The sequence below is a fragment of the Dipodomys ordii genome, unplaced genomic scaffold (assembly GCF_000151885.1).
Source record: "Dipodomys ordii isolate 6190 unplaced genomic scaffold, Dord_2.0 Scaffold142, whole genome shotgun sequence".
Lineage (NCBI taxonomy): Eukaryota > Metazoa > Chordata > Mammalia > Rodentia > Heteromyidae > Dipodomys > Dipodomys ordii.
In genome coordinates, this window is record NW_012267358.1 from 3148399 (window position 1) to 3219682 (window position 71284).

At 44.2% G+C, this 71284-nt stretch overlaps 1 protein-coding gene across 5 annotated transcripts; it reads left to right on the forward strand.

The window, feature by feature from the left end:
• The first annotated feature begins 375 nt into the window (after positions 1-375).
• Positions 376-59482, forward strand: Dlg3 (discs, large homolog 3 (Drosophila)). Of its 5 annotated transcripts, XM_013031680.1 has the most exons (21): positions 705-1061; positions 4165-4218; positions 4478-4528; positions 4919-5043; positions 5257-5426; positions 5764-5900; positions 6247-6391; positions 7013-7172; positions 8782-8938; positions 9321-9423; positions 33946-34060; positions 47330-47506; positions 47734-47809; positions 50782-50827; positions 53055-53096; positions 54382-54432; positions 54991-55092; positions 55947-56119; positions 56488-56597; positions 56931-57022; positions 58579-59225. In XM_013031680.1, exons 1-21 carry the CDS (start codon positions 705-707, stop codon positions 58683-58685), a joined length of 2550 nt encoding a protein of 849 aa, XP_012887134.1. In that variant the 3' UTR covers positions 58686-59225. The 5 variants fall into 5 exon arrangements, with proteins under 5 accessions (XP_012887136.1, XP_012887134.1, XP_012887135.1 ...); XM_013031681.1 differs by lacking the exon at positions 53055-53096; XM_013031682.1 differs by lacking the exons at positions 4165-4218; positions 53055-53096 and having other exon boundaries at positions 376-1061; positions 58579-59482.
• The last annotated feature ends 11802 nt before the right edge of the window (positions 59483-71284 follow it).

Consider the following 71284-nt stretch of genomic DNA (forward strand, 5'->3'; position numbering starts at 1 on the left):
TGGTAGCTCCAGCTCAGAGCAAGCCCAGGGACCCATTGAGCATCTCCCTGCAACTCCGTCTTGGAAGTGGGGCGGGGTGGAGTGGATGGAAGAGGGGCTGAAATTGGGGGTATAAAGGCACGAGGCCGTGCATTTGAACTCTCTGGTGACCCATATCATTCACTCCAACTTCATGATCGGCGTTACCCCAGAGATCTGGGGAGCTGGGGCTGAGCCTGGGGTCGCCTCTGTCTCTGTTCCTTTAAGGAGCGGCTGTTTAGCATTCCTGCCGCTGCCGCTGCCGCTGCCTGATTCTTTACGCTGATTGGCTGGAATCAACTGAGAAGGGAGCCGGGGAGAGATGCTCTTGACTCCACTCAGATTCATCCTGGGGACCAGAGCAGAAGCGGTCCTCGCTGCATCCAGCCACTGCCTGGGCTCCCACTTCTTCTTTGCCACTGGGCCTCGGCCCAGGAGCCACGACGGGCGACACGGAGCCGCCAGTGCTGGAGGGGGAGCCATGGGTGCGGGGCAGCGTGGGGGCAGAAGCCCCAGGACGCCCGCCCGGACCCAGGCCCCGCTCCGCCCGGGCGCCCCCACGGGTGCCCCCCCCTTCCTGGTCAGAGCAGTGTGAGTGTGCCCGAGAGCCTGGCGGCGGTGGCGGTGTCGGCGTCGGCGTGGAAACTGGCGTGGGCTGGGGGGTCCGAGCCGCGGGGGGCAGTGCCATGCACAAGCACCAGCACTGCTGTAAGTGCCCTGAGTGCTATGAGGTGACCCGCCTGGCCGCCCTGCGGCGTCTTGAGCCTCCTGGCTATGGAGACTGGCAGGTGCCCGACCCCTACGGGCCAGCTGGGGGCAATGGAGCTAGCTCCAGTTATGGGGGCTATAGCTCTCAGACCCTGCCTTCACAAGCAGGAGCCACCCCCACCCCTCGCACCAAGGCCAAGCTCATCCCCACTGGTCGAGATGTGGGGCCAGTGCCTCCAAAGCCAGTCCCAGGCAAGAGCACCCCAAAACTCAACGGCAGTGGCCCCAGCTGGTGGCCTGAGTGCACCTGTACCAACCGGGACTGGTATGAGCAGGTATGGACTAGCGGACGGTGTGTGTGGGGGTGGGAGGGCAACCCAGGAGGACTGGAGAGTGGGGGGCCTAGAGGCCTGGGGTGCAGAGGGGTTGCTCGGGTTCCAAGCTTGTGGACCCTAACCTCTAGCACTGCAGCTGGGCAGAGACATGGCTAGAAATGTGTGGTTCCCTGTATGTCTGTTTAGGTGTGTGTGTGTGTCTGTCTGTGTGTGTGTGTGTGTGTGTGTGTGTCTATTTAGAGGAGATTGGAAAGAGCTGTATGTATCTCAGGGGGTGAAGGTATGGCGAAGGGGCACATTTTCTTGCTTGGGGGAATTGGGTTTCTCTCACTGGGGTGGGGGCAGGGGGAGGTTGGCAGTGTCTCTATGTCTGGCAGGGGGCGGGAGGTTCTGCGGGGGTTGTGTGTGGTGTGTGTCTCCACAGGAGGGGAGGAGGGGGCATGGTGCTCTGCATAGGGGGGGCATGTGTGTGTGTGTGCTAGAGTGTGTGAAGGGAGGTAGGAGAGCTACTGTGAATCTATGTAGAGGAGTCCATGTGCCCGCTTGCTGAGCTTCATCCCTCGATGCCATGAGCCCTTCTTAGTCCCAGTCCCTTTGTGTGTGAATGTGCACATGGACATGTGTGGCTGTCTCTCTGAATCATGGAGGTGTCCCGTGTAGATGAGGCTGAAAGGATAGCTGGATTTGCTTGGATGTATATGGCTGCATATATATGCATATGTATATATATATATATATATATATGTGTGTGTGTGTGCAAGTGTCTGCAAGAGTGTGCATGCGTGTGCCTCTGTGTGGTGGTGGTGGTGGTGTGTGTGTGTGTTGTCTCTTGTGAGAGGCGGTTGACAGGCAAGGGAGGGGAGGGAGAGGAGGCTAGAGACACGTCCCAAGGAAGGCTGAGAGGCTGCTGAGAAGGATGGACTCTTTTGTCCAAGCAGCTCTGAAGTGTGTATGTTAAGGGGGGGGCAGGAATGAATGCTTCCTTGCTCCAGAGCAGGCATGGTGCCTGGAACTAGCCAAGGGGCAGCTGCCCTGGTGCAGGAGCTAGCCCCAGTGGGGCAGGTCCCCTTTAGCTACCCCCAGATATGAGCAAGCTTAGCCTCCCTGGACCTGACTTGGCACAGCTTGGGAACCCCTGGGTGCTGGGCACAACTCTGGCTTCCACTCCCAGCCTAAACTGCCAGCTTAGAAAATGGAAGGAGCATCTGTGGGAGAAGCAGCAAAATGGAGGCTGGGCCGGCAGAGCCAGGTCCCTGGCTCACATTGCGGAGGGCCTGTCTGGTTATTTTGCTCTGCAGCCCCCTGTGTGGGTTGAGAGGAGGAAGAGGCTTTGCTGTCGAGGGCAGGTGCTGACTGCCCCAAGCTGGTGACCATACTGGTAGCCTCTGTCCTCCTCAGGGGATAGGATGTGTTCTTGCTCAGAAGCGAAGGTGGGGACTTCGTGGGGAGGAGCATCCTCTGTTCTGGCCTTCTGTCTGTCCACGCTTACTGCTTCCTTGTCCCTTGCCCTGGCTCCTTGCCCTCTCCAGTGAATCCTTCCCTATCATTTGCCCTCTTTCTCTCTTTCAATCCTCCCTTTGCAAGCAACCCCTAATCCCTGTCCTATCCAGCTGGAAGATGAGTGCCAATCATAGGGTCGAGCCAATTGGCTAGGTTTTTTTTCTTTTTTGCTAGGAATAATCCCTGGATGGCTTCTGGCCCTCTGAGCAAGATGTCTGAGTGGGGATGGGATAGGGATTGGAGAGTGGACCACTAGAGCTGGGAGCCACTGGGTACCACTTGAAATGTGCTTGAAGCATGGCTTGTCACATGTGGGCACACATGGCACACCAGATGCATAAGAGAGCTGCATGGATAGCCTTTATCCGGTGTCTGCTGCATGGCATTTTGGGCAGCTGTGTTGGTGTGGGGGTTTCTGAACAGTCATAGATTTTTCCTGCTGGGATGAGGGACCAGGACAAGACTGCAGCTAGCTAGAGTCTTTCCACTGACTCCCAGGCTATACAGCATGAAGTCCTGGAGGTCAGACCCAGAAATGGGTCTAACTAGCATGACTCCACCCCTCTCCATGTCTTCTCTATGCTTCTCAAAGCTAAAGGTGTATGGGGTGGGGTAGAAAGGGGAAGGAGAGTAGGACATGTGAAACAGCTCCCATCCTGGATTTCCAACTCTCCTCTTCTGGGCCCAGGGGTCAGGAAAAGGACAGCACTGCCAGAAAAAGATTAGGGACCATGCCAGGATACCTGGGGTGAGAGTCAAGAGCTCCTCCATTCTTAGAGATTTGTGAAATCATGGAGTAGATCTGAAAAGAATCAGATTTCCTGTTGGAAAAAAAGGCCACAAGTGTGTCCTGCCTTGAAAGCCACCTCTATGGTTTGATCAAACCAATCTTGGGTTTCTGACCCCTTCCCTTGCCTCTCCTTCCATGGCTACTGTGGCTTTGCTGCTAATTCAGCATCCATGGGCCATTTATTTCTCCCTCATAGGGAATTGTGTCTACCCTGTTCCTAACCTTCCCCTGGATTGGCTTTAGATTCCGAATCAGATCCTATCCCTGGCCCTTTCTCCTGGACACACAAAAGGTTCAGGATCTAACGTCCCTTGGTAGAAAATGAATTAGGTCTTTGACTCCTTCTATCCATTTGAAGAGTTGGGTCCTTGAAGCCACTTGAAGGAGGGATAGAATAAGGATTCCTAAGGTACTCTGAAGTACTCCTAAGGTATTCCTTTTCCTTTAAGATCTGCTGAGGGAAGAAGGAGTGGTCAAAGCATCAGTGTCCTTGAAGCTTGATTTAATCCAGAAAGAATCTGAGAAGCCATGTTCTGGCCACACACAGCCCTCTGCCAGTAATTTCCAGTGTACTCAGGCACATTCCAAACTCACTGGGTCTCAGTGTCACTAGGTGTCATATAAAATGGTTGGACAAGATGGTGTCTGCTGTCCTTCCAGCTGTGATGGTAGGAGTCTAGGATTCCCATGGTGGGCAAAGCAAAGCTGTGGTTTGGAAGGGGAGGTGTCCTTGACCAGGTCTTTGGGTGCCCCCTATGAATGCTGGGTGTGGTGTGGTTTGCCCTCCATGCTCCATCTCTGCCATCCCCTTAGGCCAGCCCTGCACCCCTCCTAGTGAGCCCCGAGGCCCTGGAGCCCAGCCTCTCGGTGAGTGCACCACTGGCTGGCTCAGTTCCAGACAATTGATCTGGGCTAAATGAGCAGCTGGGTTTGGCCTGATATGGTTGGAAACAAGGGGAGGGGAGTGGACCTCTTGGAGTCAGCCTGTCCCCATCTTTGGCCTAGAGGTGCCCTGGGTGTGCTTGGAATCATGGTGGGAGTGGGGAAGGGGGCAGGCTGGCTAGAGGGCAAATGGTTGGAAGGAGGGACAGGAAGTACTGAGGAGAGTGCCTATGTCTTTCCCTAGGTGAATGGCAGCGATGGCATGTTCAAGTATGAGGAGATAGTACTCGAACGGGTGAGTGGGGAGGACAAAAGAGGGAAGGGAGGGCTGGATTCAGGAGTGTGGAGGCTCCTGAACAGCACATTCAAGCATCATGTGAGAGCCTCCATTGAGAGGATAGGGCAACAGAGGCCTTTGGAAGCCGCATCACTGCATCAGTCAATCAACTCGCTAACAAATATTAATTGACCTTGCTTGCCAAGGCCCAGGGAATTGGGGAGAGGATGGATTTTCAAGGCCTCCTGATAAGAATGGTCAACAGGGGCTGGTAAACTGCCAGGTTTCTGATGAATGAGCTCCAGTACCCAGCTAATCTGCTCTGAGACATAGAAGGAGATGGTGGACCAAAACCCTCCTTTTGTCCTCAGAGTGAAACAACTGTGCCCTTTCACCTACCTTCTGCAGGGCAACTCTGGCCTGGGCTTCAGTATTGCAGGTGGTATTGACAACCCCCATGTCCCTGATGACCCTGGCATCTTTATTACCAAGATCATCCCTGGTGGAGCAGCTGCCATGGATGGGAGGCTGGGGTAAGATGATCTGGAAGTAGGGTTGTGGGTGAAAGGGCAGGATGGAGATGAATGGAGAAAGGCCAGACTTGCAGGATGACCCTTCCTCTCCATTAGTCTGAGAGGAAGAGGGTGAGGAGAAAGAGGGAGGGGAAGACAGGGGAGAAAGACAGTAGGAGAAAGGATGGAAGGGGGTGGTAGCAGAGCGTCATGCCTCTTGGTCTTCCCCCACAGGGTGAATGACTGTGTGCTGCGGGTGAATGAGGTGGACGTGTCGGAGGTGGTACACAGCCGGGCTGTGGAGGCGCTGAAGGAGGCAGGCCCGGTGGTGCGGTTGGTGGTTCGGAGGCGACAGCCCCCACCTGAGACCATCATGGAGGTCAATCTGCTCAAAGGGCCCAAAGGTGCGGCCTTCCAGGTTCCTCTAGCCACAGACTACCCCTCTCCCCCCCCAACAACTGCAGGTTCTGGCTGGCCCCCATGAAGAATGGAAGGGATCTGCCTTACTCTTAACATGACCACCCCCCTTCACCCTCCAGTTACAGCTCACAGCTGTCTTTCTTGGCTTCAGGTCTACACCCTTATTAGCCAGCCTAGTGTTGGGATTCCAGGGGAGGGGGGAGGTTGGTAGTAGGGAGGGAAGGAAGTGTGACATCTGGAGGAGGGGAGTTGGCTTTGGAATGAATTGAACACTAACCTCCCCTTGTGTCCCTCTCCCACTTTCTGCTGGCTGTCATTTAGGCCTGGGTTTCAGCATCGCTGGGGGCATTGGCAACCAGCACATCCCAGGAGACAACAGCATCTACATCACCAAGATCATTGAGGGGGGAGCTGCTCAGAAAGATGGACGCCTACAGATTGGGGACCGGCTGCTGGCGGTGAGACAGCCTTCACAGGGATGCCCAAATGGTAGTTGTGTGTGGGATAGGGTGGGGGAGTTCTGGTACCCTCATTCCACCTAAACCTCACTGAGGGAGTAGGTAATTAGGGAGTTTCAAGAATATCATGACCTGTATTTGCCCAGATACCATGGCCCAAGTTCTTTCCATGATAGGGATACCCTCACCTGCCCTTATCCCAACCTCCTGCCTGTCTTGTGTCTTTATGATACTATATTTGGACCTTTATCAGAACACTGTGGAATTTCACAGAAAGGGCATCATTCTTCAGGCTTCCCGGGAGTCTTCCTTTCTCCCAAATCCTACACAAAGCCTCTTCTTTTAGGTGAACAACACCAATCTTCAGGATGTGAGACATGAGGAAGCTGTGGCCTCTCTGAAGAACACATCCGATATGGTCTATCTGAAGGTGGCCAAGCCAGGCAGCCTCCACCTCAACGACATGTATGCTCCTCCTGACTACGCCAGCAGTACGTACCTATCAGCCCTTGCCCCTCACCCAAAGCTCTGTTTCCTGGGTTTGGAAGGGGAAACTATCCATGTCCCTCATTAAGAGAGCAAGTGCAAAGAATAGTGTTCATAACTGAGTCTCAACTGTCAGGTCTCAGCTGTCCCTTAGAGCTCGATGTCCTTGGACAAGTCCTTTTAACCTGTTTGGTTTCCTCTTTGGCCCAGAGGACCTAATGATATATATGCTGCCTTCCTCATAGGATCAAATGAGATCATGGATGAGAAAGCCCTTGGAAAACTGTATTAGGCTACAGAGATGTGAGGGATTATTATTAGTCACACCTCTAGTCATGCCTTTCTTTGTAGACTGCCTTGACTTCAGCTCTTTCTAAGAGTCACAGGAGTGAGCCCAGGATTTAGAAAAGGGACTGCGGAGGAGGAGCCTTGGGTGGGTGGGTGGGGGGTGGATGGAGTGGGGAGGAGCGGCCTGAGGAATCAGCATCTCTTGGTCGTTTTTTGCACCTGAAGTGAGATGTGAGTTGAAAAGTCATTGAAAAGAAGGGAGTGGGATAAGTACTTGCATGGAAGGGGGTAATTGCTTGGAACATATCTGAACTTTTGTCTCCCTTTCTTGATCCCAGCTTTTACTGCCTTGGCTGACAACCACATAAGCCATAATTCCAGCCTGGGTTATCTTGGGGCAGTGGAGAGCAAGGTCAGCTACCCTGCTCCCCCTCAGGTTCCCCCGACCCGCTACTCTCCTATCCCCAGGCACATGCTGGTGGAGGAGGACTTCACCAGGTAAGTTCCTCAGCTCTTTCGACCCACCCAGGAGGGCTGGGGCGGGGAGAAGGAGAAGAATCTGTTTCAGGCTGGCGACAGACTTCCTTTAAGTATGACAAAGAAGAGAAACTAGGCCTTCATCACTACCTGCTGGGAGGTCTGGGGGCTGGATGTCTGCCCTTTGGGGCTCCAGAAGGCAGAGATGGCTGCAAGGACAATTTCCACCATCAGGGGGAGTACCAAGCGAGTGGCCTAGATCCAAAAGTGGGGTTGGGTTTAGGGTGGGGGGTATGAAGAGGTGGAAGGGCCCCAGGCTTTCCTGCCCTGAGACACTTTGCAGCCCCCTGTGCTACAAACCATTCTGAATAACTGAAAGGCCATGTAGCCGATGGGATTGGTGAGATTCTGAGAGACTGGCCTTCAGGGGTGCCGCGCAGGGACCTGCCCCGCCCTACCGTGGCGGCGGCGGCGGCGGCGGCAGCTGCAGGCCTGGCGGTGGAACTGGTCGGGCCGGCCAGGATTCCCGGGGACAGGTTTGCGGGGTGGGGCCTGAGAGGCTGTTGGGCCGGCTGCGGTGGAGCCAGAAGGGTAGGCTGTTGGGGGACAACCAGAGGAGCCATGGAGAGGACCCAAAAGTTCTCAGGTTCTGGCTTGGCCCTGGGCTTGGGCTCAGCTTCAGCTTCTGCTTGGAGAAGGGCTTCGCAGAGGTGGGCCTGGCCGCTCATCTCCCTTCGGCATGGAGGGGATGCCAGGTAGGGAGACTTTATCCTGAAACTGGGAGGGAGAGAGGAGTCGGGCTTGGCACTTGGGGCTCCTCTAAGGAAAGATATCTAGAACCAGTGAAGGTGGTGGGCCTGTAGATTGTGCTGGGAATGAGTTTGTGTATATGGGCAGGTATTTACTCTTATCTTGATGACACTTTGACCATTTAAAGACGGGCTCCTTGAGTGCAGTTGTTAGCTTTAGCCAGATTTTTTATGGCCTTGTCTCTTCTCTTCAGTTAGCCTCTAAACACCTTTTGGGGATCTGGGATTTCTTTATCTCAGTCCCCCACATGTGTAGCACATGTATACCACATGTTTAGTCCCCCACTCTGCTACACAGTGATAACTGCTGACCAAATCCTGTATGTTGTTGGGAGAAGGTAGGAGGAACAGAGTTGGTGGGTGAAATTTTGAGACTGTAGAGGCACAGGTATAAATTTATACACACATGGATGGTGAGTACCATTAATCCAGAGCAATTCCACTGCCCATAACTAGCTCACAGGCCCCATCTCACTGGTTGATAGACAGCAGACTCTGGGGAAGAGGAGATCCATTGAGGGGACTCTGAGATTTGGATTCTAGGGTTAACTGTAAGGGTTTGTTGACTCAAGAGCATCATGAATTGTCCATTGGCAAATTGATTCCAAGAATTTCGGAAGGAAGAGAAAAGAGGAACCGAAACTTGGCACCTGATATAAAACACCAACCAAGCAGGTTTCAAGAAAGGAAGGGAGGAACAGGGTATCATACACAGGAACCAAACTCTGACTTTTACAGTGAGTATGGGTGTTGTTCCAGGCTGACCCTCACAGTAACAATACTTCCTTGTCGCTTTCATATTGTCAATCCTTTCCCACCAGAGAGCCCCGCAAGATCATCCTGCACAAAGGCTCCACAGGCCTGGGCTTCAACATTGTAGGAGGAGAGGATGGAGAAGGCATTTTTGTCTCCTTCATCCTGGCAGGAGGCCCAGCCGACCTGAGTGGGGAGCTGCGCAGGGGAGACCGGATCTTATCGGTGAGACAAAGTTGAGGTGGGAGGATGGGAGGTGTGCCAGTCTAAAATGGAGGAGGGGAATCCTTGCTTCCTCCAAGGAAGGCTTCTTCAGATAAGAGGAGGGCCAAGGACTGGAGAACTTTTAAATTGTCTTCATAGAAATCCTTGAGGAAGAAATAGCCTTTAGATCCTAACCCCGCTTGGCATTTGACTTCCACGATGATACTTATTACACTAGGATATTTTGCCAAATCCTTCAGATCTGATTTTGGCAGAGCAAGTATGGGCTTTGGGGTAACATATTTAAATAGGCTGAGAGATGGGCTATCCGTGTCTTCTAACTGCCATGACAGAGGACTCTTTCTAGCCTTTGGGGTGGCTCATAGTTACTCTCTTTGGGCAGGTGAATGGAGTGAACCTGAGGAATGCAACACATGAGCAGGCGGCTGCTGCTCTAAAACGAGCTGGCCAGTCAGTCACCATTGTGGCCCAGTACAGACCAGAAGGTAGGATAAGGGAAGGTGGGAAGAAATGATGTGGGGGGGAAATTACAACTTATAATAAATATTGTCTCTTTTTACCACATGTAGCAAAGCCACTTGGCCAGATCTCTGCTACCCTAGTGCAGTAACCTGCCTTTTTCCATCTCTGGACAGGGGTTAATTGATTTGGTTGGTTTGGGAGCATTAATCAAAGTTGTGCTCAGAACCTGCTAGGGGCTGCCGTGCTGCACGAAACCAGTAGTGGGCAGCAGTTTACGGGAAGAAGCACTGAGATTAGGGTGGTTGAAAAAGGGGAGGGGAGGCGAAGGGCTCAGAAGCAAATATCGGGGAATTGTGTGGTATGGAATGGGAGAACAGCTCTTAGTTGGACTTCAGGGGTGGATAAAATCCACTCTAAAAGATCTTGCACCAAATTTCTATGACCCCCATTTCTTTCCCCTCATCTAAACGACTAAGAGACCCTTATTCGTGATGAAAAAGCGACACTGTTTTTTGGTGTAAGGGATCTAAAGTGGACCTTCCCCCCCGCCCCCCAGTAGGGGGACTTTCTTTGTACTCTGAGAAAGCAGCACCAGGCTGGGAAGAGCAGGCGGGGCCAGGCATGCAAATGAACACATCTGATTGGCTGGGGCAGCCAAGACCCAGGTGTCGAGGTGAGCTGCGGGAAGGCGCGCCCTAGCCTGCCGGCCGGCGGGATAACTATTAGCCGGTCAAACGCAGCCCTCCAACCGTACGCCCCGCCCTCTGACCCAGGCAGAGGGCGGCGGGGTGCCCCTCCCCTCCCCCCCTCGGGCCTCAGGCGTCTCCTCCTCCTCCTCCTCCTCCTCCTCCTCCTCCTCCTCCTCCTCCTCCTCTCACCCTCCCCCTCTTCTCCCTCCTCCACTCCTCCCGCGCTCCCCGCTTTGTGTCCGTGGTCTCCCGCGCTGGCCGGAGGAGCTGGCCGGAGCTGGCACTTCCTCAGCACTAGACCTGGACTCCGACCCGGCGCCAGGTGAGGTGGGGCGGACGGGGGTCAGGCCCCTTTACAGTCCCCCCTAGCCTCTCTACAGTTCTGTTCTCAGCCTTTTTTCCAACACTTTGTTCCCAACTCTGCGCTCTCCACCAGTACCTTCGCAGTGTACTCCCGGCCCCCTTTCCGAGTTCCTCCTCAGGGTTCCCTCCGGTCCTGAGCTGAGCAATGGGGGAGGGGAGGGTGGTTTCCACTGGGGCCTCTCTGGCTTTCAACTTCTTTGCCATCACCTCCCCTCACCCAGTCTGTGCCCCTTTCGTGCTCCAGAGCTTCAGTCGTGCCAGCAGCCTCCTTCCTGCCGGCAGCCGCCTTCCTGCCAGCTGCTGCACCCCACCAGCGCCCTGGTTCCTTTCGTCAGAGGAATGTTCGAAGTCTTCCCATTCCCCCCCCCCACGCATTTCTCCACCCAACCTTGGGGAACAATCGCAGTTGGCTTGAGAGTCTCGTGTCCTCCTCCTCTTTGTTCCGAAGGGTTTAAGTCCGTGCCCAACTTCTTTTGCCTCCCCTCCCTTGGTAAGCCTGGCCTTTGTCCCCTAGAGCTGCGGCGCCTGGGTTCCTTGAATGCTTAGGCCTGAGGGCCAGTTCCTGAACTGGAGGAAGGGACTGTTACTGGCAGGTGTTTAGTTCGATTAGGAGAAGGGACAGGCTGGGATCCCGGTGACCAAGCGCCCACATTTTTCCTTTGCGCCCCTCCCCCTGAGCTCGAATCCACGGAGAGAGGGCCTGCCACCTTTTTTTGCATGAGGCTTCTCCGATGGGGACTGGATTCAGGGAGGTAACTTTACCAGGAGAGCCTATGACTCTGAGCTAGTGGGAAAGAGGGATGCAAATACATCCTTGGGGTCATTTCTGTCCACATTTAGCCTTCTGTCTCCTGGCAAAGAATGCACCCTAGGGTTATTGTCTTTATGATGTATAAGAGTGTGGTTTGATCTCAGAACAGGTCATTGGACTTCATATTAGCAACTAACTAGTTTTTATCCATTTCGTGCCTACAACTTGGTAGTGCAGGTTCTGCAAAGGAAATATTTTTTTTTTGCGCGCGCGCGCGTGTGTGTGTGTGTCTGTGTGTCTGTGTGTGTGTAAGAGAAATTGATGTTTCTTTCCGTTTTATTCCGTGTTCTTGGACACAAATGGAAACAATACTGGGAGTCGGTCTGGTGGTGGTATGTTGGAAACTGGTGACTACATATTTCTGTGACTTTTGTTGGGGGAATGCAACTGATTTGTATAAAAAATTGCAAGTTGACTCGGATCCACAGATTCTTGCAGTTTTCATTGCTCTCTGAGCATTTCTAGAGTTTATAATGTAGGTTGAGGTGCTGTCTTGTGTCAGGTCTTTCTAACACTTGCTCCACAAAGCCTTTCTTCTCTCAGGCTTTAGTTGAATCACTTCTAAGGCAATCTTAGAAAGACTGTTGTCTTAGTGTTTTTTTTTCTTTTGCTTTACTAAATCCAGCAGGACCCCAACATACAAAAGCTTTGCTTTGCTTTGTTTCATTTGAAAGAGGACGCTTAGAATCTGCTTAGAAACTACCAAGCATTCTCCACTCAGGATATTCTTTGATTAAGTATTTTTTTAAAATAAAGACTCCATATTGATCATTTTGTAAATAAATATACTTCTTTGGGAGATTGCATCAGAGTGGATATTTACAAAATGATTAATCCTATTATATGTCTGTTGGCAAAAATGACAGAGACTTTGTATGTTATCTGGCAAGTAAGTGTTCATTATTTAGAATTTTCCCCATAGACAGTAAGAGCTGGAAAAGAGCACTAGAACAACCACAGGAGAGCCAGAATGTGATTTCACTAAGGTCATGAAGGCAAGGTGCCCAGGGTCAGCAGTCCATTTAATCCTGAGGTACATCAGTTGGCATACATTATAGCTGTAATAGAGAGACCTAAGACCTAGGCCAGAGTGGAAGAAAAACAGAAAAAGCATTGGAAAAATAAAAGAAGAAAGATTAGGAAAGGAATGTGGGAAAGAAAGATATATAAAGAAGGAAAGGGACTATGTAGAGGCACTGCTGCTGAACTAGTGCAGCCTTTAGCATGAAAGCTTAAAAATAGCTTTGACTAATTGTAACAATCCGACTAAACAGTTTTATGTCTTTATAAATGTCTTTAATGAGATATAAGTCAGATAGCATCCAATTCCCCTATTTAGGTCCACAGTTCAATGACTGAGAGCATGCCTCTATTGCCACAGAAAATTCAGAACATTGTCATGACCTTTCTCCTTTTCATGTATAAAAGAGGGCAAACATTGGAAAGGTGGTAGGTTTAGGAGATAATTTCTTCCTAACGTATTTCCCCTGGACACTTGGGGCTAGATGGCAACTTGGGAATGCTCAAACCTTTAGGTTCTTTTATATACATGGCTTGTTTAATGTGGATTAAAATATAATGAAGCATAGACTATGCCTTTCTGTGGGCTTTGTATCGTGCCTAGTATGGGTGCTTTACAAGTGTTTTTATGATGAAGCTTTGGAAAATATTAAAATATGAATTGAAGTGTCAAATGACAAAGGTACCACAGTGAGAGATGCTGTTTTAATAGTTTCATTCCTGATTGCTGTGGACACAGCAATCTTACCTATTTGCTAAAAATAGAATTATGTTCTTGGGCATATATAATCCTGTTTAAAATTCAGATAGAAAAATTTAAACAACTGGCTCATGAAAAGTCTCTGTTCCACACTATTCTGAAATAAACAATATTTTTGTGTGATTTGTGGAATTGCTCCAGTAAGGGAAAGATGGGCTTGCTATTAGGACATTTTGCAAATTTCCCTCCTAGATATTGTGTGTCTATCTCTGCTTATACACTTGGCTAGGAGTATTCTGGAAATCCTTTTTGTTTTTAGAGAAGACCCTGATCTCCAAATCAGGGTCAATGACTGAATTGGTCATTGAGGTAGCTAAAATGGGACCTGATCCTTTGTGAGCAGCTTTTTCAACTGGAATGTCAATCCAGACATGGAGGGGGTACACTGAGATAGAGTGAATTTTTCCATCGTTTATTTTAATGTGTGGAATAAGCATACCTTCACCATGGAAACATCTTCAGTAAGATCTGGAAGAGTTAGGGAATGGTATTGACAATAATTTGAAAGAATAAAGGGATATTCTCCTCATAATGTTTAAGTATCATCCCTGAGTTTGACAGTGAAGGATATAAACATAAATACTACCCTATCAGTATGATCTTTACCAAGCATTGAGGTGAAACTATATCGAGACAAAAGAAAGTCCTGAAAGTGAAGCTTCTATTGCTATCATAAAAGAAGCATATACTGTGAACAATTTGAAAGCAGCTAGTATTTGTCTCTATGTCCCCACCATCTAGTCTGGAGCGTGGCACATAATTGTTGAATTGTTGCATTATCTGTATCTTCTAGATATGTTTGTCAGTATTAATTGTCAAGGTATTTCTCTTGGGACTGATGTTATTGTCCCCATTTTATAAATGAGGAAAATGAAGGTCTGAAAAGTTGAATCACTTGTTCAGGGTCAAACAGCAAGTAAGGGGCAGGATCCACATTTGAGGGCAGATTATTATTATTTTTTTGTCGGTCATGGGGCTTGAACCCTGGGCCTGGGCGCTGCCCCTCAGCTCTTCAGCTCAAGGCTAACACTCTACCACTTGAGCCACAGCACCACTTCCGGTTTTGAGTGGTTCATTGGAGATAAGAGTCTCACAGACTTTGCTGCCCCAGCTGGCTTTGAACCAACCTCCTTAGATCTCAGTCTCTTGAGTAGCTAGGATAAAGGCGTGAGCCACCAGTGCCCAGCTTGAGGGCAGATTTTATGTGAACTTTGGATCCAGGTTTTTTGTTTGTTTGTTTGTTTGTTTTTGCCACTAGTCTACACTGCGGTTAGCAGCTGTAAGCCCCCTTTTCCTACCCAGATACATCTGAAATCAGCAAAAATACCACCCCCAAATCTCAGCATTTTTTGTCCGGATGGCCACAAACTGCTGCTCTAAAAGAAGTGGGAGCAGGGCATGGTAACTGTTAGAAGCCCAAGAGAGAATTTCATTTTAGTTTTTATTTTTCATGCTGGGCACTATCCCTTAGCTTTTCTGTCCAAGGCTAGCACTCCCACTTGAACCACAGCTCCACTTCTGATTTTTGGTGGCTAATTGGAGATAAGAGTCTTAGGGACATTCCTGCCTGGCCTAGGTTTGAACAGGTGTAAGCCATAGGTGTCAGGCCCAAGGGAGCCTTTCTCCTGTAGAAGGAAGTGCCTTTACTACAGAGAGTGATACTGTGAGTGTGTAGGATTCCCCGGAGGAGCCAAAAGGTGGGAGCAAGTTTGCTTGACTTAATAGCAAATGTATGCATACCTAAGAATATTAATGTAGTAAGTAGGCATTTCTCATTTCTTCAACAGAAATGGAGTTGTATTTTTTTTCTTTTGTTGCAGTGCTGGGGATGGAACACAGGGCCTCCTCCATGCAAGGGCTTTACCACTGAGTTCCACCCTGAGGCTTGTCAATTCATTTTTTTATGACCTTAACAGTTCATTCATAAGGTTATACACGCCTGTGGGTTTTAGAATGTTCACAGTGTACAATTGATTTTTAAATTTTTCCAAATTGATTTTTAAAATTTTACTATCGCTTTATCACCCTGAAACTTCCCCATCCCCTTCAGTCCTAGATAGCCAGCCACAAATCTCCTTTCTGACATTATGGATTTATATTATGAATATTTCATATAAATAGAATCATATAGTGTGTGTTCTTTTGGGGCTGACTTTCACTTAGCATGAGATTGTTACCATTCACCGTAAAAATCAATAATAATATATCAACAATTCATTTTTATGGCTGAATAATATTCCATTATATGCATATATCATATTTTGTCAGTTGAAAGACATTGAGTTGTTTCCACTTTGGGACTATTATTAATAATGCTTTATGAATATCAGGGTACAAGTTTTTTTATTAGTGTGTGCGCACGCATGCGCATACGTGTGTGTGTGTGTGTGTGTGTGTGTGTGTGTGTGTGTGTGTATTGGTGCTGTGGCTTGAACTCAGGTCCTGGGCGCTGTCCCTGAGGTTTTGTGCTCTACCACTTGAGTCACAGTTCCATGTGATTAATTGGAGATAAGATGCTCACTGAACTATCCTGTGAACCTTGATCCTTAGATCTCAGCCTCCTGAGGAGCTAGGATTATAGGTATGAGTCACTAGTATGTATGTTAGTTTTTTGTTTTGTTTTGTTTTTTGTTGGTTGTGGGGCTTGAACTCTGGGCCTGGGCCTTATCTTTCAGCTCTTCAGCTCAAGGCTAGTGCTCTACCACTTAATCCACAGCACCACTTCCTTTTCTGAGTTGTTTATTGGAGATAAGAGTCTCATGGACTTTCCCTACCTGGGCTGGCTTTGAAACACAATCCTCAGATCTCAGCCTCCGGAGTAGCTAGGATTATAGACGTGAGCCACCGGTGCTGGGCATGTTAGTTTTTGTAATGATATTTCTACAGATGTATCTATTCTGTCATGATTAACCTCTTCACCCCCTTTATCATTCTCCTCTATCCCACTCCCTTTTCTTAAAGCACCTATAATAGGTTTCATTGTTCTATTTTCATACATGCAAAATAAACTGCTTTGACTGTATTCATCTTCCTGCATCTCCCCCCCCCCCAATTCCTAGCCTGTTTTACTTTCCTGTCATTCATTTAGTATATAAGTTTTTGCATGGACATATGTTTACATTTTTCTTGAATACAACATTCCTTCAGGTAAACTTGCTGGGTCATATGGCTACACCACGTTTAACCTGGCCAGGCTGCTTTCCACAAGGTCTGTGCCATTGCATATTTCCACCAGCAGTGAGTGAACACTCCACTTTCCACATCCTCCTCAGCACTTGTTAGTGTCAGTCTTTTTTATTCCAGCCATCCTGGTAGGTATAAATACTTCACTATGGTTTTGCATTTCTTCATGGCTACTAATGAGCGGGGATGGGGAAGTTTCAAGGTGATAAAGCGATAGTAAAATTTTAAAAATCAATTTGCTTATTGTTCATAGTTCAGTTTTGCTCTTTTGGTCCCCTAATTTGGTTCTCACTTATTTCCAAATTGACTCCAGAGCTGAGCAAGCCACTCTATTATTCTTTTTTTTTTTTTTGGGTCCGGTCGTGGGGCCTGAACTCTGGGCCTGGGCGCTGTCCCTCAGCTCTTCAGCTCAAGGCTAGCGCTCTACCACTTGAGCCACAGCACCACTTCAGGCTTTTTTCTTATGTGGTGCTGAGGAATCAAACCCAGGGCCTCGAGCATGCAAGGCAAGCGCTCTACCACTGAGCCACCTTCCCAGCCCTGTATTATTCTTCAAATGATTAGAAGGACCAGGAGAAGAACCATCTCTCCTATATCTGTGTTGCTTGAGGGTTTTAGGGCTTGAGTGTAGTTTTAACTAGAAATGCTGACCTGACAAAAATGATAGGACCCACCTTTTCCCCTGGAACCAGCTTATTGAGATTTAATTCATATACCATATAACAAATGCACACATTTAAAATGTACATCTCAGCGGCTTTTAGAATTTCCGGTTAACTGTCACCACAATCAATTTTAAAACATTTTTTTGTCAGCCCAAAAGGAAGCATTGTCCCCATTAGCAGTCACTTCACATTTCACTCCACTCCTCCCTCCCTTAGCCCTAGGCTACTAATCTACTTTCTGTTTCCCTAAAGTTGCCTCTTCTGACTAATTCATATAAATGAAATATTTGTGGCCCTTTGTGCCTGGCTTCTTTCCCTCAAGTGTAATGTTTTCCAGGTTCATCCATGTTGTAGCATATCCCCTTATTTTCATTTGGGGTTGTACCATTTTTGTGTATGCATTCTTGTGCTGATGGACATATGGGTCATTTCCACCTTTTCCCTACTGAGAATCCCTCTGCTGTGAAGGCTCGTAGACAACTTCCTGTGTAAATATGTTCATTCAGTTCTCTTGAGTTCCCATCTAGGTGCAGAATTGCCCAGTCATAATGTAACAACAGACAAAATTTTTCCCAAGTGGCTCCACCCTGTCAGGCTCACCTTGTTTTATAAACTGAGCTTAATTCTTTACAGATTTGTCCTCTGCAGCTTCAAGTGTATGTTGTCTTGGGCTTTTCTCTATCAGAGTGTAACTCAAGGACATTGTAGTTAGATTTGGCACAATATTCTAAACTTAGCTAGACAGGTGTTTTCATGCCCTGGCAGGCAGTTCAAGTCAAAGTCCTAGGAGTTTTGGTATCTGTAAAATATCCATTTCTCTATTCTGATGGGGCAGAATAAAAAGAATAATATATAGTAATGAGAATGAATTCTTTTTTATGTAATTATAGCTTTTTAGGGTTTCCTTCTAATTTAATGTATTGCTTGTTGAATGTTGCTTTGTTTAAAGGTTTACCCTTATATTCGACAATAGGATAATTATTTTGTTGTTTTAAATAGAGGACTAGTAGAAGTAGAGTTATTTGGGTCTACCAGTGTCACTGAAATTAAAAAAAATATATTGTTTGTTCTTCTTTTGTATAAGCGTATGTCTTAGATATCTACATAGATATCTATATCTGTATGTAGATATAGTTATTTGTCAGAGAAGCCAAGGCCTTGGGTTCAATTTCTGAATTTAAGTAGATGAATGACCCTACCTTAGTTAGTCTACTTCTTAGGGGCTCAGTTTTCTGACCTGTAAAATCAAGGGGCTATGCAGAATGATCATTGATGTGGTTTTCTACCTGAACTCCTCATGTATTAGGTAAGTAGAAATGAGTTATGAATTTAGTTTACTAATTTCTTTCTTTTTTTTTGTTGGTTGTGGATCTTGAACTCTGGGCCTGGGCGCTGTCCTTGAGCTCTTCAGCTCAAGGCAAGCACTCTACCACTTGCGCCACAGAGTCATTTCCAGCTTTTTTCTGTGTATGTGGTGCCGAGAAATCAAACTCAGGGCCTCATGCATGCAAGGCAAGCACTCTACCACTGAGCCACCTTCCAGCCCCTACTAATTTCTGTTTTACCTAGACTCTTATTAAATCATTCAGTCTTGAACTAATAGCAGTCTTGTTTTAATAAGGGTCTTGTCTTTCCCTCATCTTTCCTCTTGATATGGTCTTCTGTTTATTTTTCATTGAATTTAGATACCTTTTAAAGGCAAAGTCCCTAGGAGTTTTTTCAGTTTTTGTACTTGATGAAATTGAGTGATAAAAATTGATTAGACTAAAGGAAGAAATTTAGCCTATTTATATAAATACATATTGTAGGCATCTGGATTTCCGAAATGAAAAACATTTTTGCAAGTCTAGGGTTATTAAATTCCAGACTGGATTATTGACAGTTTTTATGACCTTGCTTTCAAAAGGTCAAACAAGTCACCCACATAAAATTTTCTCAGTTGACAAGGTGGCTGGACTATGAAAGTATATCTGTGTTTCAATAAGGCATTGACAAGACTGCTTTGGTTCATTTTTGTGTAAAATGACTAGGTGATAATGGCCTTAATATATTTATGTGGATTCATCTAGAACTGGTTGAATGGATAGCACCAAAGTAACATAATGGGCCAAGAGCACTGTGGAAAGAAGTTTCTAGTGCAAGTATACCATAACTTTGTCCTTGGGTCCACCTTGATGTGTCTTCTAATAGCCTCCCCATCTCAACTTGAATATTTATTTTCTCCTGGATACAAAGCATTACAGACATACAAAATTGGAAAAAACAAAAATATAAGTAGAAAATTTTCAAACCATCTGTAAAACGAACTAAAGAGATAAATATTATATGTATTTTTTCCAAACTTTTATATATTTATATCTTATATAATACATATCATCTTATATATGATTATATATCATATATTATATATAATCATATAATATATGTATGATTATATATCATATAATATGTCTCTATTTTACTAATGGGTTAGTAGCCAGATGTGGTGGTACATGCATGTCCAGCCAACATTCCAGAGGCTGCTATATAGTAAGACCTTGTCTCAATAAAGATGAGGTGATTGTACTGAAGAAGTTTCATATTTTTTTCCATTAACTTCACCTATGTAATGAATATTTTTCCAGATTAGCATATGTTATTTGAAAAAATTGTTGCAATATTTAAATAGCATTTTATCCTGTTGGTGGTTGTTGGCATTTTGGTTCTTTCAAGTATTTTGATTTTATATATCTTTGATGATATACTTGTACATGGATTTTTATGAATCTACCATTTCTTCAGGATAGAGTCCTTTAAGTGGAATTATTAGGTCAGAGGGTATGAGCATGTTTAAGGCTTTTGATGTATTTTTGTCCAGTTGGCTTTCACATCTGCTAGGAGTGGAAAAGAATGATTATTTTTATTTTTTTATTTTTATTTTTTTTTGTCAGTCGTGGGGCTTGAACTCTGGGCCTGGGCGCTGTCTCTCAGCTCTTTAGCTCAAGGCGAGCTCTCTACCACTTGAGCTACAGCGCCACTTCCTGATTCTTTTTATTTTTGTAAATATTTTAATTGTTATTATAAAGGTGATATACAGAGGGGTTATGGTTACATACGTCAGATAAAGAGTACATTTATTTTGGACAATCTCACCCCTTCCCTTGCTCCCTCCCAGGTTTTCCTTCCTATCCCCACCCATAAGTTGTATAGTTCATTTTCCACATAGTGTCTAGTGAGTACCACTGTTGCATTTGTTCACTCTTAAGATGTTTATTTTAAGATTCTCCACAGGGGCTGGGAATGTGGCTTAGTGGTAGAGTGCTTGCCTAGCATGCATAAAGCCCTGGGTTCAATTCCTCAGAATCACATAAACAGAAAAGGCTGGAAGTGGTGCTGTGGCTCAAGTGGTAGAGTGCTAGCGTGAGCAAAAGAAGCTCAGGGACAGTGCATAGGTACTGAGTTCAAGCCCCAGGACCACAAAAAAGAAAAAAAAGATTCTTAACAATATGGACTGTTTGTAAAGAAGGCCTCTGAAAATTTGATAGGAAAATATTATTTATTTTTTTAGTTTTTTTTTAATAAAGATTTTGCTAATGTAGCCCAGGGTGGTCTTAAACTTGCTATCCTCTTGAGTACTTTGTTTATAGGTGTGCACTATCATGCCTAGTAGGCTTGCCTCTTCTCATTTATTTTCCTAATAGAGTGAGTTTATTCATTTTTACTGATATATACAAGTTCCAATATACTTAGAATATTGATTCTTTGTAGATATATGTCAAAGACTTTTGCCAGGTTGTGGTTGCCTTTTGTTATTTATTTATTTTCTGTGATGAGTATTGAAGTCAGTGCCTTGAGTATGCTAGGTGTATAGCAATCAAACTATACAGCCAGTTTTTGCTTATATTTTATGTTTTTATATATTTAGATCTTCCAGTGTTTCTGTTCTTTTTTTAGACCAAGGTCTTCAAATGTAGTACAGACTGGCCCTGAACTTACTCTTTCCTGTATCTCCCAAATACTAGGATTACAGATATATCCTATAATGCTCATCTTTCTTTCAGTGTTTTATGTGTCGTTTTCCTCTTTCCATAGATTTAGAAGGGCTTTTTCTATCCTAAAAGCAGATTAAAAACTTACTTGTGTTTTATTTTAGTTAATGTTGTTGTTTTATATTTATGGAGTATATTTATGATGTAAAGTAGTATACTTACTTAATTTCTGCTCCAAATGTTAATGAATTATCTCAGTATCATTTATTAAATAATCCATCACAGCCTTGCTGTGCTGAAGAGCCACTTTTATTAAAAATAAAATTATTTTACACACACATGATTTGGATTTTAAGTTTCTTTATTTTCTTTATTTTCTTTGTTTTCAGGTAAGGGGTAGGTTTATTCAGTAGACTTGCTGGGACCAGGGAAAGGCCTGAGAAAGACCTGGGAAAAAGCTGGGAAAGAGACCTGGGAAAGAGAGAGAGCTGGGAAAAGACAGAGCTGGGAAAGAGACCTGGGAAAGAGCAGGGAAAGAGAGAGAGCTGAGAAAGAGAGAGAGCTGGGAAAGAGAGAGAGAGCTGGGAAAGAGAGAGAGCTGGGAAAGACAGCTGGGAAAGATCTGGGAAAGAGAGCTGGGAAAGCTGAGAAAAAGAGAGAGCTGGAAAGAGAGAGGCGGGAAAGAGAGTGGATTTTAAGTTTCTTATTTTGTTCTGTACTATCTTACTGTGAATCTGTTACTAAAAGATGACCACAGGTCTTTGACAACTAAACTAGAGGTATTTTTCTTAAGGTTGCATTTAATTAGTTCCTTCCACAGAAACTTGACCTAAAGGTGACTCAGTTGCTACTTGCAGTGAAGATTGTCAGAGTTTGTGATTCTGTGGGAGTAACTATTATGGGAAACATTTAAATCAAAACCCTCTTGTCCTGGTAAAACAGAAATTGGTTACAAAATTGCTCAAATTGGAAAGAGGTGTGTTTGTTTTTGTCACTATGTTCTATCATCGTTAAATAGATTGTTTTGAAAAAGGACACTCATCACTTAGCAAGAAACTGGTGTAATTCTGCCTTCATCTTATGTTTTCTACATGAGGTATTTTGTTTGGGGGTGGGCTTGGCATATACTTTAGCTTAGGAGTTAAAGTCTAAAGGTTTCTTAATCTTACATTCAAAAATGCTGTATAAAATTCCTTTGAAATAGAGGAAAGCTTTTACCTTGATCTACTGGGTGAAATGGAGGCAGAAGCAACATTATTAGCATATTTTCTCTAAGCTTGACATGAAATCAAGGTACTTTCTTTTGTGTCAGTCCTGGGGCTTGAACTCAGGGCCTGGGTTCTGTCATTGAGGGTTATTTTTAAAATTTATTTATTTATTTTGTCAAAGGATAGCACTCTACCACTTTAGCCACAGCTCAAGTGACTTTTTGGTAGTTAATTGGAGATAAGAGTCTCACAGACTTTCCTACCTGGGCTGGCTTCAAACCCCAATTCTCAGATTCTTAGCCTCCTGAGTAGCTGGGAATTCAGGCATGAGTTACTGGTGCCTGATAGTCATTTCAGACAAGATGGCTGAATGTAACAAACTTATATACTACTTTATACATCAATTTGTCTAGCAGCTACCACTTCCTGCATCCTCACTATGGTTTTTGGGAGTCAGAACAATCAGTTGATAGGAATATGTTGGAGTTTTAATGGTATGCTGATCTATTATGTCTTATTTTTTTATTTTATCCCCATTATCCTTCAGGGTGTTATCTAGAACCTTGGCTGTGTGTATGAGCGTGTGTGACTGTGACTGAGGAAGTACATTGTGACTGCAGGGTTCAGAATAGTGGCAACCAGGTTTCTCTGTTCAGGGTTAGTCATAGGTCTTACCCATTGTTCTAAAAGTAGATACAAAATTATTTTTTAAGCAGTATTTGCCCATGTTGAAGCTTGTTTGCTACTTTTCTGCTTTCTCACATAGCTTGAATAATTTGTTTTTTTAAATGTACTTATTGATTTGGCATTGCTTTGGGCCAGTCTACAATTATTTGCAGATAGTAGATTTTCCTCTTCTATGGTATGTTAAACAAATTAGACTAGTCCTAGGTTCAATTCCTTATGAAACTGGTTTGTTACAAAATCATGTCATGATTAGAAGGGACCTTACAAATTGTCTAATTTTAGACATGTTGAGTTCTTTAAGTAATAATTATGGTCTTCTGAATTATTTTTGTAGAGCTGTTGAGTTCTTTAAGTAATAATAATAGTCTTCTGAATTATTTTTGTGGAGGTAAGTTTGTAATTCCAAGAACTGTTTTGCTATTTATTTTGCAATTCATATACACCATAGAAACAGGTACCATGATGGACTTAATTTACTCTCAGTTCCACTCATTTCTTTTGAAGATAGAAGCCACAGTGTTGGGATAACAGCCTGTAATTTAAACATATAAAGAGGTTTTACCCTCCAAAGGTAACTATCAAAAACTAAAGCAATTCATACTCATCAAAATTTGTGCCTCCAAGGCCAGGCATAGTGCCTCACACCTGTAATCCCAGCTACTTTAGGAGGTAGAGATTGGGAGGATTTAAATTTGAGGCTGCTTGAGGCAAAAAGCACAAGACTGTATCTGAAATATAACTAAAACAAAAGGGGGAAGGCGATTGCATGGGATGAGACCTCAAGGTCAGGAAGTTATAGTTCTGTATTTTCCTTTATTTTTATTTGCATCCTTTTTTTTCACAACCTATGCATCTGAAGTCTGCATCCGGTGGTCTCCCCAGTGTCTTTGTCATCTTTCAATTTGATAGACATGGCTTTTATTGTCTTGTAGCTTTTCCTCCTTAGACCTTCACTCAAATTATTGGTAATATCTGATGCATGCAGAATAAGTGCTTTCTTCCTGCCATTTGTTTCTTGTCTGAACATTTTCCTGCCCTTGCCTAGCAAGATTGAAGTCCTGAGTTCAAATCTCAGTATAGCCAAAAAAAAGTCTGTGTCTCCCTTGTGAGACTGTAACTTGGCAAATGAAGGATGTATGAATTTGAGATTTGAACATCTGTATTTCCCTAAGAATTAATGAGAGTTTTGAGTAGCTGTTGATTTATTTTATTTTTTATTGTTTTGGTCAATTGTGGGGCTTGAATTCTGGGCCTGGGCACTGTCCCTCAGCCCTTCAGCTCAAGGCTAGCACTCTACCACTTGAGCCACAGCGCCACTTCCAGTTTTCTGGTTGTTAATTGGAGATAGGTGTCTCAAGGACTTTAATTGCCCGACTGGCTTTGAACCAAGATCCTGAGATCTCAGCCTCCTGAGTAGCTAGGATTACAGGCATAAGCCACCGGTGCCTGGCTTGTTGATTTATTTTTGAGTGTATAGCTAAACAAAACACGAACCATTATTCTCCATGTCTTTCCTACTCAGTGATTGCATGAGACCATAAAGTCAGGAAGTTGTAGTTCTGTATTTTCCTTTATTTTTGTTTGCATCCTCTGATTGCTCTTGTCACAACCTATGCATCTGAAGTCTGCATCCAGTTGTCTTCCCAGTGTCTTTGTCATCCCTCAATTTGATAGACATGTCTTTTATTGTCTTGTAGCTTTTCCTCCAATACCTTCACTCAAATCATTGGTAATCTCTGATGCATGCAGAATAAGTGTTTTCTTCCTGCCATTTGTTTCTTGTCTGAACATTTTCCTGTCCTTAATCAAGTAGGACCAAATAAATTTAGAATAGATTGAGAACCTGAGCACCTTTCAATTTATCCAAATTCCTAACAAATGATATTTGTTAGTTTGAAAAAGCAATTTTTTTTCCTTCACGTCAAGAAGGGAGGTGGATTTCAGAGCAAAGTATTAGAGGAAAAATGGGTTTGCAAGCATGGGTATGTGCGTAGCTTGCACTGCTGATCCCAGGACTTTCAGTCCCCTTTGGTGCATTATTGAGCAGTTAACAGTGCCTTGAAACAAACCTCTGACAGATCTGTGTTTTGCAGAAGTGGTTTGTGGTTTTGTTGGTCAATTTTTAGCATGTTTGGCTGGGTAGAAGGAGAAAGTGTATGTTTTTTTTTCTTACATTTGTTTCTGAAGAGCCAGAATTTGAGAATTGTGGTTTGTCTAGTCAGATCACCATTGTGAATTAGCACATTGAATAGATGTATAACTCAACAAGGGTACAGTTCACCACACTAAACTTTGAGAAGGAAACAAAAGCCATGTTATGGAGCAGTTTATAGCTTAAAAAGAAAATTTTGATATAATTACTTTCTGTGTAATGGGTGTAGACTCAGAGGTCCAAACATGCTAGGAAAGAGCTATACTCCCTCAGCAAGGGTGCTAGGTTTTAAAAGGGCCTGGGAGTGGAGGGGTCTAGAAATCCTATAAGATGAAGAATTGTTAAGGAAAAACAATATTTAATCTGGATTAGAGATAGCTTATTCTGAAGACATAATGCCCATTCTCTGTTATGGCTGATATTTTATTTGTTGTTGTTGGTCGTGGGGCTTGAACTCTGGGCCTGGATACTGTCCCTCAGCTCTTCAGCTCAAGGCGAGCGCTCTACCACTTGAGCCACAGTCCCACTTCTGGTTTTCTGAGTGGTTTATTGGAGATAGGAGTCTCATGGACTTTCCTGCCCAGGCTGACTTTGAACAGCCATCCTCAGATCTCAGCCTCCTGAGTAGCTAGGATTACAGGCATGAGCCACCATCCCTCAGCCCATGGCTGATAATATTTTACCTCTAACTGGTCTTTCAGAAATTACTAATTGTGGGGCTGGGAAGGTGGCTCAGTGGCAGAGCGCTTGCCTTGCATGCATGAGGCCCTGGGTTCGATTCCTCAGCACTACATAAGCAAAAAAGAAAAAAGCCGGAAGTGGCGCTGTGGGTCAAGTGGTAGAGTGCTAGCCTTGAGCTGAAGAGCTGAGGGACAGCGCCCAGGCCCAGAGTTCAGGCCCCACAACTGGACCTCTACCCCCCCCAAAAAAAGAAATCACTAATTGTAATTTCTCAGAAAACTCTGAGAAGTAGTTGTTGATCTTACTCTACCTCCAACTAGATACCAGTTTTTTTTCTCCTTTAGCTTCAGGGTATTAATTGATTCTTGTCCTTTCTTTCTGTATTCAATGTCCCATGGTACATTAGCCTTTGAAATGAATGTCTAATAACAGAATGGCTTCCTGGTCTTTATTGTCACTCCCTCTGTCTTCCCAAACCTAGCTCTAATTGTATCATGTTTCTATTGTAACAGTGGTTCCCATAGGCCAGTAAGAAAAATCCTTTTGAAAGTGTTTATAATTTGCTTCCCTATCTCCTGTGCTCTTTGTATCTTCTCCTCTTGTCTCATTGTAGTCTTGGAACCCTCCAAACTTCTCTAGCTTTTAGATTTGTCTCATCTTCAGGGAAACCTTTGTTGAAGCCTCTCTTTCCTCCTTGTAGATTTGGTCATCCTGTTAGGTTCTACTTTAGCATTTTTTTCTTCATAGTAGTTTAGTTACTATTATATTCCTAGCAGCTAGCACAGTGAGCCCCACACACTCAATAAATATTTGAATAAGACAAAGCATGAACAAAACTTCTGGGATGAGGAAAGAAAGGTGTTAAATGACATAAAGACTATTCAGTGTCAGGCAATGGAGAAAATTCCAGGAGCTGAGAATAAATGGTACATATAGATGAATTCTTTTGAAATACTCCAGGCTTGCTAGTTCAAGAGAATATGTGTAATGAGAGATCAGTAGGTAGATAAGCATGGGGATAGTTATACTAGACCTTGAAAGTTTAGATGAGATATTAAGGTCAGATTATTTAGCTGCTTGGACAAGAAGATGCTATAAGCTATAAACGGGAGTTTGGGGATGGTTAAATAAGAATCTTTTTTTTGGGGGGGGGTCCAGTCATGGGGCCTGAACTCTGGGCCTGGGCGCTGTCCCTCAGCTCTTCAGCTCAAGGCTAGCACTCTACCACTTGAGCCACAGCGCCACTTCCGGCTTTTTTCTTTTTTGCTTATGTGGTGCTGAGGAATCGAACTCAGGGCCTCATGCATGCAAGGCAAGCGCTCTACCACTGAGCCACCTTCCCAGCCCTAAATAAGAATGTAAAGTTGGGAAAGAATTTGGAAACTAGGGGCACATAATAGACCTAGAAAAAAGTTGACATAGTATGACCTAAATCAAGGAAAGAGGTAGTAGTGGTCTCAGATAAAACAGTTAAGACAGTGGTGTGGTGGCTATGATCACTTGAGCCCAGAACTTGCAGACAGGCTTGAGCAAAATAAAGCCTTGTATTATAAGAAAAATAAATAAACCAGTCAAGAGAAAATTGAGAGGCAAAAATCAACAGAAAGGCAATGGCAAAGAAAGAAAAAGACAGATTGAGGAAGTAATTAGAAGGAAAACAGCAAAGCTTGAAGAAACACACTGTTTGTGACAAGAGAGTATGTCATTTTTAGAATGGGAAGTAATGACATGAGGAAGAAAGACTCGGTTTTCAGGTATCGGTGAGGACAGAATGGTCAAGTCTGATGGTAAATGCTTACAGAGGTAGATGGAGTATCTAAACATAGAATTAAGAAATAGCACCAGCAGCTCCACCTACCAAGAAGACAGCTATCCATTCCAGAAGAAAATATTGGCTTCACTTTTGTATAACCAAAAAGATCATTAGAGTGTATTTCTCTAATCAGCAGATCAATCTGTCTACAAAAATAAATTCTGCCTCTACTTCTTCATTAACTCAAATGCTCCTGGAAGCATTAGAATAGCAGTTTATCCTCTGAACTTACAATGAGAAAGTCTTCAGAATGGCTACAAAATGGTGGGGTTCAATTTGGTAGTTTCATTCAAAAAGTTTAACATTTTTGTGGTGTTATGATTGAACCAAGGGTCTCTATATGTGATAGACAATTGCTGTACTACTGAACTACACCTCTGGCCTCATAATTTTAATGTGCATTGACTTTGCAGTTTCACTTCTAGAAACCAATGCTACAGATATGTTCACACAAATATATAATACAGCATTGATTGTATTATTAAAATTGTAAAAATTTAAATGTACATCAATCAGGATAGGACTGAATAAATTATGATGTACCCATAACCATAGGATAGTTTGTAGCAATTTAAAACATGAAGTATCTATACTGACGTGGATGGGTACCCATGACATATCAGATAATTAAAAAGGTATATATGTGTGACTGTGTAAGTTGTGAATACATGTACATAAATTATTTATGCATGGAAGTAAGCCTGAGATATGGATTACTACTGGGTAGTAAATTGTTTTAAGTCAAGGTCTGGGGATTGTAGCTTAGTGGTAGATTACCTGCCTATCACCCCCCAAAAAATACATTTTCTTTTGGATCAGGTCGTGGGCCTGAACTCTGGGCCTGGGCGCTGTCCCTCAGCTCTTCAGCTCAAGGCTAGCGCTCTCCCACTTGAGCCACAGCACCACTTCCGGCTTTTTTTCTGCTTATGTGGTGCTGAGGAATCGAACCCAGGGCCTCATGCATGCAAGGCAAGCACTCTACCACTGAGCCACCTTCCCAGCCCCCCAAAATACATTTTTAAAATGTGTTAATTTGTTTGTGATTACTATGGTTTGAATTCAAGGATTAGGCCCTGTCCCTTAGCTTTTTCACTAAAGGTTGGTGCTCTTCCATTTTAGCCACAGCTCCACTTCTAGCTTTTTGATGGTCAAATGGAGGTAAGAGTCTCTCCAATTGTCTGCCTGGATTGGCTTCTGGCTTTTGGCTTCAAACCATCAACTTGAATTCTAGAGAAACTGATTTCTAGAGAATCAATTTAAAATATTTAATATGTCTAACATGGTTGTTGAACTCAGGACATGGGCACTGTCCCTAAGCCTCTTTATGCTCAAGACTAGCACTCTACCACTGAGCCAGAGCACCACTTCCAGTTTTTGAGTGGTTAATTGGAGCAAAGTGTCTCACAGTGACTTTCCTGCCCAGGCTAGCTTTGAACCTCGATCCTAAGATCTAAGCCTCCTGAGTAGCTAGGATTACAGGCGTGAGCCACCAGTGCCCAGCTCTGGTTATGCTCTTTTGGACTCATTTCTCTCTCTGATTAGCAGCTGGTAACATGGAAGGAAGAAGCAAAGGATGACTCATAGTGGATATCTTTGTGTGTCACAAATGGTTGGGTTTGTCTGAATGAGAACAAATGAATAAAGTGCAGTTTAATAGACTTGAGATTTTAGTAATAAGCAGTCCTTTAAGTAGCCTATTTGAAGTGGGCCCTCTCAGTTGGAAGCTGGTCAAGTGGGCTTCCTACACAGTGACTTCAGCCTAAGTGCTGCCCTCTAGCAATGACTATGTTAGTCTGGTAAGTAGAGGGGAACAGAAAATCTTATGAAATTTTAAAATTCAGATTTTTCTCAACAATAAAAATCATTTAGAGGCTAGCACTGGTGGCTCAAACTTGTAATCCTAGCTATTTGGTAAAATGAGATTGGAAGGACTGTGGTTCCAAACCAGCCCAGTCCTTGAGAATCCATCTCGATGGACCATGGTTGGACACAATGGGGAACCCTGCCATTCCAGAAATAATGGCAAGCCTAAAATAGGCGCACTCCAGGCTTAAGCCGTGGAAGGAAGCAGACACTATCTCAAAAATAACCAGTGAAAGCTGGGTACCAAGTGGCCCACACCTGTAATCCTCACTGCTTAGGAGACAGATCTGAGGATCAAAATTTGAAGCCAGCCCAGGCAGAAAAGCCCCTGAGACTCTTTTTCTCCAATTAACTACAAAAAAAATATGTAAGTAGAGCTGTGACTCCAATGATAGAGCAAAAGAGAAAGCCAAACCAGAGCACAAGGCCCTGAGTTCAAGTCCCAGTATCAGTGTGCATATACACATGTGCACACACAGCTGGAGGTAGGGGTCAATGATGGAGGACTCTGGGCTTCCAGGCTCTGAGTTCAAACTGTAGTACCACTAAATCTGGTAATTATATTTTTTTCTTTGTTGTACACTAAGTCTGTTTAATTGGATGCCCAGTGTGAGTTATTAACATCTTAAAAGGGTGTTTAAAATGTAAACCATAGGGGGGAGGAGGGAGGAGTTGAGGAGGTGGGGAGGGAAGGGATGGTAGGGGAAAAACGGAGGGGGCAACAATGAATGCTCGATAGGAAATGTACTCATTACCTTACTCATGTAACTGTAACCCCTCTGTACAGTATCTTTACAATTAACATTTTTTAAAGAATTTGCTCAACATACAAAAAAAATGTAAACCATAGTTGCAGCAATTAACCCCAAGAACAAATCTAAATGGGAGTTCTTCTTGACTACCTTTGCAAACCAGCAGTGAAACTGAGAGCTATCAGTTAAATAAACCATTACGTTTATTAGTTTGAGAACAGAAGCTTCAACTTGGACAGCTTTCTACATTGTTCCTCATTTACCCAGCAGTCATTTAGTCCAAGGCTGCTCTGTATTTAATGAACATTAGATAACTCTACAAATAGAAACTAGAGACTGATAAGTAGCCAGAACTCTGGGGGGTGGGAGGTATCATCCAAGTGGGAAAATAGTGAATAAAATACAGTTTAATAAACTTCAAATCTTAGTAGTGCATGTTAAAACAAAGACTGAATTCTTTAAAACAATACTTTTGTTCTCTTTCTGTGGCTTATTTTAAGTGGGTCTCTGACCCGGAATTATCAACCTTAAATTAGGATGTTAGAGGAAATGGTGGTTTAGGTTTATTTTTAATTTTTTTAAAGGATTTTTTTGTCGGGTCGTGGGGGTTGAACTCTGGGCCTGGGTGCTGTCCCTGAGCACTTCAGCTCAAGGCTAGTGCTCTACTACTTGAGCCATAGCACCACTTCCAGTTTTTTGGTGTTTAACTGAAGAGTCTCATGGACTTTGCTGCCCCGGCTGGCTTTGAACCACAATCCTTATATCTCAGCCTCCTGAGTAGCTAGTATTACAGGCATGAATCATTGGCGCCTGGCTGTCAATTTTTATTTTAAGGACTTTAGTTTTTGGTCAGTCCTAGGGCTTGAACTCTGGTCCTGGGTTCTAGCGCTCTACCACTTAAGCCACAGCACCACTTCCAGCTTTTCTTCTGTGTATGTGGTACTAAGGAATCGAACCCTGGACTTCATGCATGGTAGGCAAGCACTCTACCACTCACTAGGTCACATTCTCAGTCCTGTTTTAAAGATTTTTAAAGAAATGTAGTTACTAAGTGACTGCCACGACCTACTGGTAAGTTGGAGTTCAGCAGGCAAGTCAGTTCCAAAGAAGGCAATATGTAAAGAAGTTTCAGGAGTGGAGAAATAGGTTATGGATAGACTGGGTAACTTTTGTTCTGGGTTTTATGCAGAGTCCTTTTATACATCTTTCTTGTTGTGTGCGGTTCTTCCTTCATGAGTGAGTTTCAAGGACAGCCAGAAAAGAAGGACCAAGAAATGATGAAACCCACTGAATAGAAGGTAGTGGGGGTGATGAAAGTGAGTCAAAGAGAGGGAGTCTTAATAACTATATGCAGGGCTGGGAAGGTGGCTCAGTGGTAGAGCGCTTGCCTTGCATGCATGAGGCCCTGGGTTCGATTCCTCAGCACCACATAAGCAAAAAGAAAAAAGCCAGAAGTGGAACTGTGGCTCAAGTGGGAGAGCGCTAGCCTTGAGCTGAAGAGCTCAGGGACAGTGCCCAGGCCCAGAGTTCAGGCCCACGACCGGACCCAAAAAAAAAAAAAACCTATATGCAGGTGTGAAACACCAGGGTAGAAACCCTTTGAACAAGGGGCATCCACTAACTAAGAAAATAAAAAGGTAAACCAGGCATTGGTTGCTCACACCTGTAATCCTACCTACTCAGGGGGCTGAAATTTTAGGATTATGGTTCAAAACTAGCCTGGGTAAGAAAGTCTTATCTCAAGTTAACCACTCCCAAAAAAGTCAGAATTAAAGCTATAGTTCAAGTGGTAGAGCACTAGCTTTGAGCAAAAAAAAGCTTAAGGATCGTGCCCAAACCCTGAGTTCAAGTCCCCATTCTAGCATGCATACACAAAAATAGAGAAATGTGGAACACATTTTATAAGGCGTGTGGGTACTAGTTGGATGGGGGAGGGCAGACATATGGTTAAAGGAGGGTGAACATGGTATAAAGACTTTCTGGTCATGTGTGAAAATGGAACAATGAATCTTGTTGGGATTAGTCTGGAAAGGGGGGGGAAATAAGGGAGAGTGATGAAGGGAGCAGGTCTATCTAGGTTCATTGTATGCACATTTGGATATTCAAAATTAAATATCCTTGTTACAATTAATTGATGCTAATTAAATATGTGGGGGGAAATGATCCCCAACTACCGTTAGATGTGGAGCCTTGGGGTGGGGCCAGTGCCTGGATTTCTTTATAGAGTTGAACTGCCCTACTGCTGTACTTTCAGGCAGTACAGGGCTTCTATATGACAGATCAGTCACCAACGTTTTCCTTTAGTTTGGGACTCCTCATTGATATTGATGTGCTGCCTTGTAACCCCAGGAATAGGGACATTTTCCAGCTATTGTCTCTCTGCTCCCCCCCCCAACATTTAATGGGTGAGTCAGGGACTCAATTGCTTCCTCCGGATTTCAGGGACTAGTGTAGGTAATGAGGACAAATCACCATAACACCGGTGCGTGATGAATGAAAGAACATAGGAATTTAACCAGTTGGCTTCCTTGATATCACAGTGAACAAAAAGAAACTTTATTGAGAAGCTATTTGCTTGACTTCTAGAAACACACACACACACACACACACAAACACACACACACACACACACACACACACACACACCACAAACACACATACACCGTGCGCGCGCACCCCTCCCCCCTTAAGGCTTCTCAGCATTTCCAGCTGAAGCTGAAATGAAGGTCAGGTTGCTTTGCCCAGGGAGCAGGGGGAGTGGCAGGTGTTAGAGCAGGTGTTTTGTTTTCTCCTGCTGAGTCACACAGACTAGGTGGGGTGCTTTTGGCCAGGCCTCTATGGTGCATGAAAATGCTTTTGTGGAATTTTTTCCCCTGGAAGTGTATTGGTTTATTTTTTTAAAAAAGCACTTACCAGCCTTCAACCTCTAGTATAAAATTTGACTTCCTTTAAAGTCAGCTTGTCACAGTGAAATATGTTCTGTGTTCTGTCATTTCCATACCCTATGCCTTAGATATACCCCATTTTATACAGCAATTATAGACCTGAAAAACGTTGTGTAATGTTATGTGTGTGTGCATAGCATATTTTAAATGTACTTGGAGAATGTCATAGCAAAGCAGCCCTACATAAAAGTGCTTCTTATAATAATTGTATGGCTAGAGTTACCTCAGTCAGATTTTCTTCAATTAAGCAGTAAGCTTGTAGCTTCCTTTCCATAATGGTAGGTCTGCATCAGACAGTAGAGATGGTCTCCTAGGTCTGCAAGGAACAGCCTCACTTGTCTAGGTGATTTTAGAGATAAGGGTTGTCAGCCATCTTTGGAATGTGGAAGCATTTATGTTTTAATGTTTATTACCAAAGCTGAGGAGATTGTTTGTTAGGAGGGGAAAATATCTCTGAGATTTCTAGTTGTTACATCTCAAATGATTTAGGTTTGTTTTTAACCTTTATACTGGGATCCATTGTCTCTCCACCACCACCACCAAAGAAGGCATCCCTGGGAAAAACTGTCCTCACCTAACAGTGATAGAACACCCCCCAGGCCTACCCCATCTCAGGGCCATCTGTTCTCTGCAGTCCGCTTTTTGGGAAAGTCTCCTTGCCCATCTGCTCTCCTTGGGCCTTAGTGTTTGTTCCAAAGATTTATAAAGGCTGCACTGGAACTTCTTTCCAGTTGTTTTTGTTTAAATACCAGTGGGATTTTGAGGCAGATAAAAGCTGTTTCTATTGGCCATGCCCAAATGGCACTCCTCTTTCTAGGTACTTTCTTTCCTTCTAGTAAGTTGCCAGGGGAGGGAGAAGCAAAGATTCAACCAGCCATAGCTGCTTTGAAGCCAAGTGTCCTGTCTTTTTAGCTGAGGGCATGTGGCCCTGGGGATGCTCCTTGGGTTCACTCATTTCCTGTCTTTTTCCTTCTCTCCCTGACAGAGTACAGTCGCTTTGAGTCAAAGATACATGATCTGCGAGAACAAATGATGAACAGCAGCATGAGTTCTGGGTCTGGGTCCCTACGAACAAGTGAGAAGAGGTCCTTGTATGTCAGGTAAGTTGCCCTTCTCAACACCAGGCCTGGTACTGGGTGAAGGCAGTTCCATGCCAGCCCTGCCCTACTTATTTAACTAGTGGGGTAGGGAGTGTGTACTCCCAGCACTAAAATAACACTTTACATTGTATGCGCAGGTTATGTATTTTATGGTCAGTTTTCTCCTCCCTTTCGGGAGCCAGTTTCTTCATTTTTTTGGCTCATGAATAACTCAGTATGGGAAAATTTCAGTTTTCTCTAATTGTAAAAGACTGTTGAGTGATTGTTACTAATCAGCATTCAAATAGCATTCAAATATTCAAAGTACTTGCAATCTGTGCTTTGAGGGGAAAACTTGGCACCTCCTCATTCCCTTCCACACATGCATAATAGACCTCAAGATTTGTATGTGAGCATATCAGCTATCACAGTGTTCTTGTGCAGGGTCTCTTTAAAGAGACCAAAGAACTGACAGGTTGCTGCTGCATTCTGGGTGTTTCATTGTGTTGCTATCTTCCTCTCAGAACCGGCTGCACTCAGTGGTCGGCTGTGTCTGTGAATCATGGCACATATGCTCCCTAGGGAAGTGGGGGGCAGATATAGAACATTGAACTTATTACTGTGGAAAGCTGTTTGGTAATATTGTTGAGGTTGAGCTTCTGCCCCTTGATGTGTGGTATAATACTATCAGGTCAAAGTACAAACCTCCCAGGGTTGTGGACTGATAAAGGAGCATTGGAAACTCCTCTTAGAATTAGGGATCATTTCCTTCTTCCTGCCCCAGGTTCTTGGCATAACTCCTGGTAATCTGGTTGCCAGTACATTGTATCTCTCAAAGGTCAAAGCCCTTAGAGAAAGAGGTTGTGGGATTACTCCCCAGAGCCAGGAGTAGCTACAGCCATGTTTAGTGCTTAAGGACGGACTGGGCTACCACAGTTGAGTTGAACTTTTATCTGGTGGCCTCCAATACTTGCTGGGGGTAGGGAAGCTACATTTGCTAGTTGCCTGGCAACAAGACAATTGCTGTGTCCTTGGGGTGTGAAGTGGTGATAGCTAACTGATGGCGATGCTAATTGCAGTTCTCCGGCCTGCCTTTTCTTTTCCCCCAGTGGTAGGCCCTGACTAGCCTACTGCAGGGAATGTAGCCCTGGAAGCCCATCTCAGCCTGAAGCCTACTAGGAACCCTTTGAATTCCTTCCTAAAGTAAACCCTCAACTCTACTCCTGGATGAGAGGAGAGCATTTGCTGCACTCACCTCCCACTGTGGGGGAAGGGGAAGGGTAGAAAGGTTGAACAAGGCCCAGCTATCTTTACAGTCTCCTTCCTGAAAAGGGAAGACCTACTTGCTGTCACTAATGCAGCTTGCTCCAGGTCTGCAGCCTAGACACTGGTCCACGGATGGGAAAACCAGAAATGTGCTGTCACTCTGAAAATGGGTAATACTTATATGACTTGGTCAGGATGGTTCTGTTCCTATGCTTCCAGCCCCCGCAGATGTGGCACTCCAGTGTGCGTGGGAAGCTGCTCTTTAGGCAAGACAGTTTCTTCAGAGAGCTTTATTTTTAGATTTCTCCTCTCTGTCTATCCTGTGCTAGCACTCTCTCTGCCTGGGCAGGGGAGTGGGGCATGGACTCTTAATCCGGAATACCCTTCTGTGGCCCAGGCAAAGATGTGCTCAAGTTTTCCCTGGGGAGGAGTGGGGGGAGGGAAGACCAAGATGCTCTTTCTAGTGAATCAGTTTTATATAATCTGTCCTTAGCCTTGTCTAGATAACATCTTTGTCCTCTGAGGAAAGTAGATATGGTTCAGAATAGGCACCTTTTGTGATCATTAGATTCAATTCATTTTGTGATCATTAGATTCAAATAATGTTTTATGGCCCTGGCGCTAAGTTGAGGCCCTTTACTGGGCTAACCCCAGTGTCTGAACTCCGCTTGTTCTCTTCCTTTCTACCCTTCCTACTCTACACATGATTCTTTTCCTCTGCATGTAAATATATTTGTCCCCTTCTTTTGGTTTTCTGAGGTAGGGTCTTGTTATGTACCCCAGGCTGGTCTGAAACTTAGTCTCTGTAATGCTGAAATAACAGGCAGGTGCCATCATGCCCAGCTTCTTCCATTCTGGTTTTGTTTTTGTTTTTGTGTTTTTTTTTGTCAGTCATGGGGCTCAAAGTCAGGACCTAGGTGCTATCCCTGAGCTTTTTTTGCTCAAGGCTAGTGCTCTACTACTTTGAGCCACAGCTCCATTTAAAGTTTTTAGGTGGTTTAATTTGAAGAGCCTCATGGACATTCTTACCCCACCTGGCTTTTGAACTGCAGTCCTGAGATCTCAGCCTACCAATAGCTAGGATTACAGGTGCCCAGCTTCTTCCATTCTTAAAAAGAAAAAAAAAATCCCTTATACAAACCATCCCTTAAATTGTTGTTTCTCTTTCTTTGCTCACTGCAATTGCCAGATTTTGTGTCAGGATATGTTAATAGTATTGTGTAGCTTGGCTCCAATGCCTCATGCCTATAATCTTAGCAACTCAGGTGACTGAGATCTCAGGATAATGGTTTAATGCCAGCTGAGTAGAAAAGTCCAGGATACTCATATCTCCAATGAATCACCAAAAAGCCTGAAGTAGAAGTGTAGCTCAACTGATAATGTGCCTTGAAAAAGCCAAGTGAGAGCATGAGGCCCAGAGTTCAAGTCGTAATACCAGCACATACATAAAAACATAGTTATGCTGGGCACTGGTGGCTCACGCCTGTAATCCTAGCTAATCAGGAGGCTGAGATCTGCAGATATCGGTTCAAAGCCAGCCCGGACAGTAAAGTCCATGAAACTCTTATCTCCAATAAACCACCAGAAAACCGGAAGTGGCACTGTAGCTCAAGTGGTAGAGTGCTAGCCTTAAGCTGAAGAGCTGAGGGACAGCACTCAGGCCCAGAGTTCAAGCCCCACGACCGACAAAAAAAAAAGAAACAAAATAAACCATAGTTATTAGCCAGGTACTGGTAGCTCATGCCTGTAACCCTAGTTATTAGGAAGCTGAGATCTGAGGATCATGATTCAAAGCCAGCCCAAGCTGGAAAGTCTGTGACTCTTAGCCACAATTAACCACCAGAAAAACAGAGGTGGCGCAGTGGGTCAAAGTGGCAGAGCACTAGCCTTGAGCAAAAAAGATCATGGACAGTGTCTAGGCCCTGAGTTCAAGGCCCATGACTTTCCACCCCCTTCCTCCCCCCCAAAAAAAACCCCAAACATAGTATTTTACATGAAAAACAGTTGTTTGAGTTGGTTGGGCAACTACAGGTTTAATGGGGAAATGGGGTTCTTTACATGATTAGTGTCCAGGAGAGATTCTACTAGGCAGTGTTGTACCCTTAAAATAGTAACATGGGTATATTACTTGGAGAAACCTGTCTTAACATCCAGGCTATGGAATGTTGGACTTATCTGTGCTTGCTGATGCTACATCTGATCACCTCTCATTCAGTGGTCTGATAAGAAGTAGCACCAGCTTTTTTTTTTATCTTTTTTGGTTTTGGTTTTTTTGCTAGTCCTAGGGTTTGAACTCAGGGCCTGGGCACTGTCCCTGAGCTTCATTTGCTTAACAGTCTACCACTTGAGCCACAGCACCAATTCCAGCTTTTTCTGTCTGTGTGGTACTGAGAAATCAAACCCAGGGCTAATCATGTGTGCTAAGCAAGCACTCTAGGCCATATTCCCAGCCCCAGCCCCAGCTTTCTTTTCTTTTCTTTTCTTTTCTTTTTTAGCATGGTAGTGTGGCTCCTGAGCAACTCGGGAGGGCATCAGAGAAACAACTCAATCAGGGATTAGTGGTGATCTCTTGCTCATCAAATTCAATGACTGGTTGGTTCATTGGTTTTTCTGCCCTCTTCACAAATTACCTACTTTCTTCTATAAAAGCTCTCTGCCTATCTTGCTTGCTGACCATCCCCAGTACCTTTCATTAGCTCTAGCCCTAAAATAGCACTGACATTTATTTTCATAGCTTCAAATCATACCATTGTGTAAATGACAGCCTTGATCTCCTTACTGAATTCCAAACTTGCATATCGACAACTTGCTGGCCATGTGTCTTCCCAGTGCTTCAGACAAGCAACATGTTCAAAATGGACTGCCTTTCCCACCTCCTCCTCCTCATTTTCCCTAAGTTAATTGCCTTGCCCTATCATGTGGAAAAGGCATTTGATTTGTTCTGTCACCCAAGGCACATTTCAGTTCAAAGTAAGGAAGAAAAACTCATAATGAAAACTTTGTGAAACAGTGGATTGCTTCAGAAAGAGTAAATTTGACTTTTTGTTGTCGGAGGGGTTATTGCAGAGGCTGAGAACCATTTGCCTAGGTGTGGTACAGGAGTTGAGCCTAAAGCAACAACCTGGACCTAATTTTTGACTAAACTAGTCTTCTTTCAGCTCCTATTCTTAAAAAAAATATTATTATAAAGGTGATGTATAGAGGGGTTACAATTACATAAGTAAGGTATTGAGTACATTTCTTGTCCAACAGTGTTACCGTCCCATTTACTCCCACTTTTCCTTCCCTCCTCCCGACTCCCCTCCCCCTCCATTATAAAGTTCATTTCCAATATAGTATCCAGTGAGTATCGCTATCCATTAGTTCACCCTTTGTCTCACTGTTTCGGTGATTCCCCTTCCTTCCCCAAATCAGGTAGACTTATATACAAGACAAAGAACACCAGAAGTAAGCTAGACCCAAAGAAATATAGGCTTCAGGGCTGGGAAGGTAGCTCCATGGTAGAGCGCTTGCCTTGCATGCCTGAGGCCCTGGGTTCGATTCCTCAGCACCACATAAGCAAAAAGAAAAAAGCCGGAAGTGGCACTGTGGCTCAAGTGGGAGAGCGCTAGCCTTGAGCTGAATAGCTGAGGGACAGCACCCAGGCCCAGAGTTCAGGCGCCATGACCGGACCCAAAAAATAAAAAAAAATAATAATAATAAAAAAAGAAATATAGGCTCCATGGATTCCCTCATTTGTAATAATTAATATATGCCTAGGAAAGTCCTAGCAGAGGATCACAATAGTTCAATAGCTATGTACAAAAGTGATGCTAATCAAAATGAATTCCAAGATATGGAAACAAGAGGGTTTTTTTAGTGTACTGTTTGCAGCTATTCTTTTTTAAAATTTATTATTATTAAGCAATTGTACAAAAGAGTTACCCTTCCATAAGGCATAGTATAATGTTCCTTGGACAATGTCACCCCTGCCTTCATTTTCCCCCACTTTCCTCCCCTGTTCAGTTCCTATTCTGAAATTAGTAGGGCACAAGGCTAAGAAATGGGCATGGTAGTTGGGGTGGATTCAAGGAAACAGCAGCAGCATGGCTCCTGTCTTCTGAGAGCTTACCATTTGTCCAGAGAAGAATGAGCAGCATGTAGTTAAAATGAAGGCATGCTTTTGTTTGGGTTTCAAGTCTTCTTTTTTGCTTTTCTCTTTTCTCTCTTGAACAGAGGGCCTTGTACTTGCTAGACAAGCACTCTACTACTTGAGCCATGTTCCCAGCCCTCACCTCTAATACTTTTTGCTATTATTTCCTCTTCTGACCTGTTTCTCCTCTCTTGCTTTTTACCTGAGTGTCTATCTCTCTCAAGTGTGCATGGCTTCACAAAGCTATTTTGAAGGAAATAACACCCTCTTAAGGCTGTACTGGGTGAAAGCCTAGGGAGCTGCAGCTGTACTAACCATAGGGGGTAATGGGATTTATGGATCAAGAAACAGGAGAAGAAGGAAAGATAACAGTGTTATTAAAATAGAATTTGTCTTTAAAGTCACCAGGGCCTTTTGTGAGAAAGGCCTTCCCTACCCTTCTCCATATTAGACTTATCGCTTAAATGAAAGAACACAGTGAGTGGAGCCTCTTCTGAGTGCCCAGCCTAAGGCTACTGTTTTGCTGCTACTTTGAAAGAGACAACAGAAATCACCTCTTAGGCTTAGGACTAGGTGGTGAGGTATTCAACTTAGGCCATTCATTCCTATGTGGCAGCTTAGAGTTTGAGAGATGACGTTGATTTTAATCTATGAATGGATGAAAAACCTTGTTCTCTATAAAGATTGCCAAGAAGCTCAGTAGTACAGTTGTAGAAATAGCTTTTCAAAGTCTGTTCAGGCTAGCTTGGCTACATTCTTACAGCCCCAGGACAATTTCCTGGCAGGCTGTGAGTCTTGGAGTCCTGGCTGGCCATCTGCCATGCCGGTCTTCCTTCTATTCTACAAAGGAAATCAGATTGGGACAACTGTAGTCTTGATTCAAGAAATAATGTTAGAAATATTGGCCTGGTCATCAAAGAAGGCCAGAGAGTGTTCCTTTCTGTCAATAGCAGACATTAATTGTGCAACTACTAGGTGCTTTGCGCAGGGTGGTGTTTGGTGGAGTTTGACTTGGTGTTACTCATTAATGAGTGAAAGTATTGGGTTATGATGCCAACAAGGCAATCTGACAGAATTTGAGGGTAATAATATAATTTTTATTTTTATTTCTGTGCAAGCCTTGGGCTTGAATTCAAGGCCTAGGTGCTGTCCCTTGACCTTTTTGCTTTCGGATAACATTCTACCACTTGAGCTATAGATCTATATCTGGTTGGTGCTTTTTTCCTTGGTGGCTAATTGGTGATAAGAGTCTCATGACGCCGGGCGTGGTGGCTTACGCCTGTAATCCTAGCTACTCAGGAGGCTGAGATCTGAGGATCGCAGTTCAAAGCCAGCCCGGGCAAGAGAGACCGTGAGACTCCTATCTCCAATAAATCACCAGAAAACCAGAAGTGGCGCTGTAGCTCAAGTGGTAGAGAGCTCGCCTTGAGCTGAAGAGCTGAGGGACAGCGCCCAAGCCCAGAGTTCAAGCCCCACGACCGACCAAAAAAAAAATAGTCTCATGAACATTCTTGCTCAGGCTGGCTTCAAACTATGATCTTCAGATCTTCTGAGTAGCTAGGATTATAAATTTGAGCCACCTGCATGTGGCTTATATTTTTATTTTTTGTACTGCTAGCAATCAGATACAGGGCCTCTCACTTGCTAAGCAAACACTCTACTAACAAAGATGCACTCCCAGCCCAATAATACATATTTTAGTGATTTTATATATAAAACCCAAGGCTTTGTGTATGCATGGCAAACCCTCTATGAATAGGTTACATCCCGATCTAGTAATGCATACTTTTTGTGTGTGTGCTGGTACTGGGACTTCACTCACTCAAGACTGGTGATCTACCCCTTGTGCCATGCCTCCACTTCTGTTTTTTTGCTGGTTAATTGGAGGTAAGAGTATCTCAGACTTGTCTGCCTGGACTGACTTAGAACCGAGATCCTCAGATTACAGCCTCCTGAGTAGCTAGGATCATAGGCATGTGCCACTGGTACCTGGCCAATAATATGTATTTTATAAATATCAACAATATATGTAAAGGTAAGGCAGAGATTCCTACATCAGTGACTTCTGGAACTACCTGTTCTCAGATGCTAATCCTGGGCCTCTACTTCAAATCCTTGAGTTTGCCCCAGCATTTGTAGGTGCTGTGAGCCTGGGCGGACACTAATTGTGGATTGACTAGTATTCAAGTATCTTTTTAACTTAATAATTGCCCTCTAGGGCCTGAAATGTTAAGATAAACTAAGGAGAAAATGTCCTTATTTGCTGTGCATGTAGCTGTGCTCAGGGTGTGCCAAGAGGGCAGACTTGTTGCTAGCAACATTTTCTGTCATCCTGACAACCCACTTTGTATCTTTGTGAGAGCTTCAGTTTTTAAGTTTTTGGTTTTAGCCTGTTCATGCAAAGCCTCTGGAAAATTGAACTTTCTTACCAAGGTCAAGGGCTAATGAGTGACTGACTGTTGCTTTATGGTTTTCTGTGCTTGGATTATACCAGTCATGCTATTGATTGGCTGCTTGAACTTCAAATTATTTGCCCTTTGTCTAGTATTTTTTATGAGAGGGAAATATGGCAGAATACTAAGGAATAGTAACCTGGACAGTAACCTGGACAGTGTTCTATGGAATATACTGGACTCAACCACCATTTGCAAAGATTCAGAACCCCATATGAAGCATAAGACATGGTCTCAAATCCTCAAAGGGCTTGGTACCATCTGAAAGCTCAAAGAATCAAGCAAGAATTCAATTGAAATCAATCGATATTTTAAAGTAAGATTGCTGCCAAATGCCTGGTATGAATTTAGAGGAAGGCAATTTATCATGGGCAGGCTCACAAAGCAGGAAGACACTTGGGCTAGGCCACAGCGGATTTTTGGAGAGGATTGAGGAGACCAACAGAGCATCCCAGGCTACACAAATGTTCTGAGCTTCAGACTTAGAGGTGAACACCTTCCTAGGTGAATTGTATATAAGCTGACCTTTCCCTTTGAGGCTATTAGTGGTAAAATGTTCTTGTTTGCTTTGTATGGAGAAACCTGCCTGACCAGTTTCCTTGCTAGTTGCCATTCTCATCGCATTCCTGTTTGCTAAGATGCCACAGGGCTGTACCAGGTGTTTGTGATTTCTTTGGCTCTTTCAGACCCAAACTTCACAATTTTGGACCTGAAATACAAAGGCTTTTTGCTGGGTAATTTGTTTACTTAGAGCTGATTATGCTCTTGCTTTTCCATCCAGTAAAGAAGGCTCAGATGAAAGAAGATTGGCAAAGTCCCCCAGAGCACGTTGCATTATCCCTGTGGGAGTGCACATGCATTTCCTAAGGGGATATTTGAAAGGTGACCTCTTAAGCAGCATGGCTCCCAATACCTTTGAAAATATTGCCTCCTTAGGGGAGTAGGCAGTGGCCTGGAAAGCTACAGTGAAGACCAGACTTGAACTCACAACTATATCTTTGGGCAAGTGGTTGTATCCACTGCTCCTGGTGATAAGGTGGCACTGGAAGGCTTCTTTGGTGCCTATATGTCACTGAATCCCACTCTTTTTTGTTGGTGGTGGTAATGGGGCTTGAACTCAGGGCCTGAGCACTATCCCTGAGCTCTTTTACTCCAGGCTAGCGCTCTACCACTTTGAGCCACAGCTCTACTTCCGGTTTTCTGGTAGTTAATTGGAAATAGAGTCTCACAGCCTTTCCTACCTGGGCTGGCTTTGAACCGCAGTCCTCACATCTCAACCTCCTAAGGATTATAAGCATGAGCCACTAGCTCCTGACTGAACCCCACTCTATACTCCCAATTGTAAAGTAATTCTGTATTTTTCTGGTGTGGCCTCCATGTTTGAAAAGTTACAGGAATACACAGGGTCAGGGTCTCCCTGGCTTCTAGGTGCATGGCTATGACTTGAGGGGTAGGGGTTTTAATGGTCTGAAAAATCATTTTCTCCTGTGTATGAGGAGCATGATGGCTATGGGCCAGCAGGGGCAATGTTTCTGTAGACTTCATCCTCTTATGACACAGTATTTCTCATTTACTTCACCAGTTCTTAATTCAGAGGCTACATGAGATCCTTTTTATCTAGACCCTGGAAAATAAGGGGTCTCCCTTGTTCTAGTCTCCCAATATATCCTCATGTATGGTAAACCAAGCTGGGTTAACTTTTCCCCCTTGCACAACGAGAAAAACCAAGGTGGCAGGTTAACTACAGCCTTTCTTTAGACAAATAACTTTGACTTTTTGTATGTGTGCCAGTCCTGGGGCTTGAACTCAGTGCCTGGAGCACTGTCCCTGAGCTTTAGTGCTCAAGGCTAGTGTTTACCATTTGAGCCACAGCTGGCTTGTTTTGTTAGTTAATTGGAGAGAAGAGTCTCATGGGCTTTCCTGCCTGGGCTGGCTTTGAACTGTGATCCATACATCTCAGCCTCCTGAGTAGCCACGATTACAGGTGTGAGACACTGGCACCTGGCTTTGGCTTTCTTTTTTCCTTCTCATTGTCCTCTGAATGAGGTTGAAATGGTTGGTTTCTGTGTCTTGCGGGCCTTGAATGTATAGGATTTTAGTTCTGTATTACCATGGTTCAAAGGTGCAGTATCTGCTTTGGCTTCCTTAGTACTTGCCCTGAGGATAAAGAGGGATAGGGAGATGTCACAGACATGGAGAAAGAAGCTCCCCTTCTCATCAAGTCTAACAGGAGGTACCCAACAGAGTCAATTCATTAGGATTCCAGGCTGTTTCAAATTTAATAGATGGCCACAATTTAATACTCTTCTCAAAGATCTTAGGAAGATAGTTGACATATTTTAAAATTTATTAAAGTCTAATTTATATACCTTTTCTGAGCATGGGAAGTATATGTCATATAAGAGATTGTTTGATTTTAATATTCAGGCTTACTTGCTCTTGGGTTCAATTCCACATGGAAGTTTATCTTAATTTAGAAAGCCAAGGCAATGAAATGAATCCCACAAGGCCTATAAGTGAATGGCTGGACAGTCCAGGTTATCCACACTCAGGCTCCATTCTGCTACTCTTGGGGCCCAGCCAGATTAGAGTGCTCTCCAAATACACAGTATTTTTCTTGCCTTCAAGCCTTTGCTTTCTCAGTTCCTGTAGCTGGAAAGACCTTTCTCTTTCTCTCTCCATCTTCGTCTTTGGAATTCCTGAACCTATATTGCAGGCTCAGTTCAAAATACAATTATTAGCTGAGTGCCAGTTGTTCACACCTGTAATACTAGCTAGCTATTCAGGAGCTGAAATTTGAGAAGTGTGGTTCAAAGCCATCCTGGGCAGAAAAGGCGATGAGACTCTTATCCCCAATTAACTAGCAAAAAGCCAGAAGTAGAAGTATGGCTCAAGTGGTAGAGTACCAGCCTTGAGCAAAATAAGCTAAGAGACAGTACCCAAGTCTCTGGGTTCAAGTCATACTACTGGCACAAAAAATGAAATTCCTCCTTGTGGCTTTTCAAAACCAGATGTAATCTGTACTTGTGAATGCTCTGGGCCTTGATTCTCCTTTCAGAGTAGGACAGGGAGTTATTCTGCTTTTTTATCTACTGTCTGTCTATCACAAGGCCCTGCACCAAGAAGACTTAGTATTTAAGTAATACAAGAGCAGTATTTTCTAGACATAGCCAAGTGGTGACTTAGTCTATTCTTTCCTCTTTCCCTGTGTTTTTCCCTCTGTCCTTCCTTCCTTCCTTCCTTCCTTCCTTCCTTCCTTCCTTCCTTCCTTCCTTCCTTCCTTCTTTCCTTCCTTCCTCCCTTCTTCCTTCCTTTCTTTCTTTCTTCCTTCTTTCCTTCCTTCTTCCCTCACTCCCTCCCTCTCTCTCTCTCGCTCTTTCCTTTCTTTCTTACTTACTTACTTACTTTCTTTCTTTCTTCCATGTGACTTTTATGAGATTTAAGAGACCTGGTCAGAGAGTTGCATATGACAGCTCTAAATGAGGACTTACATATATTTGGACCTACTTTTTTATTTTAAAGATACTGTATAGAGGGGTTACAATTACATGAGTAAGGTAATGAGTACATTTCCTATCGGGCATTGTTACACCTTCCTTTGTTTTTCCCCTACCATCCCTTCCCTCTCACCTCCTCAGCTATGCCCCCTCACCCCGACCCTACCTAAATTGTTAAGTTCATTTTTGTTGCAATGGGTCAATCTGTATCCCTATTTAAACAATTTGTTTTTTCCCTTCCCCTCCACAAATTGTACCAACATCAAATACAGTGAAAACAGGGGTTATACTATGGGGGAGGGACATATAAAGCAACAAAAAAAATCACATGGTACCTTATAAATATGTTAGAAACAATAGCAAGGAAGAAAAAAACCACTTGTGTCCCTATCTTGGGGTTAATTTCTTAATTTCTAAGTACAACAAAATTTCAACAGGAAAAATGAGAGCAGATTTAGAGAAAAGCCATATCATGGGTTCGGAAAACAGATCCAAATCATGACAAAGGAAAGAATTGTTGAAAGAATTACAATTTTTAGCTTGGTAAGAAAGAACCCGGACTCATTAAATGCTAGAGTAGAAAGAAACTTTGAGAATGTTTAAGGGTTTCCTTTATTAGTTAGATACAATATGGGCAAAGCGAACTCTCAGACCTTTGGAATTTTAATTAATTGAAAAAGAAATTCTTAATTAATCTCTTGAATTTGCAACTGAGATATATTTCAACATTTCAAACTCAGATGGTATGCTTTTATGTCCGTAACAAAATCGTAGCTAAAACAATTGCCCATTCATTGTTTAATATTCTTTGTTCACTCATCATCCATAAAGTCATTAAACAAAATTCACATGGACTTGGATACCATTTTTATTTTCTCATAATTGGATTCTGGGCATCCAGAAAACGTTTATATCAACAGTACCATTTGTCCAACTTCCCCCTGTTGTTCAAGGTCAAGTATAGTTCTATGAAGTGCTAAAACATACATTATATTATAAATAAACTCTGTCTTCTCATCTCCTACACACTCACCCTAATCTCTCCTAATTTTAATTTTTTAAGATAAATTCTCACTTTGTAGCCCAGGCTGACCTGGAATCTGCAGTCTTTCTGCATCAACTTTGCCAGTGCTAAGATTGATGGCATGCAAGACCACACCTGGCTCCTAATTAATTTCAACATCTTCCCTCCCTTTCTCCCTCTTTCTCGATTTCCCTTTCCCTCCCTCCTTACCTCCTTTCCTCTCAAACTAATATGCACTTAATCCATGTTCTGTTCTTCTCAACATTTATTTTATTTACTTATTTTTATTTTTTGATTACTATAAAGATGATATACAGAGGGATTATAGTTACCTAAGTCAGGTAATGAGTACATTTTTTTTTGGACAATGTCACTCTGTCCTTAAAATTTAAAGCCTTATAACCACTGGATGTGTGTGGTCTCTGGCAACCTTAGCCTTTTTTCTTGGCTGCCTTGTGATACTGGTCCTTTCTTTAATGTTCCTGCATCATTTACTTTTCTTTATTTGGGATTGTAGTTAACCGTTTTTATTTGTAATGTCTTCAACCCTTTTTCAAAGGTATGTTTGCAAACTGAGAGAGCCGCTTGGTGAATGTTTTCTAGCATGAGGGTGAGGGAAAGGGTTAGTGTACAGTCCCAGTTTAGGCTGCAGTGTTGTGTTCAGAAGTCAGGAGATAAGAACTATAAGAGTTCCTTTCACACCCCTTGGGTGAGTGGGGGTGTTTCTTTGAGAAGGACGTCCATGTTTACCAATTTGGAACTGAAAGAAGGATACCGTCTCCAAGAGACTCCTTTCTTTCTCCTTTCTTCTGTGAGGCTACTGTGTCCATGCTATAAAGTTGGCCTTGTTCTGCTGTTTTTCTGAATTGTGTTTTCTAGGGGTGGGATGAGCAGTTTCTTTTTCACCATGTGTTTCAGGGCCCTATTTGATTATGACCGGACTCGGGACAGCTGCCTGCCAAGCCAGGGGCTCAGCTTCTCTTATGGAGACATTTTGCATGTCATTAATGCCTCTGATGATGAGTGGTGGCAGGCAAGGCTGGTGACCCCACATGGAGAAAGCGAGCAGATTGGTGTGATCCCCAGTAAGAAGAGGTGAGTTATGATTACAAGTGAGACCTTTTTTTATTCTCATTGTGTCTGTCTTGTTTTCCTTTTGTACTGTAAGTTGCTTGAAGGCACCATATGTGTCTTATGATGATTTCTGGGAAAAGATTGGTATTCAGGACAAGGTTTTTACTGAATGAGCCATAGTAGCTGCTGTGCTTGCAGCTAAGACCAAGATCTGGCAGTAACCATACTTCTTTCTGACTCTCAAACAGGGTGGAAAAGAAAGAGCGAGCTCGATTGAAAACTGTCAAATTCCATGCCAGGACAGGGATGATTGAGTCTAACAGGGTAAGTGGTGATCCCCAAGGAAATCTGTCAGGATATGAAAAGGGGCAAGAGTCTTGGAGTTTGATGCGATGCTAGGAGAACTGAGGAATGCAAAAGAATGTCTTTTTTTTCCAGGGGGCTGGCTCTGTCCTGTTAGATATATGACTGCTTTTCAGAAAGCAGAGGGAGTACTGAAAAGCCCATGGCTAGTCTGGGCCCTTCCCCTTCCTCTGGAAAATGTGTCGCATTTGGCTGTGTGGTGGGGAAGATGGAAACCACTCATGGGTATCTTCCTGGTTACAGCTTCTGCCTCCCTTCAGACCATATGAGGCACAAGGGCTCTCCAGTCATGCCTTTTCTTCTATGAGCTTCACAGGCCAAAGAACTTCCGGAACAGTAGAGGAAAGAGAGACATGGAATACATGACTGTCTCTAATCAGTGGCACCTTAGGGCACATGTCCAGGAGGCTACAGTGACCTTTGTTCTTTAGGAAGTACCAGTGAGTGCTGTGAGGTTGGGCTAGGTAGAAACCTCTAACATCCCTACAACATTTTCCTGTAAACAATTTTCCTCTTACATCAACTTTCATTTAATCTCATAGATTCCATTTGTGAGAGATGGTCTTTTATTTAGGTCATCATTGTCTCCATTTTAGTTTTTCTTGCATGCTTTAAAATCCATTGTTTTTTTTTTCTTCTGTCCTTCCCCTCCATCTTCATGTTCTTTCACAGTCGATCAAAACGAAACGTAAAAAGAGTTTTCGCCTATCTCGAAAGTTTCCATTTTACAAGAGCAAAGAAAACATGGCCCAGGAGAGCAGCATACAGGAACGTAAGTAGCAGTAGAGTCCAGAGTGCAGAGTGACCGCAGCCCCATCCTCTTGTCCTCAGTTGTCCCTTCTCTTATGAGGAGTCTGGACACTGCCATGTGTGCCTGTGGCATGCACCTGCTTATTTGCAAAGTCAAAGCAGAATCACTCTGCACAGGGGAATGTTGGGCTTGTTCGTCCAGCTCCTCACTTGAGCTGGAGGCTCTGAGGTAGGGCTGGTCCTAGTTCCAGTCTCCAGAATGTCGCTGGCACTGGTGTTAGAAGTGCCAGACGGAGCTCTGCTGTGGGGGTAGGGAACAGTTTTCAGTCAGTGTCAGGGTTAGTAAAATGTTTTGTTTTGTTGTTTTTTTTCTTCACGAGAACAAGGTCTAAAGACTCTGTTGCTCTCCTGGCTTCTGCCTTTTTGTGTTTTCTTTCCTTAACTTCATTCATGTATGTCAATAGGAGAATTCAGCCTTCCCAGGCACTTGGAATTGGGGCTGTTTCTGGAATTCTGCACACATACAGAAGGACATAGAATATCTACATGACCCTCAGCAGGCTCAGGATTACTGTCATCTAGAGTACCTGTAGAGTCAAATTCCAAAAGAAAACCTTTACTGCTTAAATTAGTTACTATGGGTGCAGTGTTGTTCAACATAGTCTATATAAAGATTTATTAAGAGACCCAAAGCTGATTTGGTTGAAAAGGCTATAATGCTGAACAATATTTATAACCAATGTTGGTAAATTATCTATCTATCTATCATGTGTGTGTGTGTGTGTGTGTGTGTGGTGTGTGGTGTGTGTGGCATTGGAGCTTGAGCTCCATGCTTTGTGCTCTGGTGATTTTTTCTTTTTTCACTCACAGCTAGTATTCTACCACTTGAGCCAAACCTCCACATCTGGGTTTTTGCTGGTTAATTGGAGATGAGTCTCTTGGATTTATCTCTTCTGGCTGGCTTTGAACCTGGATTCTGGGCCTCCTGAGTACCTAAGATTACAGTTTTGAGCCACCAGTGCCCAACCCAGTCCTGATAAATCTTATCCTACAGTGTGCCTCAGAAGTTAATTGCTCTGACCCTAAACTGAAACATCAGGTCAAGCTTGAACAGTAGGGTTTCATTTGTCTCATTGTGAATTGTAAACATCTCATTTACTAGTTACTCCCTCCTTTACATGGATTGATCTGGATGTCTCCAGCCATGGGAACTGGCAGGAGACTGTCACATTCAAACAGGAAATTGTGCTTTTTAGACCTCTTGGTTCATAGTTATGTTATATCTGTTTGAGATGAACCCGAGAGATACAAGATGCCCTTGTCCAGATGAAGGCCAGGGCTCATCATCCTGGGTGTACTCCATGACAGATGATAGAGGGAGTTGGTTCTGCTCATCACTAGTGGAAAGCTACCTGAGACAGATCTGAGATATTGTCACCACACTACACCAGATACGTCCCAAAACCTCCATTCAACAATCTGGCCAGCAGAGTTGTCACTGCTCAGTGGCCCAGTCAGTGGACAGTGCCCATTGGATGACGAGTTGAAAGTACCTTGTGCCTGTTCTTCAGAAGCTGAGCAACTCAGGATAGCCTCTGTGGCCACCCCTCAGATGGCAGAAATATTTACCTTAAGAGTTTGGAGAGAGTGAGATCATACTGTGCAAAAGTTCCCCAGAGTGGATGGTAATTCTGTTTGGCCACCTGGCACCTGGAGATATATATGTCTCTTTTATGCAGTCACAGAGGGAAATGGCGATTTCATGGGTAAAGCATTCACCTGGACTCTACAACTACAAACTTGTTCAAAGCAAGGATTCTAAACCTTGGTGTGTCGTCTATTGGGTTCTGACAACTCACTGTCGAGAGACTACCTCAGAAAGAGCTAATCTACTCCAAGGCTCTCTGACAACAAACTGAGTAACATTAAATCCAAAATCTTATCTGACCTGGAATGTTCTTTGCAGCAAAATTCTTCACTTCCCTTTAGTTCTAGATCTTCATAGGACTTCATACTTCTATCACTAATGCTCACTTGCTTCTGTATTCTTCCTTCCCCTTGTTGTTTTTCTGTGTTTTCTCTTCCCCCTGATTCTCTCCCTCCATATCTCCATCCATATTTCCCTCCCTCCCTCCTGCCCTCTCTCCTCTCTCTCTTTCTGTCTCTGCTGTCTGTGAAATCAGGACTTCCCTGGGTTAAGTGACGATTATTATGGAGCAAAGAACCTGAGTAAGTCAAATTTACACACTATTAACTGTGTTTGTGGCATGAGTGGAGATGGGTGGGGTTGGGATACAGGGGATATGGGGAAGGGTAGGGGAGAGCAGTATTTGTGAGAACTCTGTTCCCGTGGCAGGAGGAAGTACATGTGGCTCTGAAAGTCACATTTTGTCCTGCACTCCTGGTAACAAATCCTTAATATTCATGTCTGTGATTTTCTTTTACAACACCAAGTGATAGGACATGAGCTTGGCATCCCCCTTGGAAGGAGGTGGACCCACCTATGTCTCCAGGGGAAAGCACTCAGTGAATGCATAACCTGTTATCAGCGGCAGGGTGCCTGCTAGTTGGATTCTTCTCCCATTGATAGCACACTAAAGAGTTGAGGGTCTCCTCTTCACAGTCTCTCTTCAGAGAGTTTTGATACTTTCCTTTCATGGCCTTCCTTTCATATGTTGAGCTTAGACATTGCAGATATTTTAGTTCCTCTAACTAGGAGCAAGGGTGCCACGAAACTCTTTGTCCTCCTGTACCTGAGCAGATCCAAGGCCTCAGCAAACAGGCATGACCAGTTACCTGTCAATAGAGTATCTCTAATAGAGTGTTTCTTTTTTTGTTGTTCTTGTTGAACATGGGGCCTGAACTCGGCCTGGGCGCTGTCCCTCAGCTCTTCAGCTCAAGGCTAGTGCTCTACCCCTTGAGCCACAGTGCCACTTCCGGCTTTTTTTTCTGCTTATGTGGTGCTGAGGAATCGAACCCAGGGCCCCATGCATGCGAGGCAAACATTCTACCACTGAGCCAACTTCCCAGCCCTTATAGAGTGTTTCTAATAAAGTATCTCTAAGATGCTAGGCTGGCCTGGTAGGGGCATCACACATCTGTACCACTTGTAGACCATATATTGTCATGGCTATCCCAAGAAACTTTTGAATAACTATTCCATTTTGGAAAATAATCCCAGAGTAGAAAATGCAAGAACCTAAATGATTGGACCTTAGCAGCCACCCCTATTACAGGCAGGTATATAGATATATGGCCACACTGATGGGTCTCTGTCAGTATATACTCTCTTTCAATAAATAATCTAGGGAGCTGGGAAGGTGGCTCAGTGGTAGAGCGCTTGCCTTGCATGCATGAGGCCCTGGGTTAGATTCCTCAGCACCACATAAGCAGAAAGAAAAAAGCCGGAAGTGGCGCTGTGGCTCAAGTTGTAGAGCCCTAGCCTTGAGCTGAGGGACAGCGCCCTGGCCCAGAGTTCAGGCCCCAAGACTGGACCCCCCCAAAAAAAACAAATAAATAATCTAGGTTTAAAGGATAGAGACTACCAGCAAAGAGTGTTCAGGAACTAGCCATGTGTGGCAACTCTGTCAGTCCTGGGGGCTGGAGCGGGGTAGAGCTGGGGGGTGGGAAAGAGGGGGTGGCAGCATATCATTATCTGGAACAGTGTGGTCTTGGCTGAAATGAGCAGCGTCTCTCCATGGTTTGATCTGTTTCATGTCCCATCTCCATTTGCTTGTTGTCTGGGGGGAGGGGTACCTTTGTTTGTGCCTCCTGTGAATGTCGCTCTCTGCTTGAGCTTCCTTTGCCCATGTTCAGAGATGGGCAGATCCCAACTGTCTGAGACAGGATGCCTGTCTTGTCCTTGAGATATTCCTGTTGGTTTGTTGTCTCTGTATTTTGACATGTCTGTCTGATAGTGGATGGAGGCACATCTCCCCCCCTTACCACTCAAGCCAAACTATCTTCAGGAGTGGCTGCAGAAGGTCAGAACAGTGTTTCCTAGTAGCTGCTCATCCTGTTCAATGCTTCAACTCTTAGTTTTGATGTACCACATGGGTCTGTTTAAGCAGCATATTCCCTGGCTTTTTCTCTGCAACTGTCCCTTATCTCTTCTTTCCTGCCATTAGCTTTGGGAGATGCATTTTAAGATAAGATTTGGAAACCTTCCAAGTCAGACAGTTTGATTGATATGAAGAAAATGCTGTGGAAGGAAGGAAGGAAGGACCCTAGGGAAGGACTTGCAGACTGAAGAGGGCTCTGGGAACACATAGGAGGTGGCCAGGGCTTCAGGATTGAAGCTGTGCCTCCCACTAGGTGGCCTGGATGTGGCAGGCCTCCTGTGCCCTGACTCAGTTGGCAGTTCAATATTTCACTCCTGGAGCATTTGAGTTTTGTGCTGCATGTGACCTCTCAATGGTGTGTTCTGAATTGGAGTCTCTTTCTTGTTGGCTTGCAGAGGGAGTGACATCCAACACCAGTGACAGCGAAAGCAGTTCCAGTAAGTGTGTGTCAATTCCCCCACCCCTGTGTTATGTAGCTCCACCATGTCTCCCAGCCATCCTCATTCCAGTGTCACATGGCTGCCATTCCTGCTCAGAGGCTGCTGCTCCTTTGAGCCACGTACACTTTGAGCCCATGGAGATACTATGGTCTGCTCATTTTTTTGTGGGATGAATTTGCCCAATGGCTGATAGAGAGTATAAGTCCTGTAGTTCTGGCCAGCCTGGCTTCAAAATATCCCTAGGATCCTGGGGAGAGTGAACTGCCAGTGGGAAAATCCCTGCCATGAGCATTACAGGCTGTACATGCTGCCAGGTTTACAGATTAGCTCAGAGACCAAAAGCCAAATGGCTCCTGTGGAATAGCATACCAAATCTGCCTTTCTTAGTTGCTAGGAACTCCTTACCTCCTGGATATATTATATGGTCAGAAAGGAAATTATCAGTTTTCCTTGAAAATTCTGTGACTACACCAGAGAACCATAACTTAAACATGATAAACTTTAGCAATATTGGCCTTCATGGAGCTATGGTGTCTAGAGTCCTTCAAAAATCCATTTAGGATCTTAGAAGAAACCTTTTAGCAAGCACCCTGTGTCTCAAGGCAGATATCACTGCCTTCCCTGGTATTATAGTATTACTCTCAGCTACTTTGGGATCTGCAGGCACCCAATGCCAAGTGGGTTGGTGACTGTTTTAGGAAAACCTCGTCGTTGCCATGCTACATGGAACTCCACATGAGGACAGAGAGGGCTCTGCATTGCTCGTAAGGGCCACTGGGGCCATGTACCTCTTTTCTGGATGCTTCTTCCAGAGGCAGGGGGAATAAGTAGACCCTTAAAAGGTTAGGCTGCAGGTTTGGGGATTAGCATGAGTCCTTGGACTACTTACTGCCTCTACAGGTAAGAGGAAGGACTTGGACAAGTAGGTCCTGGCCAGTTGAACCCTTTCTGTGGTTCTTTCCAGAGCAAAGGAACCACTGATCATAACCAATTGTTAAGTGTAAAAATGGTTCTGATAGAAATTATGGTGGTTTCCTGGCTTCTGGGCTTTGGCGCTTTGACTAACAGTATTTCACCGAATGAAAACCACTAAAGCCTGCCTGGGGCCAGAGGATGGTTTTTCAAGTCTTTTTGCCAACAGAAGCAGACTAGACCACAGTATGGGTAGGCAGTAGCAAACACCATTGCATCAGGCTTTTTTTGCAGTGGAAGTGGGATATGGTGAATGTTGTACACAGGAAGGTAAATCATTCAGTGCTAATCTGTCTCCTTTTTGTTACAGAAGGACAAGAGGATGCTATTTTATCATATGAACCAGTGATACGACAAGAAAGTAAGCCCTCCTCTGAGAGTCTTGCTTTCATGTTAGTCTCCTGTTGTGGGGCTCAATGCAGTGGGAGCTAGAGCAACAGGGAAAGGTTCAAGGAAAGAGGAAGGCTCAGCTCCTTATACATCAAGCACTTGGACTCTTCCTCCTCTTGTATCATGGAAGTTATGCTTTTGCCTGTTCTTGGGAGGTCTTCCAAGGAGAGGGCAGGTTTACAACAAAGGTCTGTTTCAATGGGCATAGCCACTGCAGAAAAGGATTCCTCTTTTGGGTGTCTGCCCTGTAAAAATCTTTGTTGGGTGGCTGGTGTCCATACAGAGCTCTCTCCTGAATCTCTTGGACAGGGAATCTGAAGCTTCTGGCTTCAGACTTGTCCCAAGACTTACGTATTATCCAATGAAAGGATCTTCAGTGTTCTTGTAGTGAAGAACCAGAGAATGGCTGTGGATACTTCACTCTTTTTGAGTGGTGGCTCCATAATGAATGTGTTCTAGCCAGACTCAAAGGTGGGATGGGCTTCCCTGCAGGGCTTCTGTTCACTGTCTCAATGTTCTCCATTCCCAGTTCACTACGCCAGGCCCGTGATCATCCTGGGCCCAATGAAGGACCGAGTCAATGATGACCTGATCTCTGAGTTCCCACATAAATTTGGATCCTGTGTGCCACGTAAGAGCCCAGGCTGGTCCAAACAAGCGAGGGTTGGCACCCTGGGAACTGCTATTGTAGTGTTGTGTGGAAAGTAGATAGGATCAGATGCTAGGCCTTTTGGGAAAAGGATACATCTGAAAAAGAGTACAAAGTGATAGATGTCCTAAGAGTAGATGGGGTTCGGAGGGCTAAGACACCCAGCTTGGCTGCTCACTTGCTGCTTTGGGAAATTGTCAAGGCAATAGGAATGATTGAACAAATAGGGAGACCCAGCCTAAGCATTATTTATGATTTCAGGGGTGTGTGTGTGTGCACATGTGCATGCACATGCATGTGTGTACTCACGCACATACATGCTGGTCCTGTGGCTTGAACTCAGGGCCTGGGTGCTGACTCTGAGTTTTTTGTTCAAGGCTAGCATTCTACCATTTGATCCACAGCTCCACCTCCTGTTTTTTGGTAGTTAATTGGAGAAAAGAGTTTCACAGACTTTCCTGCCTTGGTTGGCTTTGACCCACCAATCCCCAGCTGTAATGTTTTGTTTTGTTTTGTTTTGGGAGGGGGTGCTGCTGGTCATTCAAAATAGGGCCTTGTATGCTAGGTGCTTTAAAGATGCACCCTCTGCTAGGCCCTAGTTTAGGAAGTTCCACCTTTCTGGTACAGTTGAACATAAAGTGAATAGCCTCACTTGTGTGACATCTGGAGGTTGCAAGAAAAGTAACTGTTCCCAACTACTTTTCCCCCCAATTATCTAAAAAAGCCTAAATTGACCCTGTAACCCTCCCAGGTGAGAGACAATTCAACTTTTATGGCACAGAGCCGATCACTGTCCTTGACTTTGACTTATGGTGGTCCTTTTTTTTCCCCTTCAGATACTACCCGGCCTCGGCGTGAAAATGAAGTGGATGGACAGGACTATCATTTTGTAGTATCCCGGGAACAGATGGAGAAGGATATTCAGGACAACAAGTTTATTGAGGCAGGCCAGTTCAATGATAATCTCTACGGGACCAGCATCCAGTCAGTACGGGCAGTTGCAGAGAGGGTAAGCAGAGAGAGGTGGCCAGACCTCCCATGCGCCTTAGAGGCAAGACAGATATCCTGGTTCTGTTGCACTTGTATTCTCATCCTTCTACGATGGGGCCTAGTGGTCCTACTGACCAAAGCCATGGCAGTTCTGCAGATTCCAGCCCTTGGGTGGAGGTACCTATCCCTCCTGTGTCTCACACTGAATTGTCATCCACTGGAGAAGAGGGGACTCCCTAGGCAGATATGGTCTTTTCTGTCAGAGAAAAGATATTGTGGGTCATGCTGGGTGTCCTTAGTGCCCTGAGTGTCATTTGAAATGCCACTAGATTTCTGTGTGGGGGTAGGTGGATAAGGAGCAGGACTGACACAAATCTGCTTCCTCAGGGCAAGCACTGCATCTTAGATGTTTCCGGCAATGCTATCAAGAGACTGCAGCAAGCACAACTTTACCCCATTGCCATTTTCATCAAGCCCAAATCCATTGAAGCACTTATGTAAGTTGTTTGCTGGTGTCAGACATGCCCTACTAGGATAGGCTGCTGGAACAGAAATGGAGAGTAAAGTGATTTGTTGGGCGGGGTTAGGACCCAGTGGATGTAGAAGGAAACTGGCCCAGTTCTGACTGTTTGCTGCCCTTTCTGTTTGAGTGCCTGTGTGTGCATGCTGTTTCAGTTGGGCTTTGAAACCTGTGAGGTTTGCGGATGGAGTTAGGGGCTTCCCTGAGAGGATAGTTTGGCAGATTTTTCAGGGAATCTGGATCACTCCTTTTTGATCATAAAAACAAGACCCTCTTTGGAGCTATTTTGCTTCTTCTGTGTCTTTGGCAGGGAAATGAACCGACGGCAGACATATGAGCAAGCAAATAAGATCTATGACAAAGCCATGAAACTGGAGCAGGAATTTGGAGAATATTTTACAGGTAAGAATCCCTGCTACCCTGCCTGGGGTTCCATGAAACTAGCCAGACACCTGCTTCTGAGTTCGGCTCAGAAAGGGTTAGGCCTTAGGGTCAGAGCTGCTCCATTCATTTGAGCTGTTGAACTCTGACATGTCCGAGCACTTGAGTTCCTCCCGCCCATCTGGTCACAGTTTACCAATTTCTCTCATAAACCATTCCGCAAATGCTTCCAAATGTTGGTTGGTTCATTTAGTTTTCATTTTTGAGGGGTGAGTAAATGTTTTTAAGTGTTATAAAGGTGATATACAGAGAGGTTACAGTTATGTAGGTCAGGTAAAGAGTATATTTCTTTTTGGACAATATCACCCCTTCCCTCATTCTCTCCCAATTCTGCTTTCTTGTCTCTGCTAGATTGCAGGTCCCTCTATTATGTTGTTTTCCTCCCTCCCATCCAGATCTTTCTTTGCCTTGCATGTTTTAGGTACTGAATAAACATTTGTTGATGATGATGATTTTGTGGTGTGATATTCAAGTTATCTCTTAGGGGTGTGTGTGTGTGTGTGTGTGTGTGTGTGTGAGTGTGAGTGTGTGTGTGTTTATATGGTCATCTGGTTTAGAAAGTCAGTTCCTAAGAAGTTGCAGAAATTCCCTTGTAATTGTCCCTCACCTTTTAAAAACAGTGACAGATTCTGTGTGTATGCAGGGCAATGGTGAGTAAATTCTAGCTGGTGGTGCTAGGTTAACTGGGTAAAGAATTCAAAAATGTTCTGGGCTCCAGTGGCTTACACCTATAAGGAGGTGTGAGATCTGGGGGATCTCTCAGGAGGCTGAGATCTAGGGATCATGATTTGAAGTCAGCCCAGGCAAACAAATCCAAGAGACTCTTATCTCCTGTGTAAGCAGCAAAAGCTTATAGTGGAGCTGTGGCTCAAGTGGTGGAGCATATCCTTGAACAAAAAAGCTAAGGGACAGCGCCTAGGCCCTGAGTTCAAGCCCCAGTTCTTGCAAAAAAAACCCCACAAAACAACAAACACCAACACCACCAGAACTCAGAAATATGCTTGCACACCATGAGTCTTTGGAGCTCAATTTCCTGTCAGTGTCCATGTCCTTGTTCTCTGGGCTGACCTCTGACACAGAGCAGATGTGATAGCCCCAGGTGTCCTGCCTCTTGCCAGAAATTGTGGCTTTCTCCTTTTCCTCTGGATAATTGGGATTTTCCAGGCCTTTGAATGAGACTGCTATCCTTATGGCAGCCAAGAGCAACATGAACTGCAGTGTCTGGCATGTTGTGGGTGGCTCATTAAACATCTTTTGAATCAATACATTTTTCTGTTCATTGGTTTCTAATCTCACTATCTTAAAAAGCTGACTTCTAGCTCTGGGCTTGAGGCCTCCAGCTAGCTTCCCTCCTGCCCTGAACTCACAGACAGCTGTTTAGCAACACAAACCCATGCTTCCCTGAGTATCCTGTGCACAGGGGACATCACATGACGGATGGGAGAGGCAGGATGGCCGGGGGATGGGGGGGTATGTTATAGACTACAGTAATAATTTTGTTTTCCTCTTCACTTCAGCCATTGTACAGGGTGACTCACTGGAAGAGATTTATAACAAAATCAAACAAATCATTGAGGACCAGTCTGGGCACTACATTTGGGTCCCATCCCCTGAAAAACTCTGAAGAATCCCCTCCAACCATTCTCTTGTGAACAGAAGAAATCAAGTCCCTCTTCCCTCCTCCCTCTTCATTCCTGTCCCCATGGGGAGAACAAATGACTACTGTTCTTATCCCCTTTTTTAAGATATGTCAAAAATTGAGTTTTCTAGTCCTGTATTTTTCTTTCCTTATCTTTTTTAATTTGGTTTTGTTTTATTTTTGGGATGATGCCATCTCACTCATCATGTGACTGTGCCCATTCCTGCATGGACCTTTCCCAAGCGCTAGCACAGGTGCGAATCCATCAGAGCCATTGTTTTCATAAACACCTAGCAGAAGCGAAGAGAAGAGAGGAGGACTGATGGAAAGAGACTCTGGATAGCTGCACGGCTTGTGAAGTGATCTAACAGCACCACGTGATGAGGTGCTCCTGGGCATTTCTACCCACCTGTACTGCTTGCAGCTCTGAACGGTGCAAAATAATGGCAACAGAAAGTATCTTATTTATATATAGATATATATATGTAATTTATATAAAATACATAGAAATTATTATATATATTATACACTCTCTTATTATATATATATATATATATATATACATATATATATATATATATACACTCACCTACACGGGGACTAGAAAATCTATGGAGACTTCATCAATGGTACTATGTTATTAGAGAAATGCTTTAATTTTCATATTCCAATCAGATGGCATCTTCTGTCCCGCCTGGCTGGGAAGGGATTGGGAAATAATAAGTGCCACGCCAGGGGCACTCACTTGCATTCAGATCATTCTCTTGAGAGCTAAGGTTTGCTCCAGGGCTTTGCTAGGGGGACAGAGGATTTGGAGATTTGACAGCCCAGAGAGAGCAGCTGCTGCCCCTGCAGTGCAGCCAGCCCCTCCCTGTGTGGGAAGAGAGAATGGTAACTGATGCTCCAGATAAACTTGCCTATTGTTTTATGCCACCTGATGTGTCTGCATGAGAGCTTTCCTCTTTTTTGTTCATTTTTAAGCTGCTGTTAAACCAAAACCATGTTGTGCTACTGTATCAGCCTTTTCATTCTTCCAAATTTTACTTTTCCTATTTAAGTGAATGCGTAGAATCCAATTTGCCAGTGTTCTAAAGGCTTGTGAGGTTCTGAGAGGAGCCAGGACCCGGGATGTAGTAGGTGACCCAGGTCTGGCCCATCCATGGAGTCAGCAGAGGGAAAGCTGGGGCTCTGCAGTGCATACTGGCCTCCACTAACCCACTGAGGACATGCTAGGTTTGTCTGGGGCCCTTCAAGGGGCCATTGACAAGGACAGGGAGGTGCTTGCCTTCTGGCTCAGTGCCAGGACAGTGGAACAGCACCAGGCATGGCCAGCCATGTAGTGAGTTGGATTTGGTTCTTTTCTTTTCTTTTCTTTTGCAGCTGCTCCATTTGCCCTACCCCAGCCCCATCACCAACAGCTGGTAGCTTACTTTTTCTTGAAGAAGAAAGTAGACTTTCAATGCTATAAATGAGCTGTAGAGCTAAGATTCACTCACTGGTGAGCTGTGAAGCCTTGTTGCTTTTCCCAGAGTCTGATGGCAGTGACGGGTCCACGGAGTTTTCCTCCTGCCACCAGTGCAGGTAGCAGGTGTGGTCCAGGCCCTACCCCACCCCCACTGTGCTCCTTTGAAGCCAACGTGCCTCCCTCACCTCCACACTGGAGGGATGATGTAGGGGAGAGAACCTAGAAAAACTTGGCCCTTGAGTTGAGCCCACTGGGTTAGGACCAGTGCAAATGACACAGTGTTGAAGATGCTTTAAGCACTACCGGCCACTAGCAGGAACTATGTTCACAGGTATCCTAACAGTATAATGAGGCTAACTAAAGTGTGGGGCCCACAAGTGAGGGGAAAGAACAGGCAGCAGCTTTCCCTTGGGCAGTACACTGGATTGAAGGCAAAGAGGGATAGCGTGATGGCTGATTGTGACTCTGATGAGGGAGGTGAGCAGGGAGTGGTGATTCCTGATGGTAACAGTGACATACATGTGTGAACAATGATGCTCAACCCTTCCTCTCTTCCTCCCTTGCAGAGTTGAAAAGCAAAGTTTTCAAAGTAAGCATGACACTAGTTGGTTTACCAGTGTTCCTTCCAAGGAGACATATATTTTTTAATAAACGATAGTTGCAATGAACTGTGGCTCAGAGATTTTCTTGAAAGAGTTGAGCAGGAATGCTGGAGCCACTGCAGTGGGGAAAAGGGTGCTGACCTTTGCTGGGGAGGGGCTCTGGGCTTGCTCCTTGTGTGCTGATCTGCCAGGCAGTTCTTGGGATGTGTGTGTGACCCTGCAGGTGGTAAAAAGCTGGGTGCTTGGTAAAGACCAAGGAGACCATCCTGGCACACATGCTGTCTTGAACAGTACCAATTAGGTATAGGGAAGCACAAGATTGATGATGAAAAGTGCCCAGGATATAAGATACTATAAAAAGCAGCATTAGAGCAAGCAGCAGAGCCTAGTAATGAACTGATGGAGGAAAATGAGTGATTAAGAGAAGGCCACCTGCCAGCTTGCTAGTTTCCAAGAATGGAAGTGAGATGAGTCCATCTTGCAGAGGGCCACATTCACCCCTGAGGCCCTTGGAAGTGGGAAGAAATGTTTAGAGCAGGTAATGCCATGCTGATTATGTCAAGAAGTCTGAAGAGCCACTGCTGTAATGGCTGGTAGCTCACACATGTAATCCTAGCTGCTTTGGAGACTGAGATCTGAGGACTGAGGTTTAAAACTAGCCTGGACAGGAAAGTCTGAGGCTCTTACCTTTGACTTAGCAAAAAGTCATAAGTGGAACTGTGACTAAGTGGTAGAATTCTAGCCTTGAGCAAAAAAACAAAAACAAAAACCTCAGGGACAGCAACTAAGCTGAGTTCAAGCCCCACCCCAAAAAAGTGACAAATGAATGAGCACCCCTAAGATGTGAGATTTGAAACATTGCTTGCTTGATCACAATGAAGCTCTTGGCTTTGCAGAAGGCAGTCTAACAAAAGGAAGTCTCCTGAGGGTTCCATGAGTCCCTGAGGGGCTGAGCTCACCTCAGTATAAAGGGGAGAAAGATTTCCCCTGTGGCTATAGTCCTGTGGCTGTGCTAAGGAGCTACCTTATCATAGAGAGGGTACTGCTGAAGGAAATTAAGCACCAGCATGAGAAGGCCACCTTGAGCTACAAAGAAACTCCCAAGAGAGATGTCTCCCACAGAGCAGGGCCATGTCCCCCACTGGGAGGGACAATTTCCACCCAGGTCTGCTGTCAATCTTGCTTCAATTTTCTCACCTTGAAGAGGAAAAGTCTTCAAAATGATTGAACTTTGCAAGATCCCTACGATGCTACTCTTGACAAAAATCCTTATTCAGCCAAGTGCCAGTGGCTCACTCCTGTAATCCTAGCTACTCAGGCTGAGGATTGCCAGTTCAAAGCCAACCTAGGCAGGAAAGTGTGAGACTCATCTCCAATTAGCCACCAGAAAACTGGAAGTGGTGCTGTGTCTCAAAGTGGTAGACCACTAGCCTTGAGCTGAAGAGCTCAGGGACAGTGCCCAGGCCTTGAGTTCAAGCTCCACTACCAACATCACCAACAACAAAATTTCACTAATGAAAGCCAAATCTTTCCTCAAAACAAGTGGATGAAGCTAAAATGGATGCAGAAGGTAGGTTTGAGCAGTAGGACAGGATGGATGGACCAACCTGTGAACTGGCCTTGCACTTGAGCCAAAAGGTCATGCTGTAAAGGCCACCAGAATCTTTTCTGCAGTGGAAGCAAAAACATCAAGAGACCCTTGTGGCACTCAGATGAGAGGGATTCCAGAGCCTTTAGCTTTCTCAAGGCTGCCAACAAGTCAGTGCTGAAATACAATGTAGACCCACCAGGCTGGCCAGGAGACACTGTGGCTCATTACTCCCAAGTCATGTTTATCAGTCCTGTTTCTAACTAGGATTCCATGGCCTTCATTCTATGAATCTTTTCATCCATTCAGTCATTTCCTTGGCACTTGTAGGACATTTTGTTAATTGCAAAGAACTTTGGAAGCTCAACTGCCAATTTCCTCAAAAGCTCCTTTTTTTTCTCCCATCACTTCCAAGAAACAGCAAGACTGGTTTCTGGACACCTTTGGGTCTACCCACACACATTTTGTAGCCCATGTCTCAAAGCATTTTTTCATGTGCAACTTCAAATATTTAAGGTTAGTGAAGTAGGAGAAATAACTGCATTGATGCCTATGCTTTGTCGGAAAACAGAAGCATTTCATCAATGAAACCTCAACTGCATTATATCTGCAGAGCTGTTGCCATTGGGACTTTTCCACCTTAGGTTGAATGAACTACTCACACAGCCCATCTCTACTCTCTCCTGGCCAGCCAAGTGTCTACCACTTTTAGCAACTGGCAAGTGGTGGCTCGTGCATTCTTCTAGGGACAAGCAGAGGCAAGGAGATGTTTCTGTCTGTCTTGTGATCAGCCTGGGATGTCCATGCAGCCAATGGAAGGAGCTGTCCAATGGTTCCACCTTGTCCAGCATGTTGCTCCTTGGCTTGTCCCTTTCTCCATCTGAACTTGACCTTTCCCTCCTGCCTCATATCTTGCTGTGTGCCCCTCACTTCAGTCATTTGATTCTGCAAATGCACAGCTCCCCAGGGACTTAGCTTATTTCCCCACCCTTAAATGGTCTCAATGCTGCCTCTGCATGCTCACCTAGAAAACTCCTTTTAAAATTTCAGGAGTAGGTGCTTTCTATGCTGCCTTCCAGAACCAGCTCTTCTACCTCCCACTCGGAGGTAGAATTGACCTTGCAAAGCTTTCTTTGTGCTCCTCTCTCACTATCACAGCTCCTATGTAGTTCCTGTTTACCACATGCCAGGCACTAACCTAAGCTTTCTGAATGCCTTTCCACTGATGAAGTAGGTGCACATATGATCCCTATTTTCCACATGAGAAAACTGAGTCAAACAAGCTATCTAGCTGAAGGAACGTGCCCTTAAGCACCCCAACAGCCTGTCACTTGACCACTGAATGCTATCCTACCTTTATCTCCACAACCATCTTCCTCTTCTAACCTCCTCTGACAGAGGACACTGGGTGTTTCTCAACTCTGGAATGCCTGCCACAAAGCAGGTACTGGATGAAAGAAGAATCTGCAGAGCCTGGCTCAGCTATGGAGTGGGGATCTGACTAGCTCAGAACTTGGGCTGTTTGAATGGCTTTCTTTTCTAGACTCCTTACTCTAAACTTGACTCTCAAAAAATCTTTAATTGGCAAAAATTGTACAAAGGAGTTTCCTTGAAATATTTCCATATATATATATATATATATATATATTCCATTTTCTTATTCCTCTTTCCCTCTTTTTTTTACATTTTAATGGGTTTCATTATTCTATTTTCATACATGCATGTAGAGTATTTTGATCATGTTCACTTCCCCAATAATCCTCACCTTTACCTTTCCAGCTCCTGCTAGTTTCTCTTAAACTGTCACTCTTTTACATTCATGTCATTGTTTTCTGTCAATCGTAGGGCTTGAACTCAGGGCCTGCGCGCTGTCCCAAAACTGCTGAAAGCTAACATTCTACCACATTAAACCCCAGCTTCACTTCTGGTTTTCTGGTGGTTAATTAGAGATAAGAGTCTCACGGTCTGTCCTGCGAGGCTGGCATCAAACCACAATCCTCAGATATCAGCCTTCTGTGTAGCTAGGATTACAGGCATGAGCCACCAGCACTCAGCTTTGTCTTTTCTTTTTAGATTTAGATTTTACATATGCAAATGTCTTTCTGAACCTGGTTTATTTCACTCAGCATAATGGTCTCCCATTCCATCCATTCTTGTGCAAATGACATAATTTTCTGTCTTTATGGCTCAGTAAAACTCCACTTGTCTTTTGTGCAATGGTTCTAGGGCTTGAATTTAGAATCATGAGCTCTCACTTAACTTTTTCACTCAAGGCTGGCACTCTACCACTTGAGCCACACCTCCATTTCTGACTTTTGGATAGTTAATTGGAGAAAAGACTCTCATGGACTTTTCTGCCCAGGGCTGGCTTTGAACTGCAATCCTGAGATCTCAGCCTCTTGAGTACCCAGGGTTACAGGTATGAGCCACCAGTGCTTAGCAGATATCCTGTCTTTTTTTTAAGTTTGTACATTTGTTTTCATTTATTAGGTGATGGACACCTAGGCTGATCCCATGGCTTGGCTATTGTGAGCAGTACTACTGAGTATACAGGGATTTCTGTTTTGTGCTGACTTCCATTCCTTCAATATATGGCCAGTATAGGAAGATGATATGGTAGTTCTAGTTTTATTTTCTTGGCTCTAGCTCCACCCTCTGCCTCCTCTCCTTTTCCCCCTCAACTGCTTACTCCTGCTAAGGTTCTTCTTTTTTTTTCACTCTCCTTGCCCAAAGCTGACTGTCTAACATTTCTGTGCCTCGTACTGACCATGGTTCAACACAAGGTTAGTGGCAACTAAAAGCTCTTAAAAGCTAGGCTTTACCTTCTCAGCAGAATAATTTAAGAAGTCTAGAAACATGGACATGCCATGGCCTTCTGTCCCTGTTAGCTTCATTTCTCTCTATGCCAACCTGTCCCCTTCCACAGGGTGTCTGAGCCTGCACCTCTGACCCTTCCCTTTCAGGAAGTGCCACATTGTCCTACCTCTACTCCCAACCCTGATCTGTCTCCTTAAGGCATCACTTACAATCTATTAGCATGGTTAGTTGTTTATGTCTTCAACTAGTCCTTTGCTGGTCTCAATGAACGTAGAATCTAGTGAGGGAGCACCAAGGAAGTAAATGATTGAGGTCAGAATTAACACCTTAGGGTGAAGATGAGGAAAATAAAATGTGCAAGATGCAGTGAGAAGCTGTCATAGGGGATCTACTTAGAAAAGGCTCCCAGGCAGGGCTTCTTGGAGGAGCTTTCAGGTTGAGATCTATAGGATCTTTGGGAGCATCCTGGTGGGGGAGGAGATATCAATAGGAGTTTATTAAACACCCTCCCCTGTACCCATCCAAATCTGCTCTTATACCATTGGCTCCTGTTATTTTTCTACAAACCAGGGTAGACTGTTTGCCTTTTTACCTAGAAGGAAGACCTCTGCAGCATTTCCCACACCTATCTCTTTTCTTTCTTTCTTTTTCTTTTAATTTTGTGCCCGTTCTGGGGTTTAAACTGAGGGCCTAGTGTTCTCACTACTCAAGGTTGGTGCTATACTACTTGAGCCACACCTCCACTTCTGGTCTCTCAGTGATTCATTGGAGATAAGAGCCTGGGCATTTCTTGCCCAGGCTGTCTTCAAACTATAATCCTCAGATCTTTGCCTTCTGAATAGCTAGGATTACATGCATGAGTCACTAGTGCCTAGCTTCCAGCTTTGCTTTGCTTTGTTTTGCTTTCCTTTCCTTTCCTTTCCTTCTCCTTCTCCTTCCTCTTCCTCTTCCTCCTCCTCCTCCTCCTGCTCCTCTTCCTCCTCCTCTTCCCCTTCTCCTCCTCCTCCTTCTTCTTCTTTTTTTTTTGCTAGTCCTGGTACTTGAACTCAGGGCCTGGATACTGTCCCAGAGCTGCTGCTGCTTTTTTTTGTCGGTCATGGGGCTTGAACTCTGGGCTTAGGCACTGTTCCTGAGTACTTCAACTCAAGGCTAGCACTCTACCACTTGAGCCACAGCCCCACTTCTGGCTTTTTTGTTTATGTGGTGCTGAGGAATCAAACCCAGGGCCTCATGCATGCGAGGCAAGCACTATACCACTGAGCCACCTTCCTAGCCCCCTGTCCCAGAGCTTCTTTTGCTCAAGGCTAGCAACTTACCACTTGAGCCACAGCACCACTTCTGAGTTTTTCTCTTTATGTGGTACTGGGGAATTGAACCCAGGGCTTCATGCATGCTAGGCAAGCACACTACCAATAAGCCACATTCCAAGTCCCTCAGTTTTCTTTAATGAAACTTTAAGCTCTGGTTGAAATGACACCTTCCATGAGGATGTCACTGAGCACTCTGGAAGACTTTATCTGCTATCTTGAACCATGTAAGTGATTATATGAACATACTCTGTTCTTTCTTGCATGGTGGTTGTTGGCCCATAATATTCTTCTCCAGGTAGACACACAGCTTCTAGAAGGTCAGGCTTCTAGAAGCCACACATCTGAAACACACAACTGGTGTGTCTTGCCATCCTTCAGAGTAGCTAATACATGCCTTGCATGTAACTGATGCTCCATAAATGGTTGTCCAACTTACCCCCATTGTCTTACTTGAAAACATGATGAGACTGGGCAAACACTGTCCAAAGCCCCCTCCCAATTCAAACATTCATTAATAAGAAAATTGAAATTTTTTTTGTCAGTCATGGGTCTTGAACTCTGGGCCTGGGCGCTGTCCCTCACTCTTTCAGTTCAAGGTTAGCACTCTACCACTTGAGCCACAATGCCCCTTCCTAGTTTTCTGGTGGTTAATTGGAGATAAGAGTCTCATGGACTTTCTTGCCTGGAGTGGCTTTGAACCACAATCTTCAGATCTCAGCCTCCTGAGGAGCTAGAATTACAAGTGTGAACCACCGGCACCCAGCTAGAAAAATGAATTCTAAAGCACATGTACTATACTGATTCTCTTTGCAAAATGACAGTCCATGCCTTTTGTGAATTTGCAGTTACAAAAAAAAACACAATGAGGCAGATGATATAAAAGGCTTCAATACAGCTGCCAGAGAACATGGCACATGAGCACATTCAGTTCCACACAATTGAACATTAGGAATTGGGAGGATTGGTGCCTGCAGCAAGGGAGCAAAGAATCCCTGGGACATGCCTGGAGTAGGACCAGGGGAAAATGACCTCAGGACAGCTTGAGAAAAAAAAAAGAAACTTTGGAACAGACTGGACCAAGAAATGGTGCTGAAGAAATATGGGAGTGGAGGTGCAGAAAGTGCCCAAGATGCCCTCTTAAAGCAAGGAGTGGTATGTCCTTAGCCTGAGTGGGAGTTATGAATGTGGTGGGAGGGTGAAGGGGTGGCAGTACTGGCTGAGCCTAATCAGGTGTAGAACCTGCTTCATGTCCTACAGTGAGTTATGACTAGCTTTGTCTTTGTGTTGCGTGAATGTGAGGCTCTGCTGCAGTACAAGACAGTCCCCTTCTGCTATCACTCTCCCTCTCTGGTTTTCCTGGAAATTTTGCATTTTCCCTCATCAGACTGCTAAAATTGTGCTCTCGAAAGTGACTTTCAAGCCGGTGCCAGTGGCTCATGCCTTTAATCCTAGCTACTGTGGGGGGGGGGGGCTGGCAGGGGACTGGGCTGAGATCTGAGGATCATGGTTCAAAACCAGATCAGGAAAGAAAGTTCCTAAGGGTCTCACCTCCAATTAAGCAGCAAAAAAGCTAGAAGTGGAGGTGTGGCTCAAGTGATAGAGCACTAGCCTTGAGCAGAAAAACTAAAGGAGAGCCCTCAGGTCCTGAGTTCAAACCTCAGAACTGGCACAGACAAAAACAATCATTTCCATGCTTACCAGATCTCATACCTTTGAAAGACCATATTCCTTCATCCTTTCTGCATATGTGTCACTATGAATTGCAATCTCCTTGACTTTGTAACAGTGATGCTACCTTGTTGGTTCTCCCATGTCCCTCCCTGTTCCCCTTCTCTGCCTCATTTAATTCATTTTTTACCTCCTTGCTTAAATGTTTGTTGCATTTATTCTTGCTCCTCTTCACAATCAATCCCATTTCCCATTTTCATGCTTTACCCAGACTCAAAATCTTTGCAACATTCCTGTGTCCCCACAGCTGCCTTGACCTTCGCTGCCCATCGTTTTTGCCACTATCAACTTAGTCTTTCAGTTATTGTCATCCATTCTCCAAACAAGGCCATCTGTGTCAGGCAGAGAGGGGGTGTGACAGGGAGTAAAACACACTTAGTCTCTGCCCTGAAACAGCTCACAGTTTCAGAGGTGAATCATATGGTAGCAATCAATCATACAAATAAATTCTATTTACAGATAAGCACTATGGATGGAAACCCTGGGGATTTTTTCAAGGATGAAACAGGGAAATTACAATGACTTCCAAATTCATATTCCTTCTCCAATTTCTCTTCTGTGGTCAACATGAACATTCCTGTTTGGGCACAGGTGACCCACTACTGTAATCTTAGCCACTCAGGAGGCTGAGATCTGAGGATTACAGTTCAAAGCCAGGCTGGGCTGACAGACAAATGCAAGAGGCTTATTTTCAATTAGCCAGGAAAAAGTGTGAACTCTAGGTATGACTCAAGTAGGAGAGCGCTTGCTATGAGTAAAAAATCCAAGTGAGAACATGAGGCTCTGAGTTCAATCCCCAGTACTGGCATGCACACAAAAGACTAATATTTCTAGGGACTACTTTTTTTTTTGCTAGTCCTAGGGCTTGAACTCAGGGCCTGGACACTGTTCCCGAACTTCTTTTGCTCAAGGCCAGCACTCTACCACTTGAGCCACAGTGCCACGTCTGGCCTTTTTTGTTTATGTGGTACTGAGGAATCTAACTAAGGGATTCATGCATGCTAGACAAACACGCTACCACTAAGCCACATTCCCAGCCCTCTAGGGGACATTTCTGACCGCGGTCACTTCCAGCTCAAATTCTTTTAATGGTTAAGGTCAAAATATGCACCAACTGGAAGGCTAAATGAGGAAGATTGCTTGAGATCAGGAGTTTGAGGCCATCCTGGGCAGCATAGGGAGACCATGTAGATAGTAACAAAAACATTCAGTGGATTATGCAGTGCAGGCCACACTTCACAGTCAAATAGTAGACATGCTCCGGGCTACCTTTATAACCTCTCCACTGTTCATCTGTGAGCACTCTGAACTACTCACTGTCCACCAAGAAGGACCATGTGCCCTTACCCTGCCATTTCTTCTCCTGAGAAAATCTTTTCCCTAATTCCATAAGTCCAAATTTTATGTATAAATATACATATTCTTTTCTTTTCCCTTCTTGACTATTTTCTATTCTTTTTGAGATAGGGTCTTACTATATAAGGCTGGCCTTGAATTAGAGATCCTCCTGCCTCAGCCCCCTGAATGCTGGGACTACAGATGGTGTACCACCAGGCCTAGATCAAATGATCTAAAGCCCAGTTCACTCTTCTGTATAAATCATGTTCTAATGTCTCCCTTTGGAATCTCAGATTATTTTATATTTAATATCTTTGTGGCACTGGGGTTTGAACTCAGGGACTCATGTTTGACAGGCAAGTGCTCTATTACTGAGCCATGCCTCTAGCCAACTTTTTTCACTGTCGTAGCACTCAATTTTCTTAAATATTGTATTGGCTCTACTTGAGTGAATAAAGCCTAAACTCTTCTCCTTTTAGCCCATAAGCTCACTGAAGGCAAGATTTGGATCTAAACCACAGTCATTCATTGGATGGAGGGACAGATGAGCAAATGTACAAAGGAATGTGTGGATGAATCATCATCATATTTTCTTGACTGATGGATGATACAGAGGAACTGTGGGTATACAGACATGTTATGTCTGTCACCTCACATCATGTATTCTCACTGCTATTCCACAGAAGGCTTGAGGCAATGCTAGTAAATCAAGCATTCTGCTCTTTGCCACCTTCTTCCTCTTCTTATTCTAACAAGTGTAGACTCACCAACCTGCATAGTCTCACCAAAGGAAACAAATAATTCTCAAGGACTATGAACTTGCAAGGAAAGAATTCAAGGATTTCAGGGGACCAGACAATATATATTTTTTCTTTCTTTTCCTTTCACTTTTTAAAAAAATTGTGTGCCAGTCCTGGGGCTTGAACTCAGAGTGTGGGCACTGACCCTGAGCTTATTTGTTCAAGGCTAGCATTCTACCACTTGTGTCACAGCTCTACTCCTGGCTTTTTGAGTAGTTAATTGGAAGCAAGAGTCATGGATTTTCCTGCTCTGGCTGGCTTTGAACAGTGATCCTCAGATCTCAGTCTCCTGAGTAGGTAGGATTACAGGCATGAGCCACTGGCACCCAGGTTCCCATTACCCCCTTTTTAGAAAGAGGGTCTCATTGTGTAGTCCAGGCTGTCCTAGAATTTGGAGTCCTCCTACCTCAACCTCTTGAGTATTGTGACTACAGGCATGTACTACTATGCTCCACCTTGTTTCTTTTCTTCTTACAAAATAAAACTGGTGCCCTGGAATAGTAAATATATAGAATATGAAATAGCTGTCTTGTTATTTTATTTTTTGGTGTGCTGGAGTTTGAACTCAAGGCTTTATGCTTGCTAGGAACATACACTCTACTACTTGAGCCATACCTACAACCTAATCTGCTTTAGATATTTTTATTTTAGATGGAGCATCAAAGTTTTGCTATGGTCAACCTCAGACTACAGTCCTCCTACCTATGCCTCCAACAAGTATGTGCTACTGCATCTAGCCCCAAATATTTTTTGTTAGTGATGGAATTTAATATGGATTTTTTTTGGGTCCGGTTGTGGGGCCTGAACTCTGGACCTGGGCACTGTCCCTCAGCTCTTCAGCTCAAGGCTAGTGCTCTACCACTTGAGCCACAGCACCACTTCCGGCTTTTTTCTTTTTGCTTATGTGGTGCTGAGGAATCGAACCCAGGGCCTCAT

Coding starts and splice junctions, on each gene's coding strand:
- Dlg3 (XM_013031680.1), top strand. CDS start 705: ATGCACAAGCACCAGCACTGCTGTAAGTGCCCTGAGTGCTATGAGGTG. Junction 47,507..47,733: donor GTGATCCCCAGTAAGAAGAG/GTGAGTTATGAT, acceptor ACTCTCAAACAG/GGTGGAAAAGAAAGAGCGAG. Junction 56,120..56,487: donor TACGGGCAGTTGCAGAGAGG/GTAAGCAGAGAG, acceptor CTGCTTCCTCAG/GGCAAGCACTGCATCTTAGA.